Source organism: Nicotiana tabacum, chromosome 9 (genome assembly GCF_000715075.1).
Source record: "Nicotiana tabacum cultivar K326 chromosome 9, ASM71507v2, whole genome shotgun sequence".
In the NCBI taxonomy this organism is placed as follows: domain Eukaryota; kingdom Viridiplantae; phylum Streptophyta; class Magnoliopsida; order Solanales; family Solanaceae; genus Nicotiana; species Nicotiana tabacum.
The window spans coordinates 98,878,769-98,943,700 of NC_134088.1; the positions used below are offsets into that span (position 1 = coordinate 98,878,769).

The window sequence follows — 64,932 nt, forward strand, 5'->3', positions numbered from 1 at the left end:
TTTTCTATAGTTATATTTATAGTATGTAACTGGTTTAGCTAGATTCGAGTTGTTCGGGGTTGGAAAATCGAGGAAAAGGCCTTCTAGTTGATGGATTTAACGTGGTTTGAGGTAAGTGACTTGTCTAACCTTGTGTGGGGGGAATTCTCCTTATGATTTGGTACTGTTGTGATAATTTGTGATATGTGAAGGTCGTGTACGCAAGGTAACGAGTGGGTACACGGGCTAAATATTGAGATTCCGATTTTAGCTACGTAGTTTCTTTTTTTCATGCCTTAATTGAGTCATTTTAGCATGTTATAGTCACCATGTTTAGCCTAAATTCATATGTCTACTTGTCTTATCTCTTATTTGCAACGTGTACTACATGTTTAGTTGAATTACTTGCTTTCTTAATTCTGTATTCATTATTTACCTGTGAAAATTCTTTACTTGAAATTTGTTATCCTTGAAATATCTTGTTGTTGAGTTTGGTGTTGAGTTGCAAAGGCCACGGTTTCTATTGAGGCAAGGTGTGAGTTGTGAAGTGTCATTTTATTTAATCGTTACGTTTTGGCTTCCGTGTTATTGTTGAGGTGATTATTTGGTTGTGTGCACGAGGTTTCTGTTGTGCTATTGTTATTGTTTGCATGAGGTTTCTGTCATGCGGTTGTTACTATTTGCACGAGATTTTTGCCGTCCCATTGTGATTATTGATACGCATGCGGTGGTATAAAGTCTGGGTGTTGAAACGCATGCAGTGAGATAAGGTGGGCTTGATACGCGTGGATAGTAGGGGAACTACTATAAGCCATGCGGTAAGTTGGGCTAAAACGCGGGGTGCTATTTCGGAAAAAATAATTTTTAAAACTAAATATAAAAGATCCCGCTGTGATATAAGAAAAAACTATAATTTATTTTTATGATTTGGGACTACGAGGCGATACCTTGGGAGTGCCCCTGTTGATCTTCTTTATTTGCTGTATTGTTTGGGTGTTGTTTTCTTAACATGTAAAATCATTATTTTCCTTTCGTGATTTTATTATCTTCCTTGATTTCCGTGTTGTTACTTTCTATAATTTCTTTATTGTTTCCCTTCCATGTTATTTCAGTATATCATTATATTTTATGCCTTGCTTCTTATTATCTTCAGTAGGACCTCGACCTGACCTCGTCACTACTCTATTGAGGTTAGGCTTGGCACTTATTGGATACCATTGTGGTGTACTCATACTACGCTTATGCACATATTTTGTGCAGATCCAGGTACATCCTATCAGTCTCGGTATTAGCGCATTGAGTTGCTTGCTTTGGAGACTTCAAGGTATACCTGCCCGCGTCCGCAGGCCTTGGAGTCCCCTTCTACCCTATTCTTTCCTTATTTCTTTACACCTTTATAGACAATGATTTGTATGAGTGTTCAGTACTGTATCTAGAGCTTGTGACTTATATTTTCACTTGGTTTTGGGAGATGTACATGTTGAGTTGCAGATTTTGATTTCATATAGTTGTTGATGTTTTTGAGATTTAAATTATCATTTCAGTTACTCCGCATGTTTGTTAGGCTTACCTAGTCTTAGACATTAGGTGCCGTCATGACATACTACGGAGAAAAATTGGGGTCGTGACAAGTTGGTATCAAAGCTCTAGGTTCATAGGTGTTATGAGTCACAAAGAGGTTTAGTAGAGTCTCGCGGATCGGTACGAAGACCTCTATACTTATCTTAGGGAGGCTATGGAACTGTTAGGAAAAGCTTCACTCCTTTGATTCCTTATCGTGCGAAATCTTTGACTTCAGGTTATAAATTTTTGTCTTTCTATTCTCTTAAAGATGGTGAGGACACGTACAGCTGGATCAGATGACCAGACACCCGTACCCCCTTCTAGATCCGCGTTAGTCCGGGGCCGGGGTAGAGCTGAGGGTGTCCACGTGGTGCAGCCAGAACACCCGCACGAGCTGCTACAGAGGATCCACCAGTAGCTCCAATTGGAGGGCAGGCACTTGAGACGCATGTTACTACACCAACCCTCCAGGAGACTCTCACCCCGTTTCTGAGCATGTTCGACACTTTGGCTCCGGCAGGGTTGATACCACTTGCTACTGCCACATCTTAGGTCGGGGGAGTAGCACAGACTCCTACCGCCCGTACCCCAGAGCAGCGAGCCTAAGTTGACCAGATCCCAGTGGTCATACCAGCACAGTCGGTCGCCCTAGTTTAGCCCGAGTTTAGGGCAGCAGTTTCTGAGGAGGAGCAGCTCAGGCTCGAGAGGTATAAGAAGTATCACCCTCCTACTTTCAGTGGCTTGGCGTCAGAGGATGCCCAGGGTTTTCTTGAGGAGTGCTACCGTATCCTCCATACTATGGGTATTGGGGAGTCTATTGGGTTTGCTTTCACTACGTTCCAGCTTAAGGGAGCGGCCTATCAGTGGTGGCGAGCATATGAGTTGGGTAGTCCAACCTTGGAAGCTTCACTCACTTGGACTCAGTTCTCGGATATATTCTTAAGGGAGTTTGTTCCCTAGATTCTCATAGATGCATGGCGCGCAGAGTTTGTGCAGTTGCGCCAGGGTTATTTGACCATGTCGGAGTATGCGGTTTGGTTTAGTGAGTTGGCTAGGCATGCACCAGCCTTGGTTGCTACTGTTAGAGAGAGAGTTCGTCGATTTATCGAGAGGCTCAACCCCAGTATCAGATTTAGCATGGCCCGAGAGTTGGAAATGGACATCGCATACCAGCAGATAGTGAGGATAGCTAGGAGTTTGGAGGGTATTTTGACTCAGGAGAGAGAAGAGAGGGAGGCTAAGAGGTCTCGAGATTCTGGCACATATAGTGGTACCCGTGCCCCAGTTACAGATCATCATGGTAGGGGTTATGTGAGTCGCCCTGTTCATTCAGCACTTCCAGTCTCCAGCAGTATTCTGGCCACTCCTAGGCCTCAGGCTCCCTATTATGCACCGACATTGTCTAGTGCATCTCCTACACAGGGTGCTTGCAGCGGTCAGTCCAGCCGATCAGAACCGAGCCAGCCACATCCTCGGAGAGCATGTTTTGAGTGTTGTGACACTCTTCATATGGTGAGGGATTTCCCTAGACTCAGGAGGGGTGCACCTCCACCGACTTCTTAGGCTCCGCGTATTCCACCGGGTCATCAGGCTTCTCAGTCCATGGTCGCTGCACTAGTTGCCACCCCACCTACACAACCAGCTAGAGGTGGAGGTCAGGCAGGCAGAGGTCGCCCTAGAGGGGAGGCCAAGCCAGATATTATGCTCTTCCTGCTAGGATGAAGGCAGTTGCATCCGACTCAGTCATCACAGGTATTGTTCCGGTCTGTCATAGAGATGCATCAGTCTTATTTGATCCAGGCTCCAATTATTCCTATGTGTCATCTTATTTTCCTCTGTATTTGGATGTATCCCGTGATTCTTTGAGTTCTCATATCTATGTGTCCACACCTGTGGGAGATTCTATTATTGTTGACCGTGTGTATCGGTCGTGTTTAGTTGTTCTTGGTGGTTTTAGACCAGAGCCAAGCTATTATTGCTCAATATGGTAAATTTTGATATTATTTTGGTCATGAACTAGTTGCCGCCCTATCATGTTATTCTCGATTGTCATGCCAAGACCGTGATAATGGCTATGCCAGGATTACCACGGATAGAGTGGAGAGGTGCTTTAGATTATGTTCCTAGCAGAGTTATCTCATTTCTAAAGGCTCAGCGTATGGTTAAGAAGGGGTGTAATACTTATTTAGCTTTCGTGAGGGATGTCAGTGTTGATACTTCTACCGTGGAGTCAAATCCGGTAGTGAGGGATTATCCAGATGTATTTCCGGTGGATCTTTCGAGCATACCGCTCGATAGGGATGTAGATTTTGGCATTGATTTATTACCGGACACTCAGCCCATTTCTGTTCCACCCTATCGTATGGCCCCAGTAGAGTTGAAAGAGTTAAAGGAGCAATTGCAAGAGTTACTTGATAAGGGCTTCATTCGGCCCAGTGTGTCACCTTGGGGTACTCCAGTCTTGTTTGTAAAGAAGAATAATGGTTCTATGCTCATATGTATTGATTATCGCCAGTTGAACAAGGTTACAGTGAAGAACATGTATCCATTTCCACGTATTGATGACTATTTGATCAACTACAGGGTGCCAGAGTGTTCTCTAAGATTGACTTGTGCTCAAGAAATCATCAATTGAAGATTCGAGAGCCATATATCTCGAAGACTGCCTTCATGACTCGGTATGGACATTACGAGTTCCTTCTGATATCTTTTGGGCTGACCAACACCCCAGCAATATTTATGCACTTGATGGACAGTGTATTTAAGCCCTATCTTGACTAATTTGTCATTATGTTTATTGACGACATTCTGGTGTACTCCCAGAGCTGGGAGGATCATGAGCAGCACTTGAGGACTGTGCTTCAAACCTAGAGAGAAAAGAAGTTGTATGCAAAATTTTCAAAGTGTGAATTCTGGCTTGATTCGGTGGAATTTTTGGGTCATGTAGTGCCGAGTGAGGGGATCAAGGTGGATCTGAAGAAGATTAAAGCAGTACAGAGTTGTCCAGACCGTCTTCAGCTACGGAGATCCAGAGTTTTCTTGGTTTGGCGGGGTATTACCGTCGATTTGTAGAGGGTTTCTCGTCTATTGCGGCACCTATGACCAGACTGACCCAGAAAGGTACTCCGTTCAGGTGGACCAAGGAGTGTGAGGAGAGATTTCAAAAGATCAAGATAGCTTTGACCACAGCCCAGTGTTAGTGTTGCCTTCAGGTTCGGGGTCTCATACTGTGTACTGTGATGCGTCGCGTATTGGTCTAGGCGCGGTGTTGATGCAGGACGACAGGGTAATTTCCTACGCGTCTAGACAGCTGAAGGTGCATAAGAATAACTACCTTGTTCACGACCTCGAGTTAGCAGCTATTGTTCATACCTTAAAGATCTGGCGCACTATTTGTACGGTGTCCCTTGTGAGGTCTACACCGACCACCGGAGTTTACAACATCTGTTCAAACAGAAGAATCTTAACTTGCGGTAGCGGAGGTGGTTAAAGTTGCTTAAGGATTATGATATCACCATTCTATATCATCCCGGAAAGACCAATGTAGTGACCGATGCCTTGAGTCACAAGGCGGAGAGTTTGGGCAGCTTAGCATATCTACTGGTAGCAGAGAGGTCATTAGCCTTGGATGTTCAGGCCTTGGCCAACCAGTTTGTTAGATTGGATGTTTCCGAGCCGAGCAAGTTTTGGCTTTTATGATTTCTCGGTCTTATCTTTTTGATCGTATCATAGAGCGTCAGTATGACGACCCACATCTGCTTGTCTTCAAGGACACAGTTCAGTATTGCAAGGAGGTCACTATCGGAGATGACGGCGTATTGCGGATGCAAGGCAGGCTATGTGTGCCCAATGTAGATGGTTTGTGTGAGTTGATTCTCCAAGAGGCTCATAGTTTGCGGTACTCCATTCATCCAGGTGCTGCAAAGATGTATCAGGACTTGAGGCAGCATTACTGGTGGAGGAGAATGAAGAAGGATATAGTGGAATATGTAGCTCGGTGCCTAAACTATCAGCAAGTGAAGTATGAGCATCAGCGGCCAGGTGGATTACTTCAGAGGTTAGAGATCCCAAAGTGGAAATGGGAGCGAACCACTATGGATTTTGTTGTTGGGCTCCCACAGACTCAGAGAAAGTTCGATGCAGTTTGGGTGATTGTGGATAGATTGACCAAGTTAACTCATTTCATTCTAGTTGTGACTACTTACTCTTTAGAGCAGCTGGCTCAGGTTTATATCCGCGAGATTGTCAAGCTTCATGGTGTGCCAGTATCTATCATCTCTGACCCGGGTACGCAGTTTACATCGTGGTTCTGGAGGGTCGTGCATCATGAGTTAGGCACGTGGGTGGAGTTGAGTATAGCATTTCACCCTTAGACAAATGGACAGTCTGAGCGCACTATTCAGATATTGGAGGATATGCTTCGTGCGTTTGTGATGGAGTTTGGGGGTTCTTGGGATCAATTCTTATCACTTGCATAGTTTGACTACAATAATAGTTACCAGTCGATCATTCAGATGGCCCCGTATGAGACTTTGTATGGTAGATGGTGTCGGTCTAGGGTGGGTTGGTTTGAGCCGGGCAAGGCTACGCTATTGGGTACACACTTGGTTCGGGATGCTTTGGAAAAGTTGATTCAGGATTGACTTCTTACAGCCCAAGCCAGACAGAAGAGTTATGGGGATCGAAAGGTTCACGACATGGCATTCATGGTTGGGGAGCGGGTCTTGCTCCGAGTTTCGCCCATGAAGGGTGTTATGAGGATCAGGAAGAAGGGCAAGATGAGCCCTAGGTATATCGGACCTTTTGAGATTCTTGAGAGGTTTGGAGAGGTGGCCTACAGACTCACACTACCACCTAGTCTAGCTGCAGTTCATCCATTGTTCCATGTTTTCATGCTCCGAAAGTATCACAGGCATCCATCCCATGTGTTAGAATTCAGCTCAGTCCAGTTGGACAAAGATCTATCTTATGTTGAGGAGCTGGTGGCAATTTTGGACAAGCAGGTCCGAAAGTTGAGGTCGAATAACATTGCTTCAGTGAAGGTTAAGTGGAGGGGTCAGCCACTCGAGGAGGCGACTTAGGAGACCGAGCATGATATGTGTAGCCGTTATCCTTATCTTTTCACCACTTCAGGAATGTCTCTATACTCGTTCGAGGATGAACGTTTGTTTTAAGAGGCAGAGGATATAACGAACCGGCCGGTCGTTTTGAGTGTATTAGCCCTAATCCCCTATTTATTGCCTTCTATGTGTTATACTGTGGTTACGTGACTTGTCAGGATGTTTGGTTTTGGTTTCGAGTGTGTTTCGGAGTGAAATGGGACACAGAGTCCCTAAAATGGAGGTTAAAGTCGTAGAAGTCGGCCGTGGTTGGAATTTTATGAAGACGAGTCCGAAATGGAGTTTTGACGGTTCCAGTAGATCCATAGGGTGATTTTGTTCTTAGGAGTGTATCCGTACATTGATTTGGAGGTCCGTAGGTCATTTCGGCGTTAATTGGCGAAAGTTGGAATATTTTAAAAAGTTTGACCGGGAGTGGACTTCTTGATATCGGGGTCGGACTCCGATTCCAGAAGTTGGAATAGGTACGTAATGTCAATTATAACTTGTGTGCAAAATTTGAGGTCAAACGGACTTGATTTGATAAGGTTCGACATCGAATGTAGAAGTTAAAAGTTTATTAGTTTCTTAGTCTTGAATTAGGGTGCGATTCGCGTTTTTATGTTGTTGAATGTGATTTAAGGCCTCGACTAAGTTTGTATCGTGTATTAGGACTTGTTGGTATGTTTGGTTGAGATTTTGGGGGACTCGGGTGTAATTCGGACCATGTTCGGCGCATTGAGGAGTTGCTGAATCTGGTGCTTATGGTGTTCTTCTATGCTATCGCGATTGGGCTAATGCGATCGCGAAGGATAATTTGGCATTGGAGAGAATTTGTTCTATGCGATCGCTTGAAGAGGCATGTGATCGCGGAAGTCTGGGTTCCAGCGAATCGCGAACGCATGAAGGCAGACGCGATCACGTAGAAGGATTTGGGGGATGTAGGTTCACGCGTGTTTGTTCATCGCAGTCGCGTGGTGTGTTCCGCGATCGTGTAGCTTGATGAGGCAGTATTTCGCGTTCGCATGTTGTCTTCCATGATCACGTAGTGTTAATTTGGAAGCCTGTGATTTTGTGCTTCGCAATCGCGAAGCTGTTCTAGCGATCGCGAAGAAGGATTTATACCTGGGCAGAACTTAAATTTCAAAACGAGGGTTTATTTTTTTATTTCATAATTTGGACTTTGAGAGCTCGGTTTAAGGAGAATTTTCGAGGGATTTTCAGAGGGGTTGTTGGGTAAGAGTTCTTAGCTCATTTTTTATTAAATTTTACTAATCTATCATTGATTTCATCATGTAATTAGAGATTTGGGGTGAAAAAATTGGGGGGAAATGTAAAAGTTCTTAGACTAAATTTTTGGGTTTCGAAAGGAGAATTGAGGTCGAATTTGAGTAATTCTTGTATGGTTGGACTCAATATCGAATGGGTGTTCGAATTTTATAATTTTGGTCGGATTCCGAGACGCGGGCCCAGGGTGACTTTTTGGGGTAATTTTCCAATTCTTTGCTAAGATCATGATTTCATTATTTAGATTAGTTTCCTATAGTTATATTTATAGTATGTAATTGTTTTGGTTAGGTTCGAGCCATTCGGAGTTGGAAAATCGAGGGAAAGGCCTTCTAGTTGATTGATGTAGCGTGGTTTGAGGTAAGTGACTTGTCTAACCTTGTGTGGGGAAAATTTCCCTTAGGATTATGCACTTTTGTGATAATTTGTGATATGTGAAGGTTGTGTACGCAAGGTATAGGTGTTTAACGGGCGGGCTGGAATGGGCTGGACACAAAAAAAATCAGCCCGTCCGTTTAATGTTGCGGGCTGTACTTTTTCGGGTTTTTTTTTTGTCCGTCCGGGTTCGGTCTTAGTGGGCTGTTAGCGGGCTGTGGAATTTTACTTTTTTTTTAAAGTAAATTTTATTTTTCTTATTCAATGTTATTGATACTTAAGTGTTTGAAAACTTTTAAGCCTTAGAATTAAACTTTGAAGTTTAAAGTTTTAAATTTGAAATTTAAATTTTATAATTTTAAAATTAAAATTTGAAAATAAGTGGCTACAAAAAATTATTTAATAAGACCAATTGGCAATATGTAAGGATCAAGCTCCGAAGACTTTCATTTAATATTTTTATTGAATAATATATAATACTTCAAGTTAAGTTGCAAGTTCTTTTTTGATTTTGTTATTTTTGAACTTGCAAATTAAAAGTTTACAACAATTATAAAATAAAAAAAATAGTACATCACATGCTTTGCATCATTTTTGTAAGTTCATCCATGTCAACATGAGGTTCTTGGTTTTCGGTATTGGTTGAATCAGCACCATAAACCATTATATCTCCAATTTCTTGATTTCCGGCATCTACCTTGTCACGCCCTTGATTTCGTCGTTATGATCTTATCCAATCTCTGAAGCACACTAGAATTTCTAAAGCGTTGCTACCCAATGAATGACGGGTATCTCCTAATTGCTGCCTTGCTTGGCTAAATGCGTTCTCTGATGCGACTGTTGAAATCGGCACATTTAGCACGTCTCGAGCCATGGCCGAAAGAACAGAAAATTTATTTGAGTTGCTCCTCCACCAACCCAGTGGTAGAAATTTCTTTGTACTGGGCTCTGCTGACTTTTGCAAGTAGAATTGAAGTTCATCAATATTCCTGCTGCTAGTTTGTTGATGCTCCCCTAGTGTAGACCAAATCAAATAATCTTCAACACCTATCATTCAAAGCACTGGTCCCAGATGTTGAAACTGAACTTGAAGGAATATTTGCATCTACAGCAGAAGAAGCATCCACAATATTAGCATAATAATTATATAATATTTCTAAATATTTGTGTAGATCAGAAATACAAGTGTCAATATCAGGAGTTTCAGTTGGTCCATTAAAAAAAAAATTAAAAAAATCGTTAAAAAACGGGCTGAACCGGACTGTAGCCCGTTAACAATCCGTTAACGGGCTAAACCGGATTATAGCTCGTTAACAACCTGTTAACGGGTTAACGGACTTAGCGGGTTCCGGTGCACCGGTATCAAAAAATTATTCGTTTGAAACCCGCTCCCCGCCCAACCCGTCCCAGCCCGCACCCCCCTCCTCCCCCACGCTACAGTATCGGGCTAACCCGGGCTGAACTGGGCTGTAAACGGGTCAGCCCGGCCCGATTAACAGGTATAACGCAAGGTGACGAGTGCGTACACAAGCTAAATATTGAGATTCTGGTTTTAGCTACGTAGTTTCTTTTTTTCATGCCTTAATTGAGTCACTTTAGCATGTTATAGTCACCATGTTTAGCCTAAATTTACATGTCTACTTGTCTTATCTCTTATTTGCAACTTTTACTGCATGTTTAGTTTAATTACTTGCCTTTTTAATTCCATATTCATTATTTAACTGTGAAAATTCTTTACTTGAAATTTGCTATCCTTCAAATATTTTGTTGTTGAGTTTGGTGTTGAGTTGCAAAGGTTGTGGTTTCTATTGAGGCAAGGTGTAAATTGTGAAGTGTCATTTTATTTAGTTGTTAGGTTTTGGCTTCCGTGTTATTGTTGAGGTGATTGTTTGATTGTGTGCACGAGGTTTCTGTCGTGATGTTGTTATTGTTTGTACGAAGTTTCTGTCGTGCGGTTGTTACTATTTGCACGAGGTTTCTGCCGTGCCGTTGTGATTATTGATACGCATGCAGTGGTATAAGGTCTGGTGTTGAAACGCATACGGTGAGATAAAGTGGGCTTGATACGCATGGCTAGTAGGGGAACTACTAGGAGCCATGCGGTGTGATAAGGTGGGCTAAAACGCGGGGTGCTATTTCGAAAAAAATAATTTTCAAAACTAAATATAAAGTCTCCTGCGGTGATATAAGGAAAGACTGTGATTTATTTTTATGATTTTGGACTACAAAGCGGTACCTCGGGAGTGCCCATGTTGATCTTCTCTATCCGTATTGTTTGGGTGTTGTTTCCTTAACATGTAAAATCCTTATTTTCCTTTTGTGATTTTATTAGCTTCTTTGATTTCCGTGTTGTTACTTTCTATAATTTCTTTATTGTTTCCCTTCCCTACTATTTCAGTATATCATTATATTTTCTGTCTTGCTTCTTATTATCTCTAGTAGGGCCTCGACTTGACCTCGTCACTACTCTACCGGGGTTAGGCTTGGCACTTACTGGGTACCGTTGTGGTGTACTCATACTACCTTTCTGCACATATTTTACGATCCAGGTACATCCTATCAGCCTCGGTGTTAGCGCGTTGAGTTGCTTGCTTTGGAGACTTCAAGGTACACCTGCTCACGTCCGCAGACCTCGGAGTCCCCTTCTACCCTGTTCTTTTCTTATTTCTTTACATCTTTATAGACAATGATGATCAGTACTGTATCTAGAGCTTGTGGCTTATATTTTCACCGGGTTTTGAGAGATGTACATGTTGAGTTGCAGATTTTATTTCATATAGTTGTTGATATTTTTGAGATTTAAATTATCATTTCAGTTATTCCGCATGTTTATTAGGCTTACCTAGTCTTAGAGACTAAGTGCCGTCACGACATCTTACATAGAAAAATTGGGGTCGTGACACTTTGAAGGTACATTTGAGCCTTCAAATTCTTAAGCTTTTATATTATTGAGTTATCTTGTTTGGTTCATGGTAATGTAACGTGAGTTATAATGATAAAATTCCCTCAAATCGATTGATTTCCTTCTATAACTCTTAGATACGAACAAAGAAAAGCAAAATGTAGAAAAACTACACTATTTGCTGGATCACCTATATCAATAAATGACCCATATAACTCAAAACACCACAAAATAATCACTCTCGATATCACAATAATACAAACTAGTACTCTCTCTGTCTCAAATTATTCGTCGTAGTTTTTAAAAATAGTTGTCTCAAATTATATGTCATTTTATTTATCATTTTAGAAGTTCAAGACTAAATTAATTATCTTTTTCCTATTCTACCCTTAATATTAATTGTTCTTGAATACTACGAATACCTCAATTATGAGTAAATTTTAAATGAAAAGTTTTTATATCTTAAGACATAAACAAGGGTAAACAGTTAAAACATCTCCTATTTAATATTTTCTTAAAAGACGTGTAAAAGAGAAATACCACAAATAATTTGAAACGGATGGAGTACAATAAACAAATCTAACCACCATAATTATCCAAATTTAAAACGTGAAGATTTAAAGAAAGATGCAATTAATTCTTCCATTGTATACTCCCATTTGATTCAACGATTTATTTGTACTTTCAGACTATCGAAGCTAAATTAAAGGCAAAATACATAAACATACACTTAAAGTTGGTCTTGGCCGTCACTTAAACACTTTAAGTTATCAAATAATCATTAGACACTTCAATTCGCCTCCGATGTTTGTCGGGGACAACTATATCAAAAAGACAATATAAGTGAGATTCACTTACGTCTAACGTCTAACGTGTCAAATAACCAAATCAACTAATGACATGTGTATTTTTTAAATAAAAAATGCAATAAGAAAAGAAAAAATTTAAACTCCTCCGTTTCCCCCTTCTCCATTCCTTTGCCCACCCCACCGACGAGGCCAACAACCTGTGACTCATTCGTCTACTTCCCCTTCTATTCTCTTTTCTTCTTATTCCTAATCATATTACCACTCTCTTCCCACTTTCTTCTTCCTCTCGTCTGTCTCCGTTTCTTTTTTAATTTTCCGGGTGCGTAGATTGCGGAAAATTTTTCCGATCAGCAATGTCGTTTCTTGTCAAGTGTACTTTTTCTTCTTCTTCCTACTATGAAAACACATTTTTGGTGTGGAGAAGATGATTCCACTAGTTTTGTAAGAGCGATTCAGTCGATTTAATAGTGTTTTTTTTTTACTTTAGTAGTATAATTGCAGAAATTAATAACCTGGGTATTGCTACGCCATTACATATAATGATTTTAAGGGTTTTAACTTTTGTTTTTTGTGCTTTGTCGTTTATTAACATTTTGCTTCGTCAAATATGCCCTGCTTTGTGAATGGTGGTCGATAAGATCGAGAATATAGGTGAAGTATGCTTTGAAAATGAAGTTTTACTAGTTTTACATATTGTTTATTATTAGATTGTTGTTGAAAATTTTGTCGCATTGCCTTTAATCTTCGGACAGATTCAAAGGCTGGTCTATAGTGTTTTAATGGTGAACGAAAATTTGAAAAAGAAGTGTGAGGAAAAGGGTGAAAATGTGGGACCCACATAATTTAAAAAAGATTAAAACAAAATTACATTTGTCACGCCTCAATTTTGTTTGAGAGCTAAACACTTTGCCATGTCAGCATCGAGTGTCCGGGCAATAAAGTGAGGAGTTGAGGTGTCTAGACGATAAAGGGTTTAGACAAGTCAACTTTTAAGTGTCTAATGCCTAAATTAAATGTATTCCCGTTCTCGATCAAAAAGTAAACTTTGCCTATTTCCGGTTTCTTTTTGTTTTTGACTATAAAAAGGGACGTGGGAGAAAGATCCAAAAGGTCTAATTTAGAGCATTTGTTTTGAAGCTATTTACTATTTCCTCAATTTCAATTTAGTTGTCGTGCTATAGAATGATATATTTGTATAATAAGTATGTATTTAGTGTGGACGTTTTCATTTTATTCTTAATGAACACCATATTATATGATAGACAAATTGTTTATCCTTAAAATCGGATAACAATTAAATTTGTAAATAATTTTAAGGATACGCGGATTAATTTGATATAAAGCGATAAATTAAGTCAAATCGAACAAACAAAGATAAAATGGATTCAAACCATACAAGGAGGATAGTTTCAGCCTTAGTGAAATATTCGGTCTCGATCCGGGCTCGCTAGGGCCAACTCTGATGAACAAGAGAAAAAGCTAATAACAGAGAAAATAATAATATATTATCGTAGAATGCATGTTACAGTGTATTTAATGAATTATCATACCCCCTTTATATAGTACGGGAATCCTACTCTAGGTACAACTCTATAAAAGGTAAAAAAAATTCTCCGATTAACTAATTGTCGGTTCTTCACCGATACGTGCCGAGATCCCCGTCGTGATATCCGGATGGTCACGGATATTACGGCCTTCCGTTGGCCGTGCTCGATTGCCTAACAATGTTCTTCGAAGTCATTCAAGGCTAAGACCAGTTCTGAACCATGACCCCGATATTCTCGAGGGCGAGCATCATGCCCCGAATTCTGACTCGATGAGACTTTTGCCTCGATTTCGGTCCTCTGTCATTGTGTCTCGAGCTTGACTTATTTTGTCGGAGATCAGAGTGTACCATGGCCCGATTTTACCCGTATACACAAAATATGTTTAAAATCACAAGATTCAAAAAATATTTTTAATTATACTCACCTTTAGTTTAAAATTACAAAAATCAAAAATCTTCTTTATATTTTTAAATTTCGTGCGTAATCAACTAAGACAAATAAAATGAATTGAAAGGATACTATTTATGATTTTGGGATGTCTGGTGCGAGGAGAGAAAGGAAAAGATTTGATAACTAATTAGTAAAGTGTCAAATGTTACAAACTTTAAAATGTAACAGTTCTATCAATAAATTGTTATGATTTTAAGGGGCTTATTTTACAACCGAATTTCAAACCTCGCCCTTCGTCTCCGCTCCCCCCCCCCCCACACCAACCCCACCCCCACCTCAAAACAAAGAAAAAAGAAAGAAAAAGAAAGAATACACCATTATTATGAAATGAATATAGATAAGATAAAATTTTCGTATTAGAGGAGTCATTTAGCAACTATGAATTAAACTGGGGTAGATTTTTCGTATTAGAGTAATCATTTATAAGTATGAATTCAAATTGTTATATTTACATTCACATGGTCTCTTTACTTCCTGTTTTTCTCTCTTGAAGTTAAGCAATTGAGTCAATTGACTGTTAGTGGTTTTGATTTTTTTTCTTGGATTTTTTTTACTTTTAACCATGCTAGAAACTGCTCAATGCATGTAGGAGGCTGGGGCTTTTCCCCCACGACCACTTTTAAAGGAGAACTAGAAAAATAACAACGAACTCAAAGCTAATGAAGGAGATCTGCAACTTGAACAAGGTAAACGGGATCTTTCCTACCCCTCTACTTAGTTGTCTCAATATTACATCGATCCGGAACTACGTCCATCGCCAGGGGCGGACCCACATGGAGTCAAGAGGGTTCATATGAACCCATTTCGTCGAAAAATAATACTGTGTATGTAGGTATATTTTTTCTGTCTTCGAAAACGTAATGGTATAAAGATTATTTTGAACCCACTTCAAACAAGTAAATCGCTTAGCCTGCCGGTAAAGAGGGTTCAAATTTTCCATATGGTCCTGAGTTTGAAACCACTTAGTCGCATATGCCCCTCTATTTTTGGTTTTTTTAATATAGGTCTCTTTTCTCATAAAAACGATGACGTTTATGTCTTTTTAAAATATTCCCCAAATCAGAAAACGATCAGAATCTCTAATCCCAAGCCCTTCGGTGCCCCTCTCTCTCTCAATTTCAAAGAGAATCGCTTTCATAGTCACCACTCACCTCCTCCGTTAGTTAGCCACTGCCGAGAAGGTCATCTCCCTCAAAGACAAAGGGTTTCATCTTGGTATCTAACTAAAAGTTCAGGTAATCAATAACAATAAGAACCAATTCTAGTTTTCCAATTTCTAGTATTTATTCCTCTTTTGCATAAAGATTTAATCCCAATAAATTTCCTTCACCTCTATGTGCTTTCTTCTCTTTGTTGTAGTTCAATTTCAAAGAACATTGATTCATAGTCGTTTCCTCCATTAGCCATAAGCCAATGTCGCTTCTCGAATCTCGTTGGGTCGCCTCTCGCAGTCAGCCCGTCAATTGTCACTATCAGGTTTCTCACTTGCTTATATTGTAGATTTTTGTAATTTATGCTTTGGAAAAAATTCAGATTGTTTTAATGGGTTTTGGCTGAGAAACTCAATTTCAATCCATGTTAAATGTTTTTTCAATATAATTTTTAATCTTAATGAAAAATGGGAAAAGGTGAGAAATTGAGAGTAATAAACTTGCTTATATTGAGAAGTTAAGCACCATTTCTCTTTAGTTATGGAAAATCTCATACTGTTGTTATTGGTTTTGAGTGAGAGATCCTACGTACACATGATATTTTTTTGGGTGTCTCTACTTTTGATATGGTCATATGGAATGGAAATCAGTAATATTTTCTTGATGCAGTCAAGAACATTTTCCTTGGCTCGTTGTTGAATCAACAGATTTTCCTTTATAAAATAATATTTAGCATATTGTTATCCATGAATGAAAGTTTCATTGCAATAGTTCTGTAATCTGATGGGTGATCATTGCTTGGTTGTCTTCGACCACATTATTTCTTCTAGTTTAAATTTAAGGTTAAACATATACAAAATTATTTTTCTACTTCTAATTCTAATTTGGTAATCCAGTTTGTGTTACAATAAAGAGATTTTACCCTCCATTATCTTTCAAGTTGCCACAACCAAGTTCATCCTCTCCAATTGCTGCTCCCATGGAACAAAATTTGAACCAATTAGAAGAGCAACCTCAATCCTCTAAAAGACAAAGACAAGGAATAGATCTTTATTCTTTACCAGTTGATCCAAAGGAGAGAATACCCATTAGAGATTATCATCCAAATGAGCGTGATGAGATTAGAAGAGAATATCTCCAAAGAGGTCCTTACCAACTCCGATATCATAAGTTTCCTCAAAGAGATTTTTCGGGCTTAAAGCGTCGTTTCAATCCTAAATGGTTTGATGAATATCGTAATTTGTTGGAGTATAGTGTGATAGAAGATGCAGATTATTGTTTGTGTTATTACTTGTTTCAAGATGAAGACATTCATCAAGGTGGAGGCGATGTATTTTCAAGTTTAGGATTTAAGAGTTGGCAAAAAAAGAAGAGATTCGATATTCATGTTGGTAAGTCGAGTAGTATTCATAATCATGCAAAAAGGAAATGTGAAGATCTATTAAAACAAAAACAGTCAATTCAAACTTCATTTGATAGGCAATCCAGTCAAACCAAGCTCGAATACAAAATTCGCTTGAAGGCTTCAATTGAGGTTGTGAGACTCCTATTGAATCAAGAATTGGCATTCCGTGGACATCGTGAAGATGAATTATCATTAAACAATGGTAACTTTCTTGATATTCTTTCATGGTATGCAGAGAGGTGCGATAAAATCCGTGATCTTGTGTTGAAAAAGGCTCCAAAGAATAATCTGTTGACCTCTCATAAAAATCAAAAAGACATTATCATTGCATGTAAAATTGAAACATTTAAAGCAATTATGGAGATCTAAATGGAGACTTTTTTGCATTGCTAGTTGATGAATCATGTGATGTATCACGTAAAGAGCAATTAGTTATTGTCTTGCGATATGTTAATAGACGTGGATCTGTGGTGGAGCATTTTATTGGGATCGTTCATGTTCGTAATACTAGTGTTTTATGTTTAAAGAAAGCAATTGTTGATTACCTTGCTCAACATTCTTTGAGTTTATCTTATGTGCGTGGACAATGCTATGATGGAGCAAACAACATGCAAAGGGATTTACGTGGCCTCAAAACTTTGATTCAACAAGAAAGTAAATCTGCTTATTCCATTCATTGTTTTGCACACCAACTTCAATTGACTCTTGTTGCGGTATCCAAAAAGTATCTTGAAGTGGGAGAACTTGTATTGTTAGTTTCTAATGTATTGAATATAGTGGGAGGTTCTTTTAAATGTATGGATGATCTTCGAGAATCTCAAGCAGAAAAAGTTCAAGAGGCATTAGACATGGGTGAACTTGAAACTGGTAGGGGTTTGAATCAAGAACTTGGTCTTGCCAGAGTTGCCGATACTCATTGGGGTTCGCACTACAAATCTTTTAAGAACTTTATTTTTATGTTTGGCTCAATTATTGATGTTCTTGATACTATCGTTGTTGATGCCCAAACTTTAGAAGGAAGAGCTAAGGCAAAGGGATATCTTAGCACTTGTCAAACATTTGAGGTTGCTTTCATGTTGCACCTAATGAGAGATATTTTGGGGATCACAAATGAGCTTAATACATCCTTACAAAAAAAGGAGCAAGATATTACAAATGTTATTCTACTTGTTGAAGTGGCAAAGAAACGGTTGCAAAAGCTAAGAGAAGAAGAATGTGATTCACTTATTGATAAGGTGTCTGCATTTTGTGTCAAGTATAATATTTTGATACCAAACTTTGATGACTTCTATGTTAACTCCGGAAGGTCTTGACATAAAGTTGTTGATTATACTATTTTACATCACTATCGTGTTGATATATTTTTTAATATTATTGATTGGCAAGTTCAAGAACTCAATGCTCGTTTTAATGAGGTGACAACGAACTTGCTTGTTGGAGTAGCTTGCTTAAATTCAGTTAATTCATTTTTCAGTTTTGACATAAACAAGATATTGATGACGGTTGAATTGTATCCTGATGATTTTGATGAGAATATAATGATTACGCTCAAGAATCAACTTGAAACTTATATTGTTGATGTTCGTGATGTTGATGAAAGGTTCTCAAATCTACAAGGACTTGTTGATCTTTCTGATATACTAGTTAAGACAAAGAAGCATTTGAATTATGCATTTGTGTTTCGCCTTGTGAAATTTGCTTTGCTTCTACCAGTTGCCACTGCTATAGTTGAAAGAACTTTCTCGGCGATGATGTTGATCAAGAGTGAATTGCGAAACCGAATGAATGACGAATTCATGAGCGGATGTTTGGTACCTTATGTAGAAAGAAAAATATTTAACACCATTTCTAATGAGACTATTATGAATACGTTTCAGGAAATGAAAACTCATAGAGGACAGTTGTAATAATATATTTTATTAATATATAGTTTTTGTTTACCTTGCTTCTTTGTATTTTGAACCCGCTTGATAAAAATCTTGGGTCCGCCACTGTCCATCGCGCCTTCTTTCAAAGAGAGGAGGACGGGTTATTCACATTTCATTTGATGGTCAGAAGCGAATTGAAAGTTAAGCAATGGAAATTCTAAAGATTCCCCGATCTATGCTTTTTGAAGGTGAAGTTTGGAAATAGAACAATTCCTTCTGGACCATAACGGAATTTCGGTCTATACCGGATTTATATTATGTAACCGAATAAGTGTATAAAATTTGTATAATTTTTGTATATAACATAAAGAATGTATATATATACAAAAAATATACAAAACATATATATATTTTCGGCTATTATTTTGAATGTGGCTATACAATGTCATTTCCTTTTTTTTAAACCTAATACACGGTGAACCAGCCAACAGTTTGTTATTTCACGAATCGTAATTTAGGATGCTTAGTTAAGTATTAGCTTCTCCTCACAATCACGAGGAGAAACAAATGAAGAAACGTCGATCTAAATTCTTCTAATTAATCAAAATTCCTCACAAGATGGAGAAATTTTTCTACGGCTTTGCTCATTGAAAAAAGAAAATAAGGAATAATATATCGAGTTAATTTATTTTCCATAAAATTAGTCATGAAGAACTTTAACGACGGACTATTCTTCCAAAATTGGGCATTCTTTATGACCTTTTCAATATCATCTTTCTGTAAGTTTTCTTTCAATATAAGCAGTGGCGGATCCACCTCTGATTATATAAGCGACTAAAATAGACATACCTAAAATGGAGAAGTAAAATGTATGTTTTTGTACTTTCAAAATTCAAGTATATATCCAGCTTATTAAAATTTTCTCGTACTCATCCAAGAATGAATTATTACTACTAGAAAATAGGAAAATGGGGATGGGCGGAGAACCTAAAGCCTAAAGATATATCGAAGATCTCCTAATAGAAGAAACACATGCAAATCACATTGTAGCCTATCATTGTGAGTGCATGGCTGCAAATACAAAGCATTAACTTCCTAGCTGGTTCTTGATGTGGACCTACAAATGATTGAATGTAAAAAAACAAAAGGAAAACAGAAACAAAAGAAAAAGCTATTAAAGGCATGAATGATTAACTAAAAGTGAAATAAAAGGTAACAGTGTAATGATAAAAGAATTGTTAGTCCCCACCAACGGTGAAAGCAAAATTTTTATTCAAAAAAATAGAAACAGTAACTACACGTAAATTAAACATCTAATATATGTATATAAAAAAAATTGACCTTATATATGCCGTGTAATTTTTGGACGAAAGGGATCCGAATGAACCCGTTCTTCCGCTCACCTAGCTCCGCCCTTGTCCCCCACTCTTTGTTTAACCATTTGACGTCCGGAAATAACTAGTTTGATTTAGATTTGCATTGCATAAGCTCATTAAAGAGAAAACGTTCTCAAAAAAAATATTTTGAGAAAACAAATCTTTAATTAAAATTGAAGGAGTCACATTCACTCTACGACGTCTCCTGACGATAATTGTTAGTCCCATTTGGATTCAAAACTTTCTACCAAAAGTTTTCAAAATTTAAAAAGGATTTGGAAGAATAGGAAGGTATTAATTAGGGAAAGAATGTCTGAATGGGCATTAAAAACACTCTCTACCTAAAATGATCCAAAAAGGGCACATAAATTATTTTAGGGAAATTGAAGAAAATATGACACAGCATTGAGGTTGTGCATTAGAAGGCGAGGGATATATATTATTTAGACCACCCGGTGCAAGTTTGAGTTGGAAGCTTGGATTTAGTGGAATAACGGTTATGATATTTTTTAATTTAGTAAAATTCAATTTCCACCCTTCAAGTTTGATTTAAGAAACATAGGCACTCCCCACGTTTTAGTAAAGAACAAATACCTCCATTCCTCGGTAAGAAGACTATTTTTTTATTTTTTTTAAAGTTGGAGGTGGAAAAAATATTATTTTGCTATCATGTCTACACTTTTTTTTTACTTGCATCTAAATTCTCCTTTATTTGACTTAAATTTTTGTGTCAGTTGATTTGATTATTAATTCAATTATATATCATTTTTGTCAAATAAGAAAATAAATTTCAACCCCTCCCCTCCTTCTATCCCCTCATCACTTCCCTTTAATACATGTGTTATAAAAAGCCAAGTAGGCCATTGATCACGCCCAACTCTAGTTCTAAAAAGGATAAGTCGTCGCTGCAAATATAATCCGGTCTAAAAGTTAGGAGTCGAATCCCACAGAGAACTAAGGTTTAGCTACAACCTTTCACTATCACTAAGAATACAAGTTTGAATAATTCCTAAGTTATAAATATAAAGATTCTTATTTTAAATTAATTAACTAATAAATTAAATGAGTGGATTAACAACTAAAGATACTAAGGGTTGGAGACAAGATTAAGGAGGTTTAGAGTTATGATTTCCCCAATTTTCGGAATCCTTCTCGCTATGTCTCCTATAATTTCGCCTAAGTATTCTCTACCGATCATGAGTACTTCGGGTGTCATAATTCTCTTCCGAGTAACTACCACAAATTATGTAACGACCCGACCGGTCGTTTTGAGCTCTAGCGCGTCGATATAGGGTTTGAGGCCTTGAGTAGCTCACTTCAGGTATTAAGAATTTAAGACTTGTACGTGTGGTCAGAATTGAATTTCGGGAAGTTCAGAGTTGATTTGGAAAGAAAATTCTAAATTCGGAAGCTTTAAATTGGAAGGTTTCACTAAGGTTTGACTTTTGAGTAAACGACCTCGAAATCGGGATTTGAAGGTTCCAATAGGTTTGTATAATGATTTCGGACTTGGGCGTATGTTCGGGTTGAGTATCGCGTGGTCCGGATGCATTTCGGTGCCTATTATGAAAAGTTGGCATTTTGGAAGTTCTAGGATTTCATAAGTTTGGTTTGAAGTGGATTTTAATGTTATCGATATCCATTTGGAGTTCCGAGCCTTGGAATATGTTCGTATCATGATTTGTGACTTGTGTGTAAAGTTTGGCGTCATTCCGGGAATGTTTAAGTGTAATTCGGACGCGTTCGACGAAGTTTGAAGGTTGGAAGAAAGGTTTTTGGCCATCGATTCGTAATTTTAATGTTGTTTGACATGATTTGAGGCTTCGACTAAGTCCGTATCGCGTTTTGGAACAGATTTGTAATCGATTGGAATTCGGATTTGAGGAGATGTTGTTGCTGCTGAAGACTAGTGTAATCGCACCTGCGGAAGGAGTGGCCGCAGATGCGGTCACGCATAGTCGACACTGCCCACCATTATAAACTACAACCACCTTCCTCAATCACAACACAACAACCTCTACCAACCACCATTATTAATTATTTCCAACCACCACCATTCTCAACCATAATCGACATCACCACCAATTACCACTAGCTACTACTCAGAACCACAATCAATCAAAATCACCACCAACCATCGCATCTAGTCGATATTCACAAGCACTTTTATATATATATATATATATATATATATATATACACACACACACACACACACATTATTGATAGAATATTAGATTAATTAGTATTTTATTTGAATTTTATACATTCAGATGTTAAAAAATAAATAGTCTTAATCATTTAGTATTCAGATCTTTATATACATTTTAATATTCAGATATGTCTTCAGATTCAGATGTCTTAATCTTAATGCACATCTTGATATTCAGATGTGTATTCAGATTCAAACGTTTTAATCTTAAAAAAAAATTAGGCCTAAGCCTTACCCCTATCTTGAGAGGGTAGAAGGACTGTTTCTGATAGACTATCGGCTAAAGAAAAGATGAAAAGAAGCAGTGATAACAAATAGTAACAACAATAAAATATTAAAAAGACTGAAACCAAGATAGCAATGAAAATATTTTACTTCCTATCATGTGTAAAAATAGTTTCTAATCATAAGTGACTAAATTCACACTTTTCATCTTTAGGTAGAAATATGTTTCTTCAATAAATCAAAATGATCAAACATTGAAAAATTATGATTTTTCTCAATTAAACTCTTAGCTTTATTTACTTATCACCCCCAATCTTTCTAATATATCAAAAAGCACCTCATATTTCCTCTAATTGAAACTACACCTCCTCCAAAGTGTCTATTTCCTCTTTTCGATTCCAAAGAATCATTTGCCGACTTTCCACACATTCCAATTCTCCTGCAATAAGTCGACCGACCACTACAAAACCACCCCACTCCCCCCCGCCTTATGCTCCAACAAATTCTCTGCCATGAACGACCCCAATAGACCACCAGTTACCGGTTACCCCGCCGCCGCCCCTCCGAACCATAACGGTTACGGCGGTTACGCTCAACCCCCACCTCCCGGCACCGCCTACCCATACGCCGCACCCCCACCTTCCTCCACCACATACTACAACAACAACCCATACTACCAACAACCCAATCCTCACGCCGTCCAACGCGCCACCTTTCTCCGCCGCATAATCGCTATAGCCATAGCTGCTATGGTCATCACTGGAGCCTTTATTTTTATCGTCTGGCTCATACTCCGCCCCCGTCTCCCCGAGTTCCGAGTCGACTCGCTCTCAGTCTCAAACCTTAATCTCTCCAATTCATTGATTTCCGCCAACTGGGACCTCCGTTTTACTGTCCGAAACCCCAACAAAAAGTTGACACTTTACTACGATGATGTAGCAGCAGCGGTTTTTTATGATTCGGCTTCGCTTTCGGACACTACAGTCCCGCCGTTTTTTCAGGATAAACGGGCTGAGACTGCCCAGAAAGCGAGTTTTGCTACTTCAGGTTCGTACGTAGAGAATCGAGCTTTTGATGGGATGAATAAAGAAAGGGCTCGAAGTAGTGCAATTGGGTTTGATGTGAGGATGGTGGCTAGGGTTAGGTTTAAAGCTGGGGCTTGGAGAGCAAGGAGGAGGTTTATAAGGGTTTACTGTAAGGATTTATCTGTTGGGGTTGGGCCCAATAAGTCGTCCGGGAACTTGCTTGGTGGGCCCCGACAGTGCCGGGTTGGACTCTGACAGTTGGTGATCTTTCCTTGTTTTAAGGTGAAAATTCTAAGTATTGAAGTTTATAGGAGCATTAGCTTATTTTGTTTATGATACTTAGTTGTTTTTTATGGATGGTTTCTTTTGTTATTGGCAAATGCAACGTGGTTATATTTGATTAATGGCAGTGTGATTTATTATACACAAACTTATTATGAGGGTTCATTGGTTTACAGTGTGCAGTTTTCTTTCAGTTTTTGTTGTTTCGCTGAGGGCCCGTTGCCTTGCGGTGCCAAAAATAGCAAGCTTTGAAAAGTTGCTATTTTTCTCTTATGCCAAGGAGATTTAACAACTTATCTTTAATCAAAAAGTTCATTTTTCTGTATTTGTGCTATATGTTATTCAAAGAAAGGGGATTTTTCCAACCTAGCTCCGGCTCTGGTCCACTGCATATTCAACTAATAGCTTTCCTAAGTTATTGTTTTATCTATTCTTCGTTTGCTTCTGTTCATAGCATAGTGAAAGAAGTAGACATGGATGTAAGATTGATATGTTCTGTTAAATATGAGTCTGATTTATTTAGCTGTACATCACGGTCTTGAGGCAATGATGTAGAGAGGCTCTTTAATGTGATTATTTATTTTGTTTCTGGATCATTCTATTGCTGGACAAAGTTGGTTGTTGACATCAGCCTATATAACTTAAATCTTTTGTCCTGGTACTTTGACATGTTCCTTCAGGTGCTAAATCATTAGAAAGTCTATGTGCTTTTCTTTTGCTTCATCGGATGAAAGTGTATCTCTGTGCTTTCCAAGTCCTACGGAAGTTCTTGTGGAATATAAATTACTCGAAAGTGATATGTTATAGTTCTAGGAGAGTAGGAGTGATTTAGTTCATATGCAGTTTCCTTATATGTTACTTTCATCTCCACTAGCTGGTAGAAGTTCTCTCAAACGGCGACAATTGTGTGAATATGAAGCACTAATGTAGCTTTGAAGCGTGTGCTGCTTTTGGTAGATAGTAGACTGGCCAGTAATGTGTTATAGACCTTATATTTTTGGGTGAAATAGCGGATAGCACCTTTCTTAAGGTCCATTCCAGACAACAGACATTCTGAGCCAGGTTAGGTAACACTCTGAGGAGATGTGCCTGCGTCTCTTCAAATTTGGTATCTCTATTTTTATTTTTATTTTGGGTTTGATAAGTAAATTAGGGACCTCTGTTTGGGATGAGCAAAGACTGTCACAAACCTGAAAGTTTAGATTCTTGGTCCTAAAGTAACCTAGCCCTAGCTGTTACTAACGACTTTGGCTTAGTCTTAGAAGCTCCCCTATCTCCACGTTTGATTACCTAAGGAGATGCTTGTATTTGAGAAAAAGATTGAATAGGGACTAGGGCCGAACTTTGGTAACTTGGTAACTGGAGATGTTTATCATACAAGAGTTAAGATGATTCACTTTCCGGGGTCGTTTGGTATGAGGTATAAGAAGGTATAGTGCTGGTATAAAAAATTAATACCACCTTAATACTTTGTTTGGTTAGCAAACCTGGTATAAATTATCCCGGGATTAAAATTAGTACCAGGATAACTTATACCTTGTAGAGGGTGGGGTAATTAGTGCCGGGATAACTTATACCTTCTTCTTAGAAATTATGCAATTGTCATTTTTAATACAACATGCCAAACAGTGGATAAAAAACAATATCAGGATAACTAATCCCAGCATAACTTATCCCGGCATAAGCCTTATTCAAACCAAATGACCCCTCAGTGGTCTAAGAATTCTGAGATGTGCATTTGCTAGTGGTGTCTATATATGCTTGATTTTAATATAAGAGTCTCTATAAAAGATTAGTTGAGCTGTAGGGCATATTCCACGGTTTGCAGATCTATCACTGCATGTGTGACTATATACCTCCCATCAGGGGCGGACCCACATTGGGTCAAGCGGGTTCAAATGAATCCGCTTCGTTGAAAATTTTGATATTTTGCGTAAGTTAAATTCTATAAAATGAGAATATATGAGTTATTTGAACCCACTTCATACAAGTTCATCCGGTGGAGGAAGTGATATAGCGGGTTCAAGGTTAACTTAAGGGTCCCGAGTTCGAAACGGGATGACACTCTTTTAGTTTTGTTCCCGTGTGCATCCTTAAGTCCACTAGTTTATTCCTTTAGTTTGTTTTTATTTTCTTTTATCTCTATTTTCTAATTTATATCTATTTTATTTTATATTTGATCTCCTAATGAAATCCAATAAGAATTAATCTACAGTTTATTTAACTTAAGTAGATGAAATCTTACAATATTTTTTGCTAAAATATGCAAGTGCATATCTTGAAATTATTTGTAATGTGTTAGTTCATATTAAACTAGGTTATCCTAAATTGTTTATTTTTGTTACAATTAAATTGTTAGTTCACTTTATAAGCTATCTTCTTTTATAGTTTGTACTAGTTTATTTTAAGTTATAACTCTTTATTTTTTGTTGTCCTATTATTTTTGTAAATTAATAACTTTATTTTTTTTTATTAGAGTTTAATAAAACTCTAAAATATAAATTGGGTAAATAGAATGTTTTTTTAAGTTTAAATAAAAATGTAAAACTAAGTAACTGTTAACATTTTTAGTTAAAGTAATTAGTTTTTGTTAAACGTTTTAAGTTTCAAGCCCTATTTTTTTGAAAGAAGAACAGAATTCGGACCTCTTTTTATTATTATTTAATTATTCATTTTAAGATACCTTTATGAACCCCCCCAAAAAAAAGCGGGGACAAATCCCGCTTATTACAACCATCGTATTGGTTAACGTCGTTTTAAATTGAACCCGCTTGCGTAAAATCCTGGATCCGCCACTGCCTCCCATCTATCTGGGGAAGTGGAAATGTGCTTGTCAGGTATTTCAATCTAGTGTATTCTCTCCTAACAATATAATTACAGAAGCATCTGAAAGAAGTGGATTTAAAAAGATATAGGAATATATTCTATAATGAGAGTTGCCCATGTACGAATGAGGGGATAGGAGTGATATCATAAGACGGACTTCTAGTTTGGTCAACCTTAAATGTTTAGGCAGGTTGTTCGTCGTGATTACTGGCTTAGTTGATGTCATCTTTGCTTCGATCAGTATAAGCTTTGGAATAGACAACTTCATCCACTATGTATTTATTTGAATTTGGTTGGCATCAATGTGATTTTCTTTCTCTGCTTGTTTATTTGTTCTCCTCATGTTTAAGAAAGTGATCAAGGAGATCTCCTACGCAATATGCACTCATCAAATCAATGATGGAATTCTCTGTGTCGTTTTCTAGCTGATAGTAGGTTTTCGCCATCTTTGGATATGTAAGGTCATCATTCATCTTATAGTTCGTGGCGTGTTCAGATCTTCTAGTTAGGGGAAACGAGATCCAACTTTGAGATTTTAGGTTTTAGTTTCGCAGAATGTAGCTTTTGTTCAATACTTACTGCGTCTTAGCTATCTTGTTATCCTCGATTGAAAAGATACTAGTATTTTCATAGAGCTGTTGTCAGCCTCTGTCGCGTATGAGCAAGTGGCATTGCTCAATTTAAATCATTTAAATGTTCATAGAGTTTCTGATGGACTCTTTCTTTTTGCACCCAGTTTCATGTTGTACTCCTAAGTCCTAATGATCATTTAGTATCTATTTACCACAGTTACAAATTAAATTATCTTAGGCTAAATCTCTATACTTGATCATAACTACTCTGAATTAGAAAAATGATAACTTTTATACTGCAATTCATAATGAGAAAATTAAGGAACAAGCGGGATCCTCAATGAATCAATATATGCCATGTAATGAACAGAGCAGCAAACTAAGACATAATAAGATACTTTGCTGGGCTTGACCTAGAAAATATGGGTAGACTGTTTTAGAAAATTTCACTTTAAAAGATAAAAGGTCTATGCATCGAGTCCTTGTAATATTCAGAACATAATTTGAAAAATTAAATCTTAGACGGTGGGTGGATGTTTACATCCTCACCTTAATGCCCCTGGTCTTACTAAGAAATCAAGAAGAGTACTTCATAGGTTTCAGACCTTTTATATCTCAAGATCAGTTAATTGAACTGTTGGCAGTAGTAGCAGGTCAGTGGGCATACCTGGTGTTTGTAGCTTGGCATCTGAAATGAAATTGTAATACTTTCTTGTATTCATAAACAGATCATTTTATTTTTTTTGGTCTTTTTCAGCCACGTAGAAGGAAATTTTATAATTTGAGACTTGCAGTGATACTTTCATTCCAGCAGAAACTGCTCCCACAGATGCAGTGAGGTTCCTTAAACTTCATGCGTAGAATTTTAAAATGTGGTGTTTCTGATGATGATTTTAGATCACATTGAAGGAACCTATTAAATAGAAATTAAACTTTACATGCATAACCTTGTTGCGCAGATGTGGGATTGGATATCTCTGCAGGTTCAGGTGAGTTAACTCGTGGCTTGGAACTTTATAAGGATTTATTATTTGCTATGTCGATTGAGTTGCATTATTGATCTCCAAGAGATCTACCTATTACATTTGTACGTCCCATAACTTTATCTTGGCAGATTAGAGTATCTGCCTTTTGTTCTTTTGAGCCCTTAGTTTACTAGTGAAGCTTTTAAAGTTTATGCTTATATTTTTCAGAACCAGAAAGATGCCATGGCTTCTAAAATGTTGTATGATCATGATTGGGTGCTGTATTTCATGGTTCAGGTTTTGTTATGCAATTAAGCGTATTGCTATGTTATCTAAAAAGGGTAAGATGGTAGGAAGAATATGCTTGCGAAGCAACACCATTGGGGCTTTTTATTAGACAAGTTGTTGAAATAAGATGTTGGTCATCTCCCTTGTGAAGCTAACTACTTTTATCATTTTCAGCTATGCATGGGAAAGGGGTATTTTTACCAGTAATAATCGGCTTCTCTACCAATATGATTTCAGAGGCTTCTGTTGCTGTTGGTTCTCCATCTGGGATAATCTTTTTAGGTTCTTTGATTAGAACTTGTAGTATCAGTTATCAAATGCTTCCAAAACATATGATGTACAGCTTACATTATCAACATAATTGCCTTCACATGTTCTTTTTATATGTCAAAAGCTTGAAGATTTATTTATTTTGATCTACATAACTGTATAGTTTAGACTTGTTAACTGAATATGTTGATAAATCAATAGTTAGGAAATTTGGATCAGTGGCCTGCCCGCAAAATGTTCTGTGCAGGTTTATGGTGTCGGAAGTTTACACTTGAGTCTGAGTTACTGTGTTGTTAGGAGGTGGTAGGTACTCAATGTTTTAGTCGACGAATAGTTGAAGTGTGACAAAAGATCTGACAAAAGATCGACTATAACAAATATTTGAGTAGTCGTTTTTCTTTTTTCTTTTATCTATTTCCAAAGAAATATAAAAGGACATACACACAACAATGAAAAACTATGGTACATTGTTATAGTCAGTCATTCATCAAATGCTAACAAGAATAATGAAAGTTTGGGTAAAACTGAGAAGAAAACATTTAATGAGGATATAACTTGAGTCTAGGGAAAAGCAACAGAACATAAACCGGATCTTATAAGGACAAAAAGATTCCAAAGTTGACAACTCAGTGATGGATACAGCGCATCAAAATTCCTATCTTTTTCACCTCACCAACTTGAAGAATAAAACGCATCTTTCAAAAAATTTGTTTGTTCTTTTTTTGTAATTTTTGGATCTCTGGACTTCAATTTTATGTGTTGACCGATATGCTTATTTCTCATTCACTTTGGCTCATTAGTTTAACGTTCAGTGCATATCTACCTAGAATAAGGTAGTCTTTCTCAAACAATGCTTAAGCAATGCACCAGAAGAGTCTTATCATACATTGTTTAATCTTTGACATACTTTTTTTCGTAAAGGCATCATAAACTTTCTATTTATGCTTTTAGTTACTTATAAGATCTTTGAACATAGCGTATAATGGAGGAACTATATGTTGTTTATTTAACTTGAATTATACGTAGTAATTATTCAAAGTTTATTTCTTTATCTGTACGCGCGTGTTGTTTATGTTATATAGATATGACTCAGTTTACCAAGTTGCAATGTCAAAGTATTCCTTTCTTTCACGTTGTCAACTTTCTCAGTTAGGATTTTTCATCCCTTAATTGGAAAGTTAGAATCAATAAGAGGGGGTATTTAATTTGCTTTAGATTTTCGCTTTGTTCCCTACACCTTTTGGTTCTTTGTCTTCTCTGCTTGGATTAATGTTTACCAGTTAAATATTAGGTTCAAAATTGATCAAATACATTTTGGTTTTTGAGACGGAATGAGTTGAAGCCAGAAGTATCAATCATATTCCTAGAATTGCATGGCAGCTTCGTCTTCGTACCAAGCATCATGTGGTATTGTACTATAGTTGTGTACTTGTATACTCATTCTTTATTTATAGTATTTGGTTTCATATGGAAGTATCAGTGGGATCAGATGCAATGTTGACTTCTTTTTCTAATAATCATTTTTATCTCAAATCATTTGTAATCTGGATCCGTGTTGACTGTTGACTGTTGTGTATGACCTATTAAGGAGTGAGGCCAAGTTTCTCCATTTTCAGAACAAGAACTTTAGACCTCTTGTTTATAAGAGTGTGGATCGAACTCTATGCGAGATTCATAGTTGCATTACTTATAGCTTCCTTGTTCGTAGACAAAGCGGATTCGGAATTGTCTTTCATTCCAAGACATAACTTGTATCCATGCGCTTCATATTCGCCCGGAGTTCGCTCCCAGAAATATAGCCATCCCTGCCCCCTCACGTCAATCCCACGAGCCTCTTATCCATTCTCATTGAACGACGGTGGGGGAGCAAATCCAACTAGAAAAACTCACATTTGGCTTATGGATAATCAGGCTCAAACTGATGATAATTTTCACCACGTCAAGATAACACTCTACGGTTGAGTTATAACCTTTCCATCATACCACACCTCTTGATGGCCCTATTATAAGACTATAGAACATTTGCATTAAGCGATAGATAAGGAAAGTATCCTATGTTACTTGTTTAAAGTGTTTAAAAGTTAATGTATCTACTTTGGCTAAAACACTTGAGTTTTTCTCATTTTTTCCTGAGACTTTTAGTCCCATTGAGAAGAAAAGAAAAAGAAAAAGAAAAGAAAGGGCATCTAAAAGAACCCACAGAGAAAAAAAAAAGAAACACTAATAAAAACAGCTACTTCGCCACCAAATTTCTGCCTCTAAAGTACTTTTGAGATAATCAGATAATTACTCCATCAGAAGTAAGTGTGGTTTAAAATTGAAGTGTAGTTATAGTCAAAAACTTACTTCCAGCGAAAAATATGTTTTGCTTAACAAATAATAATAGTAATAACAACACATGGAAGCTCTCATCTTAAAGTTTCTAAAATTGTTTTTGGGACGAGCTGCCATTTTTGAGAGGCAATTATTTGGGCTCTAGAAGTGTTTAGAGTTGCTCATATTTTGGGAGAGAAGTTTATTTGTTAAACCGAATTATATTAGAGCTTGTTTGGTACTGGGAACATTCGAGGATCATCAATCAATACTTAAAAAGTGGGAATCCTAAATTAAAAAGTTAAATTACCTAAATGCCTTTCTTAATAATCTGAATTATTTTAAATAAATAAATAAAAACATCAAATTTATTTGAAGGGGTGTAACCCTTGGTTATTAGTTGCCATCAGAATTAGCTAACAATTTCTATTTTTTTTTACCTTTTGGTTTCACATGTTGTGCCGTATCAATCAAGAACAAAAATCTGTCGAGTTGCTTCTTAAAATGAGAATAAAACCTTCTCCATAATTGCTATCTTTAGAAGCCTTCAAAAATGTGAGTGGTAGCAGGAATTGAATACACTTTCTTAGCCCTTCTATCTTCATTGCTGAATATCTCCTTTTTTGTTCAGTGTTTTTTCTATTTTTTTAAATATTGTATTTTTACTGTATAAGTTTTGAGACATGACTATATGAATTACTGTTGTTACATTTTCACAATATATGATGTTTTCTTCTGCTGTACTCGTAGTTTAATGTTGTAAGATATAAATTATGTTTTACAGAAGTCAAACACTTAATTGGAAAACAAAAAGGAAAAATAGGTTTTCTCTCTCGAAGATAGGGCTTAATGGCTAACTAGATAAGGTAGAGGTGTTAGGGACTAACTTGTCTCATGTTCAAATTTGTTAAAAGATATGTTTGCGGCTAACTTATATATTATGTTGATAATATATTTTCTTTCTGTTATGTGTATCGCATGGGACTAATTAGAACATGTACCTGAATACGTATGTTAATTAAACCTCGACGAGATGTTAATCAAAAGAGTATTTTCGTACAGATACAATTATATTTCTTTTCCTACATATCTGTCGCTTTTGTTTTACACATTTATTTTATGAAAACATAATTAATGAACTTATGTTTCTTTTGTTTAGGCATCAGACATTGACAGATTATGTTGTTGTTTAGCTTAAGTTAATTGTCTGCTTGTGAAGTTTGGTGTTTATTAGTTACGTGCTTTTAAAGTATGATATTTGTTTGGAACGAATTTTCAATTGAAAATTGATATTATTTTCTACCCATTATGCCATTTACTTCACTTAATTCACTCTTTCCTCTATGTATATGCATGTATATACATATATTCTAAAAATACCAACAAAAAATTAGATATATTTATGTTTCCTTAAACACGATAGTTTTGAAAGAAAATGCACCTATTATGCTACTTGGAATTTGAACCTTCAAATTGGATTATGCAACGGTACAAAGATAATTTGTAGAGCAATGGTAAAATTAAAAATTTCGCTAAAAGTGTTTAATATTTTTTATTTTTTTATATATATATATATATATATATATATTAATTTTTTACCGATTTACTCAATATATTTTTTAATATACACATTATAATTTTTTCGGTGAAGGGTGTTTAACTGACCACCCTTCACTACACGTGGTTACACCAACCACCTTTACTTTAGAGGATTAGGGGAAAATATTATACATGCATAATTTAAAATGAATCAATCTGTTGGAAAAATATATTTATCCCAAGAATTCAACTATCTTCCCTTAAAAATGAAGGATATCGTTTTAGATTCGTCCAAAAAATATTTCGCAATGACAATAAATAAAGCACATAATCAAACAATCCATAATGTTAGATTTTACAACTGTGAGCACCTAATTTTTGAATATATTTAAATTTTTATCACCTTATACTATGTAAATATGTTTAGAAATTTAATATATATATATATTCTTTAGCTTTGTTATATTTTTTTTTTATATAGGGTAAGAATTATAAATAATTTAAAAGGTCAAATTATTTCTATTAGTATTATTTTTATTTTTTATTTTTATTTTTAAATAAAATAAATTTAAAAAAATCAAAAACATTAAAAAAAATTAATTTTTGGATGGGAATAAAATAATAAAAAAAATTAAAAGTATGAAATAAAAAAGTAAAAGTAAAAGTAGGTGGAAATTGTCTTTTTAAAAAAAGTAAAAGAAAGTGGAAATTTTTTTTTAAAAAAGTAAAAGAATGTGAAAATTTAAAAAATGAAAATTAAAAGAAAGTTGGAATTAAAAAATAAAAGTAAAGGTAGCTGAATTTTTTTTTAAAAAGTAAAAGAAAGTAGAAATTGAAAAAAAAAAAAAAAGTAAGATAAGTGGAAATTTTAAAAAATAAAAAGTAAAATAAGTGAAAAATAAAAAAAGAAAAGCGAAAAAAGTTGAAAATTAAAAAATAAAAGTAAAGTAAAGTGGGGAATTATTTTTTTTTAAAAAAAGAAAAAAAATGGGAAGTGGGAATTGTTTTTAATTAAAAAATAAAAATAAAAAATAAATAAAAAAATCTGAAAACATTCCGAATTTTTTCCCTATAAATAGAAAAGAAATGTGAGGAGAAAAGGGGAGAAGTGAGAAAAAAATAGAGGAGATAATTGAGAGAAAAAAAAAATTCTTCTTCTGCGCTAAGTGAATTTCTACTCGTTTCATTATTTCTTTCAAAAATTCAAGCAATTCATCACCCTATTTAAGACCTAAAAATGCCTCAAATTCAAGCCTAAAAATACCTTGTGAAACTTCATTGATAGTCACCTCTCTCACGCCAAAAACCAGCAGTCTCATGAGGTACAATCGAGTTTCAGTCCGGGCTCGAATTTTAGAAGGTTCGTCGCTAGATTTTCTGCTCATCTGCCGATTTGCCCTTGGTTTGGTGTATTTGCTCGGCTCAAAATTATTTTTGCATTAATCAAGTTCTGAAGGAATTTTTTTGCTTAAAGGTTCATTGTTTATCCTCCCTTTGTTAATTATTTCATTATTTTGTGTGATGTTCTTATAGAGGTTCATGTGATAATTTTTTGGTGTTGTTTTATTTATACACATTATCATGTTGTAGTTTCTTTTTACATGTTTCAAGCGATTTGTCAACATATTATTTGAATATGATTTCATCTTAATGAGATTTTCTATTTAGAATTAAGAATGAAGATCTTGCCATATTAATAGGCTATGCGTTGGAGTTCAAGTAAGTAAACCAGAAATGAGTTACCACATTTAATAGGAAAGAAAGAATTAGACATGGGTTGGATTGAGTATAAATCTGTCAGGCCCAATAATTTTGTCACTAGACTAATAATTAGCTCATTCTTCCATAATGGATAAATGTCTCCTAATTTCAAAGATAGAGTAGTAAGTTGTAAATATTTCTAAGTGTGGGTGACTTTTCAATACTTTAAATAACTAATATATTTTTCGACTTCCAAATAATTTCCTATCCATAAACTCTTGGTCTTATAATAATTTCAAATTAGTTTAGAAAAATAATACAAGTGCGCGTTCATATGACTTGACCAATCAACTTCGAATAATAATAAATGTGTTATTGATTGTGTACACGTACGCGTGACATAATTCTTGACGCCAAACAAAAATGAGTACACGTACGCGTGACTTATTTCAAGATAATTTTTATAAATCTAATCAAGCAATAAAAGCGGACATAGGTAAAACATGAGAACCAGTAAAATACAGGTTATCCGGTACGTTGCCCTCACCTCGGCTCGAGCTGTCCGCTTGGGTAAGCTAGGTCTAAAATAGTCCGCCCAGGATTTTAAACTTACAATAACATATCCTCATGCCGGATCTCTAGTAGGAACTTTTATTTGCATCATGTGAATTTGACTTTGGGGACTCAATATAGGGGTTGGGTCCGTCTAGGACAGGTGTACCTGAAAATTATAAGACTATCCTAATGCATCTTATGTGCTACATGTACATTATGTTTGATTCGATTTATTCATGTTGACCGGCTTCTAAAAAATAAGAATAAGAATTGAGAGAAAACCAGAAGGAAGAAAAAAGGAGAGAAAATTTACCCGTTTTTTTTATAAAAATAAATCTCGGAATTTGAAAATCCCAAAACCTTGTCAAAAGTTTACCCCAAAACGATTATTACAAAATAAGATTGAAATTTTCCAAAAAAAAAAGAGAGAGAGAGAGAAGGCGTCATCCCATTCCTGAAATATTTACGAACTACGTGGGTCTGGTTCTCGCCGGATGTGAGATACGTAGGCAACCTTTATAGGGTTCGGCCCCATTTTTGTAAAAATAACCAAAAGAAAGAAATGTGTATAGTGTTTTCTTTTGTTTTGTCCAAATAAGCCGACCCAACTTCGTTTAATCCCGAGCCGTTTCTGTCAGAATAGCCTTAGAACATCTTCAAAACTGTCAAAGGGTTGTACTAGCAAGAACGGGCGTGTCTGTCAATTGGCATCACTTTTACCATAATATCCTTCCCTTAGTCCTAAAGTTTTCCTTAGAAGTATGAAGGGACATAGTTGCAAAAATAGCCACCCCCTCTTTGACTTTTCTTTTTTTTTTTTAAATTTTTTTTTTAGGTTATTTAGAAAAGATTATTTTACAAAAAGAGTGCGTTGGTTTTGTCTTTTGAACTAGCGTCAACCCTTACCTTAACCACCCACAGGTACAAAATGAGCATTGTTCAGAACGCACATTTGAAAGTTGTAGACGAAGCTCCACTTCAGCTTCAGATGTGGTGGTATGATTTGGGGAAAGATGATCAGAAATGGGTCACCAAGCACCTAGGAGCCCTCACAGATATTATGAAAGTTAAACCACAGAACGATTTGATTGAGGCACTAGTGACTTTTTGGGACCCCGTTCACAATGTCTTCTGCTTCTCCGATTTTGAGCTTACTCCCACTTTAGAAGAGATAGCTGGATATTCCAGGTTTGGCGGGGATTTGAGAAACCAGAAGCTCATATTCCCGAGGGCTCTCTCTGTACACCGATTCTTTGATCTTCTGAACATCAATAAGCAAATCAGAAAGACCAACGTAGTCGAAGGGTGTTGTTCTTTCTACTTCCTGTACTCCAGGTTCGGGCAGCCCAATGGGTTTGAAATACATGAAAAGGGCCTTAACAATAAGCAGAACAAGGACACATGGCAGATTCACCGTCGATTCGCCTTCATGGTGGCGTTTTTGGGAATTATAGTCTTCCCAAACGAGGAGCGGACAATTGATATTCGCAAAGCCAGAGTTGTACAAGTCCTCACTACCAAAGAACATCACACTCTTGCACCAATCATTCTATCAGAAATTTATCGGGCGTTGACTTTGTGTAAGTCTGGGGCAAAATTCTTCGAAGGGTGCAATATTTTGTTGCAAATGTGGTTGATTGAGCATCTACGACATCACCCCAAGTTCATGAGCTATGGTCAGAGCACGAACAATTTTATTGAGAGCTGCAAAGAAAAAGTAAAAGATTACAACTCTTCAGAAGGGGTGGAAGCCTGGATATCCCACCTCAGATCTTTAAACGCAAGTCAAATTGAGTGGACTTTAGGATGGCTCCCAGTAAGAGAGGTGATACACATGTCGGCTTTAAAAAGTTATTTGCTGTTGTTGGGTTTGAGAAGTGTCCAGCCGTATGCGCCACAGAGAATTCTAAGACAACTAGGAAGGTACTAGATAGTGCCCGAGGATGAAGATTTGAGTGTGCAAGTGATTGAGCTACACCCCGAAGCCCTACTCCCCAAGGTTTTAATCCAGCAAATTTGGAATGGTTGTCACTACTTGAAAGATGATACCCAGGTACCAGATACTATGAAAGGTGAGGTAGATCCGGGTTATTCTAGGTGGTTTGAGAAGAGGTCCTGCGTAAATGATGAACTAAATCCCGAGCCCGAAAGGCCCGCAAAAAGACCGCATGTTCAAGCCTTTAATGATAAGATCCACGAACGGTTAGCTTGGGGTGAAAAGGAAAAGGGATACCTAGCAACTATCCATACTTTGGAAGAAAAGCTGAGGAACCTCCATTTTGAGAAAGACTTGCAAGCAGAAGAATCTGAATGGGAAAAGAAGAGTCTGACCTGCAAAAATGAAGCCATTCGTGTCCAACTTCAACAGATGAAGAAAGCCTCCAAGGTACCGGTCAGAAGTTAGAAAGACCAGAAAACCATTGCCAATTTGATGGGAAAGGTGCAAGATTATGACGCCATCTTGGCAAAAACTGAAAAGGCGTTGGACAAAGTCAAGGAAAAAATTATACAGTTAAATGATGAGCCCAAATCTAGAAAGGATCGCCAAGTAACAGAATTTGAAGAAGAGAAGGCTCAGTTTAAGAGAGAGAGGGTCCATTGGGTACGTTTGGAAGCTCAACTTCAGGCAGAATTGAAATAAATGATAAGGTACAATAGAGACTGCCAACATGCAAATTTTGATAGGGAGAGGGCTCAGGTGACACTCGAGCAGGCTAGACTTCGGGCTCAGTTGGAGTCAGCTTTAGATCGCGGGGGACACATAAGAGAGATAGCCACTACTCGCCAGCAACAGTTACAAGATCGAGACCATAACTTTCAGTACTTTAGAGAGCAAGTCCATGATTTGGTTGTTTATACCTCTCAAATCTATGTGAACTGCCAAGGGATGAATTATGAGAAGTTTTTGGATCATGCACCTACCTTTGCCCGTCATCTTGCAGCAGAGTTAGAGAGGATGTACCGTACATTGGGGGGGTCAGCCAGGGCAAGCACCACCATGAGCAGATGTTCCAGTGGTTGAAAGAAAAGATTGTGGAGTTTGAAACATCGTCGTAGTTGTTAAGACTTTTCAAACCCAACAATATTTTAGTTTGAGTCATTATTGGGTTTTTTTTACTCATTGTATTTTATTCCTGTAAGAGTCTGTTAAGTCATTTTCGATGTAATTTCCTTTATGTCATTGTATTTGGAATTGATTTGAAAAAAAATAAATAAATAAAAAATGAAAAAATCAAGACTATTACTATTTTTCCTGAACTACGTAATGATCTGATTCATGCAGCGACGTGATACGTAGGCAACCCCTAAAAGGTTCGATCAAAATATTTTTCAATGATTCTAAGATTAGGGATAAAAATGAGGCGCGAGTAAAAAGAAAAAAAAAACGAAGAGAAGAAAATAAGAGCGTTAATAAAAAACAACATGGTAAGCCAGAATGAAACATGAAGCATTCCAAAAACATATTAGAAATGGTGATGATGTTAGGAGCATGGCATATTACGTGTGATTCATATCAATAAAATGTCTAATCACAACACATTTGCTGTCTTTTGTAAAGTAAAGCTTAAGGTGGTTGGTTTGTGGTAAAACTGGCAACACATCATTACTTCACCCAATCAAAGGGAGCGGTAGTAATGGATAACAGTGATGAAATCGAGTTGGTCAGTGACAATCCGCAGGGTCAGTCAGTTGAGCAAGAGTCGGAGGAAATAACAAAATTGAGATAACAAGTGTGTGATGTATATCAAGCTTGGGTTTCTGGTCAGCCTCCACCCCAGGGTCCCTCAGAGGGAACTTCCACCGTACCCCGGTCTACTCAACCACCACTCCATACAATGAGCGATCACATTCTACCACCAGGGTATGTGCCAAACTACAACCTCCATGCTGCCCATGGTATCTCTAATGTGCGACCTCCAGTCGCACCAGTAAAGAACACTCCTCTCGTCGTGTCTAGCGCACCCGTATATGCAATCACGCCACCACCTCCTGTGATGAGGCCAAAAAACGAGCCACATCTCATGCTTATGTTGGCCAATAATACTCTCCAAATATGGCTTTCAAGGTCTCGGCTCCACACAATCCGACTCCTCAATACGAGTCACCAGTGGAAAATAAAAAGCCTGCCAAGTCGGTTGAGCCGGATGAAATGGCCAAAAAAATAAAAAGTCTTGAAGAGAACATACAAGGACTAGGTGGTCACAAAAGTATTTCGTTCAGTGATTTATGCATGCTCCCTCACATCCATTTGCCACCAGGGTTCAAGACCCCAAAATTTGAGAAGTATGATGGACATGGCGACCCTATCGCCCACTTGAAAAGATACTGCAATCAACTGAGGAGTGCAGGTGGAAAAGAAGAATTGTTGATGGCTTATTTTGGGGAAAGTCTTGTGGGGGTAGCCTCCGAATGGTTCATTGACCAAGATATCTCTCACTGGCATGTTTGGGATGATATGGTCCGAGCCTTCATCAAACAATTCCAACATAACATTGATATTGCACCAGATCGCAATTCCCCGTTCAATATGAAGAAAAAGCTGACTGAAAGCTTTAGGGAATATGCCATAAAGTGGAGGGAGCAAGCGGCTAGGGTTAAGCCACCCATGGATAACCACGAGTTGATCACTGTTCTTTTAGAACATGATGTCTGCGATGGGTAGACCTTTTGTAGAAGCAATTAAGATAGGGGAGATGGTCGAAAATGGCCTCAAAACTGGCAGAATTGTAAGTCAAGTTGCTCTCAAAGCCACCACCCAAGCTATCCAAAATGGGTCGGGAAGTTTGACAAATAGAAAGAAGAGAGATGAAGGGTCCATGATAACTTCAGGATCCAGGGAAGTTCAAAGAGGGGCATCGCACCCTAATGTACAAGTTCAACATGGGAAATCCAGCTACCCTCAACATTACTATCCCCCGCCAATTCCTCAGCACTTTGTGGGCCCGCCACAATATACAGTGTTTAATGCTCAATCCTATGCTCGGCCTCCCAATCAACAGGTACGAGCACCAGCTCCAAGATTTCCCCGACCTCAGCAGCAAAATTTTCGGGCACCCTATAATACTCGTCCTAGCACCGATGACCATTGGACCCTGAAAAGAGCCATAGAAAGACTCATTGCTGAAAAATTGATTGTAGTCACGAATGGCGAGGACCCTCCTAATGTGACCAATAACCCGTTGCGAGTACACAATGATGTTCATTTTGTGGGAATGATTGGCCGAGATCAAGAATACAAGCCAGTTGGTCAAGCAGAAATGACAGCGGAAACGATTCAAGAGAGAACCAAACTGGAAGTAAGTCCAAGACAAGATGTGTCATTGATTATGAAAGGCGCCCCGAGCTTAGAAAAGGTAACTTTATTTGTTCCCAATGTCTCAAGGTTGGGAGTTCGCTCCAATGTTCCATATCCAAGGTTGTACGAGCGGTATAACAAAGCCGATCATAATCAAGCCTGCCATATAACCCCGTGTGACAAACACGAAAACCATTCCCTAGAACTACAACAAAACTGTGGTGACCTACTAAGGCAAGGAAATCATAAAAGAAGTGGGGGAAACTAGAGGTTTGACTCGATCAGGGAGGTGTTACTCTCCATAAGAATTGAGGAAGGCCAAGAAAATTAGAGAAGGCCAAATGCCAATAAAGAAACCAGTCACTGAAGAAGAGGCGGAAGAGTTTTTGAAAAAGATGAAAGTTCAGGATTATTCAATCATTGACCAGTTGAGAAAGACTCCTGCTCAAATCTCTATGTTTTCTCTGCTCATACACTTAGAAGAGCATGCCCGTGTACTAATTAAGATCCTGAACGAGGCACATATCTCAGAGAAGACAACCATAAATCAGTTAGAGAAGGTGTCCAATAGATTTTTTGAGGTGAACAGAATCTCCTTTACTGATGATGAACTTCCAGAGAAGGGAGCCGAGCACAATAGGGCTTTGCACCTGATTGTCAAATATGAAGGGCATTATGTAAATCGAGTCATGGTTGATGGAGGCTCGAGTGTAGATGTATGCCCTCTCTCTACCTTGCAAAGCATGAAGATCAATACAAACAGAATCCGACCCAGCAATATTCGCATCCGGGCTTTTGATGGCTCAGCGAGATATACTATTGGGGAGATCAACCTCACCATGATGATTGGGCCGATCGATTTTGAAATTTTCTTCAAAGTAGTGGACATGGAAACTTCTTATAACTTTCTTCTTGGAAGGCCATGGATCCATACAGCTCGAGCTGTGCCATCCACCTTGCATCAGATGCTCAAGTTCGAACATGACAGGTAAGAGATTATTGTTCACAGAGAAGATGAATTATCCATTTATAACGATCCGTTAATTCCGTGTATTGAGGCCAAGGAAGGGTGCGAGTCCATTGTCTATCAGGCTTTCGAAGTGGTTGTTGTGGACCACGTTGAGAAAGGAAAGCCCATTCTGCATCCTCGTCTTTTCGCCACATCTGTAATGGTGGCTGCACTTTTGATGAGACAAGGTTATGAGCCAGGAAAAGGCTTGGGGGCATCATTGCAAGGAATTTCGGAACCCATCTCTCCCTTTAGAAACAAGGGTACTTTTGGCTTAGGTTTCAGGCCAACACAAGCAGATGAAGATAAAGCTAAGCACCGCAAAAAGCATGGTTGGGTCTTGCAGCAGCCCATCCCTTACATTTTGTACACTTTTGTTAAGCCACGACTCTAAGAGGGTCAAAATTCCTCGGCACGGGCAAACATTGATGAAATTTGCCATGACCTCAGCTAGATATTTTCTGAAGTGAATATGATCCAGGCTGGTGAAGGCACTAGCTGTGCCGATGTGCAACTAATTGGCCCAGACACCATGCTCAACAACTGGAAAACAACTCCTCTCCCCACAAGGAAAGAGTCTTGATAGTTTGCTTTTGCAGCTTCTTTTTATAATTTGGGTTACTTTCATGGTTGTAATCCAAACATCTCAGTATGATTATTTTGTTTTGATGTTAACCCTTCTATCCTTTCAAATTCAATGAAATGCAGTTCAATTTCGTATTGTATCTTTTTCTTTTCCTAAATCTTGTCATTTTGTTCCCATTTCAGTTTTGTTAATGTTGGCTTTAATAACATGACATGCATGCAGAATTCACGCCCAGATCTTAAAAAGTTGTCTAATTTCGAAATAATGCATCAAAAGGTCGAATATGATAAAAATGAGGCTGTTAAGGAAATAAAAAGAGAGTTGGAACAATTTGAAAACAAGCCTAGGCCCAACCTCAATAAAACTGAGCCAATTAATATTGGAGGTCATGAAGAAGTTAGAGAAACAAAGATAAGCATTCACGCTGAACAAGAAACTAGAGATGCCTTGATTCAAATTTTATTTGAATACAAAGATGTGTTTGCTTGGTCTTATGATAATATGCCGAGTTTAAGTGCCAATTTAGTGGTTCATAAGCTTCCCACGTATCCTGATTTTCCACCAGTCCAACATAAGCAACAAAAATTTAAAACGGACATGAGTGATAAAATCAAAGAGGAAATAAAGAAGTAACTGAGCGCCAATGTAGTTAGAGCCGTACGATACACCACCTAGATGGCAAATGTTGTGCCTGTGCCAAAGAAGGATGGAAAAACCAGTATCTGTGTTGACTACAGGGACCTGAACAAAGCAAGTCCAAAGGATAATTTTCCCTTACCAAACATCCACATACTTGTAGATAACTGCGCTAAGCATGAGATACAATCTTTTGTGGATTGATATGCCGGATACCACCAGATTCTAATGGATGAGGATGATGCAGAAAAGACTGATTTCACCACTCCATAGGGTACCTATTATTACAGGGTTATGCCATTCGGTTTAAAGAATGCGGGGGCAACTTACAAGAGGGCCATGACCATCATTTTTCATGACATGATGTACAAAGAGATTGAAGTATATGTTGATGATGTCATCATAAAATCAAAGACACAGGCTGATCACGTACGCGATTTGAAAAAGTTTTTCGAGCGACTACGAATGTATGACCTTAAGCTCAATCCATCCAAGTGTGCATTTGGGGTGCCATCTAGGAAACTCGATTTTATAGTCAGTCGGAGAGGCATTGAATTGGATCCATCTAAGATAAAGTCCATTCGAGATCTGCCACCCCCGAAGAACAAAACAGAAGTCATGAGTTTGCTCGGAAGATTGAACTACATCAGTAGGTTCATTGCTCAACTCACAAACACACGCGAGCCCATCTTTAAATTGCTGAAAAAGGATGTTGCTATCAAGTGGACGGACGATTGCCAAAAAGCTTTTGACATGATTAAAGATTATCTGTCAAAACCCCCTGTACTGGTCCCACCAGAACCTGGTAGGCCTTTGTTTTTATATCTATCGGTGATGGATAATTCCTTTGGATGCGTTCTGGGGCAACATGATGCAACAGGCAAAAAGGAACAAACAATCTATTATTTGAGCAAGAAGTTCACCAATTATGAGGTTAAGTATACCCTTTTAGAAAGAACATGTTATGATTTGACTTGGGTCGCTCAGAAGCTGAGGCATTATCTCCCGGCCTACACTACTTAACTCATATCCAGAATGGATCCTTTGAAGTACATCTTTCAAAGGCCAATGCCCATTGGAAGGCTCGCAAAATGGCAGATTCTGCTCATAGAGTTCGATATCGTCTATGTCACTCGCACCGCAATGAAAGCACAGGCTTTGGCAGATCATTTGGCAGAGAATCCAGTTGATGATGATTACAAGCCACTGAGCACATACTTCCCAGACGAAGAGGTCAATTCAATAGAGGAAGTAGTTTCGGATGACATCCGTATATGGAAAATGTATTTTGATGGGGCTATCAATATCAAAGGAGTTGGGATCGGGGCAATCCTTATCTCACTTATTGGACAACATTGACCTGCAACGGCCCGACTTCGTTTCTTCTGTACGAATAATACAGCGGAATATGAGGCTTGTATAATGGGTCTAAAAATGGCCCTTGATCTGGATGTGCATGAACTATTGGTTATGGGAGATTCCGACTTGCTTATCAGGCAAGCCCAAGGTGAATGGGATACTCGAGACATCAAGCTTGTTCCATACAGACAATGTGTACAAGACCTGAGCAAGAGATTCAAATCCATCGAATTCAGGTACATTTCCAAGTTTCACAATGAGCTAGTCGATGCCTTGGCTACCTTAGCCTCGATGCTCCCTTATCCAGGCAATACCCATATTGATCCACTACAAATCCAAATTTAGAATCGATACGGCTACTGCAATACTATTGGGACAGAACCAAATGGTGAACCTTGGTACCATGACATAGAAAGATTCCTGAAAACAAGGGAATACCCAGAGCATGCCAAGGGAGATCAAAAAATAACTATAAGGAGGCTCGTCGACGGTTTCTTCCCGAATGGGGAAATTTTGTACAAAAGGACCCCAGATTTGAACTTATTGAGATGCATAGATGCCACAGAAGATGAGCGGATCATGAGTGAAGTGCATTCGGGGGTATGCAGACCTCACATGAATGGATATGTTTTGGTGAAGAAGATTCTGTGGGCAGGGTATTATTAGCTTACTATGGAGCGAGATTGCTTTAGTTTCGTTCGCAAGTATCACCAATGCCAGATTCATGGCGACCTGATTCACTCGCCTCATTCAGAGTTGCATTCCATGTTCTCTCCTTGGCCTTTCGTTGCTTGGGGAATGGATGTTATTGGGCCAATCGAGCCAAAGGCTTCAAATGGGTATAGATTCATTCTGGTCACCATTGATTACTTCACCAAGTGGGTGGAGGCAGTTACTTTCAAGGTAGTCACCAAGAAAGTAGTGGTAGATTTTGTTCATTCCAACATCATCTGTTGCTTTGGTATCCCAAAGACCATTATCACTGATAATGCAGCCAATCTAAATAATCATCTGATGAAGGAGGTATGCGAGCAATTTAAAATTGTGCATCACCATTCTACACCCTACCGGCCTAAAGCTAATGGAGCCGTTGAAGCAGCTAACAAGCATATTAAGAAGATCCTTAGGAAGATGATCCAAGGATCCAGGAAATGGCATGAAAAGTTGCGTTTTGCTCTTTTGGAATACCGCACGACTGCTCGCACATCTGTAGGTGCAACTCCTTATCTGTTGTTTTATGGAACTGAAGCTGTAATACCGGTTGAAGTTGAAATTCCCTCTCTCCGAATCATTGTGGAATCAGAGATTGAAGACACCGAGTGAGTCAAGACCATATTAGAACAGCTAATGCTAATTGATGAAAAACAGCTAGCAGCAGTGTGTTTTGGCCAGTTATACCAGCAAAGAATAGCACACGCTTATAATAAGAAAGTGCGTCCGAGGCACTTTGTGGTAGGCCAGCTCGTTTTAAAACACATCCTTCCGCTCCATGTAGAAGCTAAAGGAAAGTTCGCCGCGAACTGGCAAGGACCCTACATCATCAAGAAAATGTTACCAAAAGGGGCTTTACACTTGGTAGATGAAGAATGACGGGTACCATGCATGATAATTAATGCAGATGCAGTGAAAAGATATTATGTTTGATACATACCCACTAAAGAATTTCCACGCATCGATTTTCTCAGATCGAGATAACGAAGGCTATCTTTGTTCACTACCCCAAATAAGTGTCACCCTTTTGTTAAACCTTTTGAGCCATATTTGTCTTCTTGAGTTTCCCTCCTTTTAGAACTCGTGTACTTGTAAAAAAAAAAATAATAATAATAAAATCTTCTGAGTCATTGAACTACGTCTGACTTGATTCCGAAAGGATACGTAGGCAGCCTCTCTCTGGGGTTCAGTCACACCAAAACAAAAATCCACATTCTCCCAAAAGTTGAAACTGGGGCAGATGTTACAATGGTTCGGCGATGGTTTCACCTGAAAGGTCCCAAAGTTGTAATTCAATCCAAATTCTTTTTACCCAAATCATTTTCAAGTCCTTCCTATCAATCAACGAGAATGTTCAAGAATTGGACGATACAATCATTTGGATATGATGCAAACAAAATAAGAGAAATAAAATGAGAGAGTCTTATTGGTGAAAAACCTCACGGGCACCATAGGGCGATGACGAGCAGAGAAAATGAAAATGAGAGTCTTGTAGTGAAAACTCGCAAAGAGCACTATAAGGCGATGGTGAGAAAAGAAATGAGAGAGGCCAGTTAGCGAAAACCCGTAAAGGGCGCTACTAGCCGAATGAGGGTCTTTGATACTCCGATATGAGCACAACTAAGGCAGTTTCAAGATGAACATTTACGACATATTTTTGAGAATTAGACAGCTCAGACGGATCAAGCGTCCAGTCCAAAATGCATGTCATGATTCATTAAAGTCGGCACATACCTCCAGATAAGTCTCCCTATTCCCCTCCCCCGAAAGGGGCACCTTTTGTTTAGACACAATTCTTCTTATTTTTTTCTCACTTTCAATTGCTTTTCTATTTTAAGCCATAATTTTTCTTTGATTCATTTTTCGGTCTAATCTTGTATCAAAAGCAAATAAAATAAATGGCTGCAAAATTGACTACAGTTTCCCTGTAATACCAAGCATAATTTGGGGCACATACGTCATTGATAAAGGCACGAATCTATCTATGATCTCTTTTGATAAGACGAACAAAGCATCTCAAAGAAACTGAAAAGGTCGCCTAAGCAAGACTTTCTTTGTGGGGAAAGTTGATAAGCACTACAGACACAAACTGGTACTAGTTGCAAGACAACCAAGTTCTATTTTAAAGGAAATTTGCCTTATAGACAAGGGTTAGCGGTACCATGGACATCCGAATATGAAACAGTCGGGGGCAACATCGGAGAGCCAAAGTCTCTAGGAAGCTATACAGAGTATCCAAGCATCTCAGTACCATACTGGAAGAATCAGTTCTTCTACATCAATGACCGTGATTTCAAGATACTTAGGGTATCAAGGCCGCAAACCAACCACCACTTTGAAAACTCATAGTTTTTCTTTGTTTAAAGCAGGAACAAAGCAATGCAGAATGGCGATTCTCAAAGGACGAATATCACCAAAGGTAAGTCCCTCAAAATCTCTATTTTATTTTATTCTTTAGCATGCATCACTACTGTCTATAACTCTCATTTTCATAGCTTAACCCAGGTAGAACCGTTTCGCCTAGGGGGATCCAGCTCATAGTTCCGGGTAGAAGTACTCTTCGCTTAGGTTGTTTTACGTAGCTTAACCTAGGTAGAACCTTTTCGCTTAAGGGGATCCAGCTCATAGTTCCAGGTAGAAGTACTCTTTGCCCAGGCTTGTTTTTCATAGCTTAACCCAGGTAGAACCTTTTCTCCTAGGGGGATCCATCTCATAGTTCCGGGTAGAAGTACTCTTTGCCCAGGCTTGTTTTTCGTAGCTCAACCCAGGTAGAACCTTTTCGCCTAGGGGGATCCAGTTTATATTTTCAGGTAGAATTACGCTTCGCCCAGGCTTGTTTTTCTTAGCTTAACCCAGGTAGAACCTTTTTGCCTAGGGGGATCCATCTCATAGTTTCGGGTAGAAGTACTCTTCGCTCAGGTTGTTTAACGTAGCTTAACCTAGGTAGAACCTTTTCGCTTAGGGGGATCCAGCTCACAGTTTCGGGTAGAAGTACTCTTCGCCCATGCTTGTTTTTTGTAACTTAACCCAGCAAGAACTTTTTTGCCTAGGGGGATCCAGCTCATATTTCCGGGTAGAAGTACTCTTTGCCCAGGCTTATTTTTCTTCGCTTAACCCAGGTAGAACCTTTTTGCCTAGGTGGATCCAACTCATAGTTCCGGGTAGAAGTACTCTTCGCACAGGCTTGTTTTTTGTAGCTTAACCCAGGTAGAACCTTTTCGCCTAGGGTGATCCAGCTCATATTTCTGGGTAGAAGTACTATTCGCCCATGCTTGTTTTTCTTAGCTTAACCCAGGTAGAACCTTTTTGCCTAGGGGGATCCTGCTCATAATTCCGGGTAGAAGTACTCTTCGATCAGGTTGTTTTACGTAGCTTAACCCAGGTAGAACCTTTTCGCCTAGGGTGATCCAGCTCGTAGTTCCGGGTAGAAGTACTCTTTGCTCACGCTTGTTTTTCTTAGCTTAACCTAGTTAGAACCTTTTTGTGTAGGGGGATCCTGCTCATAGTTCCGGGTAGAAGTACTCTTCGCTCAGGTTGTTTTACGTAGCTTAACCAAGGTACAACCTTTTCATCTACGGTGATCCAGCTCATAGTTCCGGGTAGAAGTACTCTTCACTCAGGTTGTTTTACGTATCTTAACCCAGGTAGAATCTTTTCGCCTAGGGAGATCCAGCTCATAGTTCCAGGTAGAAGTACTCTTCGCCCAGGCTTGTTTTTCTTAGCTTAATCCAGGTAGAACCTTTTTGCCTAGGGGGATCCAGCTCACAGTTTTCGGGTAGAAGTACTCTTCGTCCAGGGTATTTTTTGTAGCTTAACCCAGATAGAACCTTTTCGCCTAGGGGGATCCAGATCATAGTTTTCAGGTAGAAATACTCTTCGCTCAGGATGTATATGTAGCTTAACCCAGGTAGAACCTTTTCGCCTAAGGGGATCCAGCTCATAGTTCCGGGTAGAAGTACTCTTCGCCCATGCTTGTTTTTCTTAGCTTAACCCAGGTAGAAACTTTTTGCCTAGGGGGATCCTGCTCATAGTTCTGGGTAGAAGTACTCTTCGCTCAGGTTGTTTTACGTAGCTTAACCCAGGTAGACCCTTTTTGCCTAGGGTGATCCAGCTCGTAGTTCAGGATAGAAGTACTCTTCGCTCACGCTTGTTTTTCTTTGCTTAACCTAGTTAGAAGCTTTTTGTGTAGGGGGATCCTGCTCATAGTTCCAGGTAGAAGTACTCTTCGCTCAGGTTGTTTTACGTAGCTTAACCAAGGTAGAACTTTTTCGCCTACGGTGATCCAGCTCATAGTTCCGGGTAGAAGTACTCTTCGCTCAGGTTGTTTTATGTAGCTTAACTCAGGTAGAATCTTTTCGCCTAGGAGATCTAGCTCATAGTTCGGGGTAGAAGTACTTTACGCCCAGGATTGTTTTTCTTAGCTTAACCCAGGTAGAACCTTTTTGCCTAGGGGGATCCAGCTCACAGTTTCCGGGTAGAAGTACTCTTCGCCCAGGGTATTTTTCGTAGCTTATCCCAGATAGAACATTTTCGCCTAGGGGGATCCAGATCATAGTTTCCAGGTAGAAGTACTCTTCGCTCAGGATGTTTATGTAGCTTAACTCAGGTAGAACCTTTTTGCCTAGGGGGATCCAGCTCATAGTTCCGGGTAGAATTACTCTTCGCTCAGGTTGTTTTACGTAGCTTAACCCAGGTAGAAACTTTTTGCCTAGTGGGATCCAGCTCATATTCCGGGTAGAAGTAATTTTCGCCCACGCTGCTTTTCGCAGTTTAACCCAGGTAGAATCTTTTCGCCCAGGAAATTCATTTTCATTTCAGTAATACATGGCCCCAACCTCTGGTTATATTTCTTTTTCCGTAATACAGGGTGCCATCCCCTGGTTACAATTCTTTTCGGTAATACAGGGTACCAACTCCTGATTACATTCTTTTTTCCGTAATACATGGTATCAACCCCTTGTTACATTTACTTACCAGTATCAAGGTGCACTAATCCCTAGTCGTTTTTCCAATATAGGATCTTCACTCCTTAGTTTCTTTTATTTTAGACATAGGGTCTCCATTCCCTAGTCTCTGTTTATTATTTGGGGTACACCATTCCCGATATTTTATTGCTTTCAATAAAGAACTAGTTTAGAATTTTGTTACAATAACTCACGAAATTTTTTTAGTGCAAACTGGGGCAGAAAAATTTCGTTCGTTTGTTTATTTTGGTGTCTGAGTAGGTTTTACCTCAAGGCACAGGGTTCGAGATGGCCAAAAAAAGAAGTCTCAATTAAGAATAAAATAAAAGAAAAAATAAGTGAATCCAAAATGCAAAAGCAGTTGAAAAGATGTAGAATGCTCAAGATATGACTGAAGCCATGAGCATTGGAATCCCGTTTTGATTAGAAGAAACTATAAAACAATGAACTAGCACATACAGCTAGCGAGCATCAAGGTTTAGATCAGAGTCTGCATGAAGAACCGGTTAAGACTCAAGATCAAGTTTCAGAAGACTCATAGATATGAATCTTATAACTCATAGCTGATAGGTTTGTTTAGTTTTTTTTTTTTTTTTTTATAATAGCAGGATCGCGGACCGGAACCTCGACGGAACCTCACTCGACTCCTCAACTCATCATTCCACCATTCTCCTTGAACTACACGTGACCTAATTCCCCTATAACCCGGGATATGTAGGCTGTCTAAAACCAGGACTCGGTTGCACCCTCTTTTTTATTTTTTTTCCTTTTGAATAACGGTTTGGTAAAATATTAGTCACATAGCTCACCTATATATATTTTTTTTAGCTTTGTTACTTTTTTTATATAGAGTAAGAATTATAAATAATTTCAAAGGCCAAATTATTACTATTAGTATTATTTTTATTTTTTATCTTTATTTTTAAATAAAATAAATTTAAACAAAAACTGAAAAAATTAAAAAACAATTAATTTTCGGATGGGAATAAAATAATAGAAAAATTAAAAGTATGAAATAAAAAAGTAAAAGTAAAAGTAGGTGAAAATTATCTTTTTAAAAAAAATAAAAGAAAGTGAAAAGTTAAAAAAATAAAAGTAAAAGAATGTGGAAATTTAAAAAATGAAAAGTAAAAGAAAGTTGGAATTAAAAAATAAAAGTAAAGGCAGCTAAAGTTTTTTAAAAAAAAGTAAAAGAAAGTAGAAATTTAGAAAAAGAGAAGTGGAAATTAAAACAAAAAGTAAAATAAGTGAAAAATAATAAAAGAAAAGTAAAAAAAGTGGGAAATTAAAAAATAAAAGTAAAAAAAAGTGGAAAATTATTTTTTTTTAAAAAGAAGAAAAATGGGAAGTGGGCATTCTTTTTAATTAAAAAATAATAAAATAATAATAAAAATAAATCTGAAAAAATTCCCAATTTTTTTCCTATAAATAAAAAAGAAATGTGAGGAGAAAAGGGGAGAAGGGAGGAAAAAATAGAGGAGATAATTAGGAGAGAAAAAAAATTCTTCTTCTGCGCTAAGTGAATTTCTACTCGTTTCATTATTTCTTTTGAAAATTCAAGCAATTCATCACCCTATTTAAGACCTAAAAATGCCTCAAATTCAAGCCTAAAAACACCTTGTGAAACTTCATTGATAGTCACCTCTCTCACGCCAAAAACTAGCAGTCTCACGAGGTACAGTCGAGTTTTGGTCCGGGTTCAAATTTTAGAAGGTTCGTCGCTAGATTTTCTGCTCATCTGCCGATTTGCCCTTGGTTTGATGTATTTGCTCGGCTCACAATTGTTTTTGCATTAATCAAGTTCTGAAGGAAATTTTTTGCTTAAAGGTTCATTGCTTATCCTCCCTTTGTTAATTATTTCATTGTTTTGTGTGATGTTCTTATAGAGGTTCATGTGATAATTTTTTGGTGTTGTTTTATTTATACACATTATCATGTTGTAGTTTCTTTTTACATGTTTCAATCGATTTGTCAACATATTATTTGAATAGGATTTCATTTTAATGAGATTTGCTATTTAGAATTAAGAATGAAGATCTTGCCATATTAATATGCCATGCGTTGAAGTTCAAGTAAGTAAACCAGAAATGAGTTACCACATTTAATAGGAAAGAAATAATTAGACATGAGTTTGATTGAGTATAAATCTGTCAGGCCCAATAATTTTGTCACTAGACTAATAATTAGCTTATTCTTCCATAATGGATAAATGTCTCATAATTTCAAAGATAGTAAGTTGTAAATATTTCTAAGTATGAGTGACTTTTCAATACTTTAAATAACTAATATATTTTCCGACTTTCAAATAATTTCCTATCCATAAACTCTTGGTCTTATAATAATTTCAAATTAGTTTTAAAAAATAATACAAGTGCGCGTTCATATGACTTGACCAGTCAACTTCGAATAATAATAAATGTGTGATTGATTGTGTACACGTACGTGTAACATGATTCTTGACGCCAAACAAAAATGAGTACACGTACGCGTGACTTATTTCAAGATAATTTTTATAAATTTAATCAAGCAATAAAAGCAGACATAGGTAAAACATGAGAACCATTAAAAGACATGTTATTCAAAAATAATATAAGCCAAATGTAGTCAATAAAACGACTGTGCTAGAACCACGGAACTCGGGGAATACCTTGCACCTTCTCCCCGGTCAACAGAATTCCTTACCCGGACTTTATTTTCGCAGACCAATAATAATAGAATCAAGCATTCCTTGACTAGGGATTCAAATAAATGGTGACTTGGAACACCCAAAAAATCAATTCCAAGTGGCGACTCTGTAAATAAAATAATCCCTACTCAAATTTGTCACTTTAATTGAAAAAATTCTTTAACCCACAATAATGCATAACACATACTGTATATCTTTTGGGGGTGGGGGAGGGGGAGGGTAAAAAGGAGATGTGACAACAACTACAACATATTTTCTCACACGGCCTCGACAAATAAGTTACCATACAATTATATCGCCACATTGATCATTGACAAAAAATTGTATATGTTTTTAATATATAATTATTTATTCAATTTTTTAATACAATTAATATTATTTCATGAATGGTGTGTTACATGACTCGACAGACATACACATGCAACGCCCGTACCGAGAAACTAATTTTAATAAAAGAGTGAATTAGTTAGATCCATATATACTAGGTTCTTTGTCGTTTACAAAAAAAAAAAAGGTTCTTTGTCGTTTGATTTGATTGTTAACCGAAACTTCCTTCTTTTTGCCACTCTTTTATTAATGCAAGTTTTTAAGATGAGACGTTTGGTGGTTCACTTAAATGTTACTCCCTTCCCTCCATAATAATAATTGATATTTTTGCCTTTTTATTTTAGTTTCAAATAAGTGTCCTTTTTAAAAAATTAAGAATGAATTAATTTTAGTATTTTAAATTTTTTCTTATTTATATATCTCAATATATCAAGTTATCAATATGCAAATTAAAATTACGGATAATTTAGTCAAAATACTTTTTTTTCTCTAAAAATTAATATTTTCTTAAGGGGTGTGCCAAAGACAAAAAAATCACTTATTATGGACCGGAGGGACTAACTAACTTCAACAAAAATAAAAACATACAGTTTTATTCTTTTTTTGGGATTTGAATCTTCTTATATCTCCTTATTATATGGATTTTATGTGACAACAAACGGCTATATCATAAAAGTAACACAACTTTTAACTGATATATAGAAAATGGGCTGGAAAATGCCCCATTTTGAAAAACAATATCTCATAAAAAATGATGTTTAAATAGACACAAGACAGGTGGATGCCAATATTCTAAATAAATAACACCTCCTCTGTGCAATTTTGTATAGCAGTACTACTATTTTTTATGCAGAACAGTTTCTTGTTCAAATTTTAAAGTTATAAGAAATTTAACTACTAGAAGTTGTGACTTACTTATTTGTATGAGAATATTAATGTATACGTTCGAAATCGAGCTCGCCTACGACTTGATAGATTAGGTTTGGAACGTGGTAACCAAGGAATGAAGATCGATCTTGAGCCCCACCGAGCTAGGACCCGAGGTTGGAACGCCTGCCTTCGACTAGCGGTGAGTCCGATATCGACCTTAGCCTCGAACGAGCTCGGAGAGACATTGTTGAGATAACTAAAAGAAGACCGAAATATCCGTGACCGATCGGATATTGTGGCAGGCACTCTTGTCACGGCCCAAACCGATGGACCATGACGAGTGCTTGAGCCTACCTGTTGAACACTCCTAAGCATACGTCTAAGATAAAACATGAAATAACTATAGGAAATGCATAACGTCTAACAGTAAACTACTGAATTGTGTGAATAACATACGCGAGAAAATATGTCTTTTGGACATTTGTACATATATATATACGGAATACGGTAGGGCAAGCCGACAAGGCCACATACTATCCAACTATACATGGTTGTTTACAGACCTCTAATAGAGTGTACAACTGTATAAAGGATGGTACTGGGCCCCGTCATTCCCATATATGTATACAAAAGTATCGTACCAAAACTCAATAACAGCTCCGGTCAAATGAAGCACACCAACTCTCGCTGAGCAAGGATCCTAAGAAGGGGGGCCATCAGTCTGTCTATATGTACCTGCGGGCATGTAATGCAAGCCCCAAGCAATAGAGGCGTCAGTGCGAATAATGTACCGAGTATGTAAGGCATGGAAAGCAGTATGTAAAAGACATAAAAGAAATATGGAGTAAAGGAATCCGCATGTAAGTCTAAATAACATTGTGAACCCTAAAATATTTATAATGTCATGCATGTGTGTATGAATGTCGTATCATGCATAGGTATATGCATACATAACATCATCAACCCTCTGAGGGCATCCCATCATATCATCTCGGCCTCAGTGGGCGAAATCATCAACGTATACCAACTGATCAGGTGGTGGCATATAACGACGTAACCTTTCTCCATACCCCATATACATATATATATATATATATATATATATATATATATATATATATATATATATATATATATATAATATACGCGTATATAACGCCATCTGATCATGGGTCAATGTACATGTATAAATGAATGCAATGCATAATAAAGTAAGTCAATAAGATCTCTCGGATAAACTTTATCAACTTACGTATTTTTTTGAGACCTATGAACAGAAGATATAATAATAAGACACATGGGGAATCCACAACATAGGCACTCCTAGTGCTTCCATGAATAGAGGCATTTATGAAAGTTGTGTGTTTGCTCGTTTCGTTTGTATGGTATGGATCATACCAACAGAAAAGAAGGGATAGCCTTAACATACCTTAACTCCATTGAGTCCTTAATACCTTCCAAGCAATTTTTCAAACAACTCAACTCAATTTACCATAGCATAAAGAGATTCAAAATCAGTGTTGGGTAAAGGCTAAGTCCGCAACTTAGACTAGTAGCTCATTTATGTAAATATGGGTAGTATTTCCTCTGTAACAAGAGTCTCCTCCAATACCATATACCAACAACAATGACCATAGCAATCCAACAATATATAATTATCAATAACAAGACATCATATAACAACAACAAGTCACAACTACTTCACAACGAGCGACAAGCTCCGATTGAAACCTGTATATCCCATATCACTCCTTATAGACTTCTTAATTTAACTTAACAGTATCATTAACATGATAATGAAGTCATTCATCAATGATTCCAGCCTTATACCATATATTTATAACAAAGAAAGTAATCCACAATTCCAACTATCCTCAATTAGCAATTTTATTCACTAGTTCGTGTCTAGCCCATCCATTTAACTTAATCAACATCAAAATAACCTTAAGCACATGCAAGAACACAATATAGTTACCTCCTACAGTGGATTCAAGTAGAAATCCATGTTATATTTAGCTTACAACAGCCCAACACACCCCAATCACTTCATTCCCAAACCGACAACTATAGTAGTGTCAAACACCCCGAAAATATTACAAAAAATGACTAATCCACCATTTGCCATTATATGATATTTCTCCACACCATTTCTCCTCAAAAACTTCATTAAACAGTAGCAAAATAGACAGCCTAAAAATGGCACGACACAACCCACAAAATAGTCCACTACAAGTCGAATAACTCGAACTCACGATTTTCGATCATCGTCCCGTGAGTTCTAAATATTAGGAAACTAATTTATCAACTTTCATTGATATTTAAAATCTTAAATACAGAAAGTAGGCATTTTCTTAACTATTAAATACCTTACAAAACTCAAACTACAAAGGAAAAGAGAGGCGATATAGCAATACTTACGTCGTAGAGATTGTTCTAATGTTATCGCTTCTTGATTTCGTACCCGTGATGTTAATCTTCTTTGAAACCATTGTAGAGAGCTTAAGGGTAAGTTTGTGGGTCTTATTTGGTCGTGGTTTATGGAAAAATGAAGAAAGAGACGACATAAGGGATATAAATATCCAATTTGTTGAAAAGTCAAAAAGGTGCTACTTGGCACCCTAGCATTGGCCCTTCTTCCGACGCTTATATCTTTTTATCCGGATATCATATGAACGAACGGTGAAAAGCGTTGGAAACTAAATTCCAAAACCTTCAATTTTGTATATAATATGTCCCAAAAATACCTCATATAACACATGAAATGTATTGATAAAAAATTTCATTACAAGGCAAATCCTTAGTCGGTTTTTCCGCAACTTAAATCCGATTTTTCTCAAACTTTATATTTTATATCCAAACATCATATATAATAATATTATGACTTTAAACTCAATTAAATCATGATGAACAAGTCTCATATTTATTAGGTCATCTTGGGACGCACAAGGTGTAACATATCGGCACGTATCAATAAGGAACCGACAATCAGCAAATCAAGAGATATTTTTACCTTTTATAGAATTGTACCTAAAGTAAGACTCCTCTACTATATAAAGGGGGTCTGATAATTCATTGAACACACTGTAAATTACATCCCAAAGCAATGAATTGTTATTTTTAGCTCTTATTATTCTCTTGTCATTCTGTTCCGATATCCATAAAAAGCACTTTTGGCTTAATGGCGGCTAACCTTCTAAGGCTAAGATTGTTCAACTTGCGTGGTTTGCATTTACTTTCCCATTGTTTATTTCAAATTCAATCTGATTTATCAATTTGTATCAAGGTAGATCACGTATCCTTAAAACCACATACAAATTTAATTGTTATCCGATTTTGAGGATAAATAATTAATTATTACAAAATTTAAGTAATCATCATCATATCATACTATATTATAAGTATGAAACTTCAAGTTAAAAGCTGAATTACTTTAATACCCATCAAAAGTTAATCGAACAATGTGTCCTTCGCTGTTGAAAAATGTTAAAACTAAGCTATGGTGAAAGTAGTAAATTGGAATCATATTACTAAATGCAAAATTATTGCTACAGTAAATGCAGTCGTAAAGAATCTATTATGCCTTTTCTCCTCCTAGCTTAGCTACGCATGTTAAAGACCAAAGAGATATGTGTTCAGTAAATCAATGATCTATTTCATCTGTAACGTACAGATTAATCGAAACGTCAGAATTGAATATACACTTAAAATATCGTCTAAAATTAAGTATTAGTTGAGCTATGATAATATTATATGATTGTACCAGGAACATCTAAATTAATCTCATTCATCGTACCAACTTAACTAAATATAGCTGTTAAAATGTAGTCACATACGATATCAAATTATTTTTGTGCTCAAATTTAATATTACACGTCACGCACATATTTTAATATTATTTACATCATTTAAAAAAATTATACTTACTGATATGGGTTACACGTGCAATGCACATGTCGAAAAACTAGTATGTATAAATGCTTTAGATGGGGTACATCAAACCCCGCTATTCTTTTTGTGATTTAAGTCATATAAATCGTAAATGTATTGTGTGAGTTTTAACATGTGATACCAAATTAATTAGTGTATGACTGTCTAAATATTATTTATTTAGTGTATAGAAGTTAAACGAGATTTTTACACGCTTAATCCTTTTTTGACTGTTATTTTTTTTAAAAAAATAGAATCATTTCTTGTTTATTCCATAAAGAGCCTTTTTTTATTTTACAGTATTAGCATATTACAAAAGTTATGCTCAACATTTAATGAATGCACTAATCATGCTTTCTTGACCTTTTCTTTTTGAATAACTCCATGCATTTCAGCTAAACATGGCAATGGAAAAGCAATTTTAATCTCTTTTAGGTGGAGATGGACTCCTTCAGAGTAGTTATTCCATGGATCGTATATACCCACGATTACAGATGATTCACTCAATTAATTTGTATCGCATATGAATCATCCATGATACTATAATTATTACAATTACTATCCTATGTATAATATTGAAAATTAAGTTACATAAAAAATACAACTAAAGGAATGAAACATCAATAACATTATTATAGCATAATACCATGCATCATCATTATGTCAAAATTATACCATACATCTAATTAGCAAATATCTTACATAATAACGCATATGAAACATTAAAATACCATTATTATATTACAATTATACGATATACAAGAGCTCCAATTTATATCATATGATTAATAATTAAAAATATAAATTATATTCATATTTGAAATATTTATTGGTATTTGAATAATACCGTCATTAATATACAGTTACATATTCAAAATACAAACATAAAATATATATGGCATATCTTTAAATTCTTGAAAAACATTGATAATTTCAGTTGAAAAAATACTACAAATAAACCATTATTATACCTATCAAATATCTTTTTTATTTAGTTATACATATCTTAAAAGTGGCCTTAAAATCTCTATCTTCCACTACTTAACTAATGTTCTGGTAATGCTATGAGTACTATAATAAAAGGCAAGATAATAATTTATAAAAGAAAATATATAACAAAGTAATGAAGACTGAAAGTACATACAATCAGGTATCAAATAAGCATGAATCTCGCCCAAGAGAGAGTTCCGTTGTTGGAAGCTGCTATGATATATAAATATTTTATTGTCATAAATGATAATTAAGTTATGTTGCTATGTTTTCGTAAATTTTATTTAAATGTTGCCTAGTTATATTTTTTCCCCAAGTTAAACTCTTTTTTTATCCGGTATAATAAATTTATCTACTACTACTACTACATGCCTCCCCCGATAAACTTACTCACAAGAGGCGATTGGTTGATCGATACATAACATGTGTTTATTTTTAAATATTTTTCACTTAACTATAATTAATTAGTATGTATTATATACTTTCACTTCACAAGATCACTTCACCGTTATAAATTAATAAAGTTAGGGGCGGATTTACCTTAGGCTAAGCGGTGTCACGTGACATCATTTCGCCGGAAAATTTTACTAAATACACATAAATAATATAAAAAAATAACAAATTCCGTATAAATAATATAAAAGACACAAGCTGGTAAATTTTGGCTGCTTGGTCTGCTGGTGATTTCACTGCAACTTCTGGGCTAGTATGGGGTTCCAACCCAGACCAACACGTCTTTGTCCTTTTGTGATGACCCGACAGGTCATCTAGAGTTTTAAACCTTAATTATGTATTTTGAAACTTCAAGTATCTCATTTTAGTCTTCCTCAATCTGCGTGTACAGTTCGTGTCTTTTTTCGGGAGGCTCTTATGTTAAAAATTGATTAAAATATGAATTCGTGCCTTAAAAATTCATTTGAGTTGACTTCGATCAATGTTTTGAGAAAACGGACCCAGATACGTATTTTGACGGTTTCGGTAGGTCTGTATCGTGATTTGGAACTTGGACGTAACCCCGTAATCGAATTCGAAGGTCCCTAAGCTTGAGTTATCACAATTTGTTAAAAATTTGATGTTTAAAGGCTTCAAGAATTTATAAATTGGACTGATGTTTGACTTTGTTGATACCGAATCCGGATTATGGTTTCAAAACTTGGTATAGGTCAATTACGATATTTACGACTTGTCTGCAAAATTTGGTGCAGAGCGGGAGTGATTTGACGCGATTCGGACGTCCGGTTGTTAAAATAGAAATTCTTAAGTTTTATTAAAAATTTCATTTGATTGGTATCTGATTCGTAGTTCTAGGTGTTACTTTGGTGATTTGATCGCGCGAGCGAGTTCGTATGAGGTTTTTGGACTTTGTGCATATATAGTTTGTATTGCCCCACATAGTAGATAGATTCAGGATTCGTGGGGCACATGTCACTCGTGTGACTGTTACCACATAATTCACAGCAAGTAGACATCTGTTGTACATGTTGCATCTATTGTTATACTTTCAAAATAGTGCATATGCACCATCATTTGATCTACAAGCATATACAAGCATTTTTCATAATTTTCTATGATTTTTAAAGGCTTTAAATCAATTTATTCCTACATTTTATTATATAAATATCTATTAATTACCTTATAAATTATTTTTATGATGATTTTATCATCTACACTTTTCATTTACACCCATATTAGGTTTTAAATATTTTATTTACATTTTGTTATAATTACATTTGCATTTTTAGGCTAAATTGTATATTTTGCAATAATAGCCCATATGTACTTATTATTACTTTATTTATACAAAAAATAACTTTTATATTTTTTATAATGTTAAAAAATTGTTTTTAATTATTTTCATGCACAAATAATATATTTTGTTATTTATCTATTATTTTTATAAATTATTATTTATTAAAATCATGTATTTAAAATCTAGCCCTAATTCTATAACTAATTCGGACCTAAAACTACCCAAACCAGCCCACGCCCAATACCCTAACCCTATTACCCTTACCCATTCATTAAACCCAACCCCAATCCGCCTAAATCCTTGACGTTGATAAAAAATGATCAACGACCCCCTTCCCTTATATCCCTCCTCTCTACCCTAATCCTCACTTTTCTAAAAATCGTCGCCCTCATTTCCCCTACCCTGTTGATCCCTAACGCCATCGCCTAACCCAAATCCTCCCAAATCCTGGTCCTAATGGGATTCTTACCCTATCCCTTTACCATTTTAGGGTTCTTCCCTTATTTGGTGCTAGATTGCAGAATAACTTAGTTACTTGCCTAAGTATGGCAAGTACCCCGATTTGATTCTGTCCAAATCTGTGTTTATCTTTTGAATCCGGAAAAATCTCAAGTCCAAGTACGTTATTTGTGATGATTCTCTCATATCTCTCTTGATTCGCACTAAGCCCTAAAGGTTAGGGTTTCAGATCTTCTTTGATTTGAACCAAATCTGGTTCAAACTCTATTTTTTTAACATTTCTTCGTCTATATTTGCTCTATTACTTATGGTTCTGTTGATTTTTGCCGATTTTGTGACTTACCTAATTTAGGGTTTCAAACCCCTTTTACTTGAACCAAATCTGGTTCGATTATAAGTTTCCCTTTTTAAGTTCCTAAATATGTTTATTTTGTGCTAATATGTGTTCTTTTTCTTTATTCTTGCTGATTTTGTGTTTTACCCAAAATTAGGGTTTCAGTCTCTTTTTACTCGAACTAATCTGGTTCAATTTCATGTCTCTTTGAATAATCCCTGTCTATGTTCATTTATGTATGTTAATACATGATTCTTTGCCATTATTCTCTGCTAATTTTGGGGTTTACCTAATTTAGGGTTTCCAAACCTTTTTACTTGAATCAAATCTGGCTCGATTGATTATTCATTTTACAATGATCTCTTGTCTGCCTGATGTGATTCTTTACCTTATTTCCTACTGGTTTTGTGCATTTTTTCACCTAAAACTTAGGGTTCAACCCTACTGATTTAAACACTGACCTCAATATTTAAGTGAGGAATTCTTTAATGCTAGAACATTATTCGAACCCCTCCCCACTCCCCTTTGAAATAAAATTTAGAACTCAAGTTCTTTCACTGCTAGCAATACTACTTTGTGCTTTTGATTCCTGGCCGTTTGGAAGCCAAGGACAGAAATCCTCAACTGTTTTGCTTCTGTTGGTAACAATTGCTACACTATTGGATTCCTTTTTCCTGTTTCATCTTAACTGGTGAGTTTATTGAATCCTTTGCTATTCCATTATGATTACCTGCTTAATGCGTTACTGTTATCAAACCATGTTACCCCAAATGCTTTTACATGTATTTAAGACATGTTGAACTTAGTTTGAATCTGCCTAACTCTGTGTAATTTAGGGCTATTCTTTTGCCTTAAATGCCTTCATACCCTTCCTAAGGACTGTTTAGTTATGTGTGCATTAACAGATTCATCAGTTTGTTTATTGAACCTGTCACCATGTGACTTGTTTGGTTCTGTGCTCATTATGTTATGATACCTCTGCTAAATTATTTAATCAGTTCCTAATACTAATTAGTGTGTTCCTGACCTACTGTTAATCAATGAGCTTTCTTTCTGTGACTTAGTCTGATCTGCAGTCTTTGTTATCACTGTGAACATGTTTATGAACTAGTCTTATTAGCATGTGACTGTGTTAACTTCTAAAAACTGGATTAAGTCTTCCTAGGTTCAAATGTGTTGCTATTTGTTTGTGTTCTATGTGTGATTCTGTACCCCCTAATCCCATCCTACTCTCCTGAATTCTCATTCTTTGCTGGCTGAAAGCCAAAGCAATTTAGGTTTTGTCTCTTGGCCTCCATAGTCTTCTTTGAACTGTTCTGATCATTCTTCTCTAGTGTGAGCACTGCCCTGGGTTCTTAAAGCCCTTGAGAACTCTGACACACTAGAGATATGGGTTATGTATGCTTATCCTTGAGATATGGGTGAATCATTCACCGCTGGTTACTGTGTCTCTATGAACATGGGCTTTTGGAGCTACTGTGAGTTGAAGGCCTAGCCTGTCTAGGTGTATTTGGACCTGCTGCAGGCTTCCTATAGTTTTTATACTTTGTAATTCATTCATTCAATTCTGGTATGTAATAATTATTTGTAATAATAATTGGGGTATTAGTAAATTGGAAAACTAGGTTTATTTTTACATTTGTATGAAAATGGGTATAAATCCTGCCTATAGGTGTTTACTTTGCTCATTCTACTATTGTGTTAGATAACCTGCCTATAGGTGTTTACTTTGCTCATTCTGCTATTGTATGTTAGATAACCTGCCTATAGGTGTTTACTTTATTCAAATACATTCTGTTATTGTATGTTAGATAACCTGCCTATAGGTGTTTATTTTGCTCGAATATGCTCTGTAGATAACCTTCCTATAGGTGTTTACTTGCTCCAATAAGTTCTTTGGATAACCTTCCTATTCTGCTTTTTAGATACCATGCCTATATGGAATAAAATAATCAAAGTTTAATTTGCATTACAGCATATTCATTAGGCATCATGATCATAGGGTCATTTATAAATTTGCATTTTTAGAAGTCATACCCATAAGGTTCTAATTGATTGATATGTTATTGTCATACTCGCTCATTTAGTATATAAGAACTAAAACCAGTTTCAATCATCAAGGGTAGGAATTATGTCTATAGGGTAATCACTATCTGTGTTAAGCACTAAAATCAGGCTTTAAAATACTGCCTCATTGAACGAAGTAGAAAACGCCTAATTTATTTGCGTGCATTTGCTGCCTAAGTGTGGAGGCTAACCTGAGCCCTTATTTGCTTTTACATGAAAGTCCAATTTATTTTGTATGTCGCCTAGTTTTTATCATTTTGGAGCAACCTAAGTTAAGTCTAGAACCATCCAAAAATAGAGGTCCAAACGCCTCCTGGGCCATAGGCAAGGGACGGGTAGTGCACGCATAGGGTACGATTTAGAATTGATTAGAGCGCTTTAGGTAAATAACTTAAAGATAGTAATCGGGTAGCAGGAGATGATAGTCTGTGCCTGCTGAATAATATGAGTAACACCCCCGTCTTGGGGGAGTTACGAAGTATTATTTATGTTGCATGGGGTGATCCTTTAGGCTAAAAACTTAGGACCCCCCTCTCTTATTAAAATAATTCTTTCTTTATGTTTCTCTTCTCTCTTAGACTAATTCACATGATTTAAGTTCGGCCGGGACCCACCATTGTGGACCTTGAGGAGTGCTTAATACCTTCTCCTTGAGCTAATTTGAGCCCTTACCTGATCTTTGGTGACGCAAACTAGTAAACCCGAGTCATTTGCAATAGATGCCCTAACGCACCTTAATCCGTTAGGTGGCGACTCTCTTTTAATAACCCTTCCTCCCTTTTTAAAAGAGTTGTCAATGTCGAAACCCGATTTCGCGAGAAAAAAGGGGGCGCGGCAGCATGACGACTCTGTTGGGGATATCCTTAGGATCTTACCATAACGAACTAGGTTTGTGTGAATTAGTCTCCCTCGATAAGCGTGCCTTTGTTATTTTATGCTTAAATTTGCCATTTATTTGCCACATGCACATCCCCTTCCCTATTCTCCTTTTATATGTAATTCTTCATTTAATCTTGTTATAATATGCAAATCATATTCGCTGGCTTCATTCTTTATGTCCTTCCCAATCCCTACCCTTTTACCGCTTTATTATAATTTTTTCATTATATGAACTAACTCCTTCCTTGTTTTTCTTTCTTTCTTGTCTTTACAGTTATTAAATACCGCATTTATCGCTTTCATCATGTAAAATACTTGACAAGATGTTGTTTCACTTTTTGCATAATTACATGCTCTGCATCATATTCCACTCGTGCGCAATTAATACCATAATGGCACTTGATGAGTGTCCGCGCTCTTCCTATATTACCCTTTTAAATTTGGAAAGGCTTATTTGCGGTAAAACTAGTCGATCAACGGTGCAGTCGAGGTTCCATGCCTGTCCCTCTCAAGTTATCCGTTTGAGGGTACCGGTCTAGACTTCTATAGAAAACCCTACTCTGATGTTAACTGTGCATGCATCATGTCCAAACCTAGCATGAGTGAGAATGTTGTCCGTATAATAACTCTCTAAGGAAAGAATTGTCCAACGTCCATCGAGATTTCCATAATCCCAACGGGCACGATCATGATATGTATATTATTTGGAAAAAACGTGCCGATGTACTAATCTTTAATGTGTAAGTAGTCAAACCCGGAGGGGGGAAGGTCTAAATTTATTTGTTTTGCAGAAATGAGGCACGAAGTCCCCAGGTTCGGCATGGTCCGAAGTATCTCACCTCTATTACTAGACTGGTGGGAAAATCTCTCGCCAAGCGACAAGAACCATGTGAAAAGAATTCTTAGAAATTTACCTTCTTTGCTGGACATTTAGCCAAACAATGTACTGATCGAGGCCGCTACTATGTTCTGGGATGAAAAGAGGGTTGTTTTCCGTTTTGGTAACATAGAGATGAATCCCCTTCTTGAGGAAATAGGAGGTTTTATCAGGCTACCCTGGGATAGCACTGGTCTGCTGGTACCGGAAAATCGTACTTCTAGGGGATTTCTGAAAATGATGGGTCTTAGAAAGAATGACGAATTAGTCTGCCTAAAGAAGTCCTACATACCTTTCGACTTCCTCTACGAGCGTTATGGGCACAACACATCCTACCGTATCTATCATGATGAGTTTACCATCACTTCCCTGGGCTAGACTCATCGTCGGATTTTTGTGTTCATCGTCTGTTTTCTGGGTATGATAGTATTTCCAATTCAAGGAGACAGGATTCACACTCGTGTGGCTATGGTTACAAGACCTTAATGGAAGGGATTGAGGGATATACTTACACTATTGTCCTAATGATTGTGGCAGAGATATACCGAGATTTGGACCGCTGTAAGAAGGGATCCAGACATTTTGAGGGTTGTAATTTGTTACTGCAAATATAGTTGTTGG

The 64,932-nt window shown here is 37.0% G+C and overlaps 2 protein-coding genes across 9 annotated transcripts; both read left to right on the forward strand.

Moving 5' to 3' along the window:
• Nucleotides 1–15,629: 15,629 nt before the first annotated feature.
• On the forward strand, nt 15,630–18,474 carry LOC107809745 (uncharacterized). The gene is made up of 4 exons (XM_016634419.2): nt 15,630–15,639; nt 16,059–16,806; nt 16,920–17,873; nt 18,042–18,474. The coding sequence occupies exons 1-4, from the start codon at nt 15,630–15,632 to the stop codon at nt 18,472–18,474; spliced, it is 2,145 nt and encodes a 714-aa protein (XP_016489905.2).
• A 4,163-nt stretch (nt 18,475–22,637) lies between these two features.
• Nucleotides 22,638–28,616, forward strand: LOC107794644 (NDR1/HIN1-like protein 10). 8 transcript variants are annotated; one of them, XR_012694978.1, is made up of 5 exons: nt 22,638–23,555; nt 27,711–27,787; nt 27,913–28,040; nt 28,147–28,259; nt 28,381–28,616. XR_012694978.1 is itself a non-coding variant. In XM_075221925.1 (2 exons), exon 1 carries the CDS (start codon nt 22,761–22,763, stop codon nt 23,526–23,528), a length of 768 nt encoding a protein of 255 aa, XP_075078026.1. In that variant the 5' UTR covers nt 22,640–22,760; the 3' UTR covers nt 23,529–23,555; nt 28,381–28,616. The 8 variants fall into 8 exon arrangements, 1 of the variants encoding a protein (XP_075078026.1); XR_012694977.1 differs by having other exon boundaries at nt 27,913–27,942; XR_012694979.1 differs by lacking the exon at nt 28,147–28,259 and having other exon boundaries at nt 27,913–27,942.
• Nucleotides 28,617–64,932: the final 36,316 nt, after the last annotated feature.

Coding starts and splice junctions, on each gene's coding strand:
- LOC107809745 (XM_016634419.2), top strand. Junction 16,807..16,919: donor CTTTCATGGTATGCAGAGAG/GTGCGATAAAAT, acceptor AAACATTTAAAG/CAATTATGGAGATCTAAATG. Junction 17,874..18,041: donor TTCTATGTTAACTCCGGAAG/GTCTTGACATAA, acceptor TTCATTTTTCAG/TTTTGACATAAACAAGATAT.
- LOC107794644 (XM_075221925.1), top strand. CDS start 22,761: ATGAACGACCCCAATAGACCACCAGTTACCGGTTACCCCGCCGCCGCC.